The sequence below is a fragment of the Equus asinus genome, chromosome 6, assembly GCF_041296235.1.
Source record: "Equus asinus isolate D_3611 breed Donkey chromosome 6, EquAss-T2T_v2, whole genome shotgun sequence".
NCBI lineage: Eukaryota > Metazoa > Chordata > Mammalia > Perissodactyla > Equidae > Equus > Equus asinus.
The window spans coordinates 92,657,790-92,729,878 of NC_091795.1; the positions used below are offsets into that span (position 1 = coordinate 92,657,790).

The 72,089-nt window shown below is 42.2% G+C and overlaps 1 long non-coding RNA gene across 1 annotated transcript; it reads right to left on the reverse strand.

Moving 5' to 3' along the window:
- Nucleotides 1–19,961: 19,961 nt before the first annotated feature.
- LOC106835649 (uncharacterized) lies at nucleotides 19,962–29,296 on the reverse strand. Its single transcript, XR_001399168.3, has 5 exons — nucleotides 29,157–29,296; nucleotides 28,171–28,318; nucleotides 21,878–23,696; nucleotides 21,604–21,779; nucleotides 19,962–21,267 (listed from the first exon to the last, which is right to left on the reverse strand). It is a non-coding gene; the product is annotated as an uncharacterized lncRNA (long non-coding RNA).
- Between the last annotated feature and the right edge of the window lie 42,793 nt (nucleotides 29,297–72,089).

Sequence of the window (72,089 nt, forward strand, 5' to 3'; positions counted from 1 at the left end):
ATGCACATAGAATATTAAAATGCATTAAGTTCAGTTTTTCAAAAAGCATCTGTTTATTGATCAGATAATGACATTATAAGTTTGAAGTGCCAAACATGTATAAATAAGCAGGAAGGATCTGATGTGCAATTCATCACCAAATCTGGAGGACTTCATTATAATATTTACTACATTATATATAGTAAATAATGAACTAGTGAAAAATAATTTACAAGGAGATTTACACATATCAATATCTACCTGTTAGATTTCTTTCTTTTTCCTGAGAAGTCTTCAGTTGGCAATGAGAAGTCTTCCGCTGGCAGTGAACACAGAATCGTGGGTCATATAAAAATCTTCAGCTTTGGCCTTGAGGATAAGGCCTAGTCCACACAGCGCTTCCCTGTGCACTGACTTGATGACAGATGAAATAGAGACTAGGAGCCAGGAAATATTTAAAGCACAGTTGGTCTGTACACAAATGTCTGCTGGACCACACAATTGACAAAAGTGATAATCACTATTGAAACAATCTTTGTCTTTGTCCTTCATAATAAACAAACTGTTTATGTTGTGAATGTGTGTTAATATACATTAAGGCATGGTAGTCGGATGGTGTAAGAGTTGAGGATGAGCTGGCGAGCATCACTAGACATCACACTATCTAGACTCAAATCTCAGTGCTACCACTGACCAGCTGTGTGGTCGTGGGTAAACTACTCCACTCATCCATGATTCTTTTTTCTCATTTATAAAATGTGGCTAATAACATCATCTATTTCCTAAGGTTATTGTGAGGTTTAAGTCAAGTCAATATGTAAAATATATAAATATATTAAAAACACAGTGCTTGACACACAAAAAGTGCTATACATGTTAGTTATTAGTATTATACACATATCAATCATATAGAAATTGATTTTTTTAAAGTTACCGTTGATTCTGCATATAAGGAGCTTGGAAGTCGTCATTCCATGCTAAGATTAAAAAGGTGAACAGACTGAAAAATCAACTCTACTTGGATTCATAAAAGAGGGGAGGACAAAGAGCAAACCACTGCCCCCAAGATTGAAGAGGCAGCTGGGCGAACAGAGGGAGCTGCGGCTTCCTGGAGGAGAGACTCACCAGTGGAAACAACCACAGGAACCAGTGCCGGGAGGAAAACCTGAACTATAACTGACAAACGGTTGGAGGCTCAGTGTGGACAAGCCTGAGTTAAAAACTCCAGAGGGAACCAGTCATAGGGAGATCCCTAAAATATTGTGAGATTTGCCTCCAGAAGGTTGACCACATTCCCACCACAGTGTTATTACAATAGTGGCATAACTGTGTAGTGTTATTATGGTAAACATCAGTGAAAAATCCCCTGGTGCTTCTGGCAGGAAGAGGGGGAAAGGAAGCATTATGAAATACACCAGAGCACTCTGTTCTTCTTAACAAGGCCTGCCCTTAGGGGAAATTGGTACCCAGAGCCTGATCTGCTGGGGTATTATCAAAGCCTAATTGACCCAGGGGAAAGGATATACCCGATTCCAGCCCACTCACACCATCCTGTCCCACCTAAGGATAGAGAAAAAGCTGAGAAACTCTTGTGAAGTTCACAATCCAGAGACATACGCTCACTGAGAGCCTAAGACCCAACCACAGGACTATACAATGGCTCCTCTTCCCTACACCTCCCCACCACATTTCCAAAGGCCTATTTAAAAGCAGTTCCTTTCAACTAGTACATCTTATCCAGCTATCAAAAAAATGACAAGGTATACCAAAAGGCAAGAAAAAAAAGAAAAACAAACTCCACAATTTAAAGTGACAGAGCAAGCATCAGAACCAGACATGGCAATGATGCTAGAATTATTAGACTGGGGATTTAAAACAACTATTATTAACATGATAAGGGCTCCATTGGATAAAGTCGAAAGCGGGCAAGAACAGATGGGCAGTCTCTCAACAGAGAGATGGAAATCCTAAGAAAGAAGCAAAGAGAAACATTAGAGACAAAAAGCACTGTAACAGAAATGAAGAATGCCTTTGATGGGCTTATTAGTAGACTGGACACAGCTGAAGAAACAATCTCTGATCTAGAGGATATATTAATAGAATCCTAGAGAACCAAAAAGCAACCAGGAAAAAGACTGAAAAAAACAGAACAGAATATCCAGGAAATGTGGGATAACTACAAAAGGTGTAGCATATGCATAATGGGAATGCCAGAAGAAGAAGAAAGAAAGGAACAGAAGAAATATTTGATGTAATAATGACTGATATGTTCCCAATTTTCAGTAGTGAAAATCAATAAAACAAAACATGTTATTTGAGATGATTAATAAAATTAATTAGTCTCTGGCCCGACTAGTGAAGATAGAAAGAGAGAAAACACAAACTACCAATGGGGATGAGAAAGGTACCATTATTACATATTCTACATTTATTAAAAGGATAAAAGGAAATACCATGAATAAGTTTATGCCAATATATTTGACTTCAGTGAAACAGATGACTCCTTGAAAGATATAAACTACCAAAGCTCGCTTAAGAATGACAGATGACTTGAATAGCCTTCTATTTATTAAAGAACTTGAATTTTTAGTTAACCTGCACGCAAAGAACTCCAGGCCCAGAGAGTTTCACTAGATCTCCACCAAACATTTAACAAAGAAACACTATAAATTCTACAGAAATGTATTCAGAAAATTGAAGAGAAAGAAATACTTTCCAACTCCTTTTACAAGGTCAGAATTATTGAGATGCCAAAAGAATACGAAGAAAACAACCCACAAAACTACAAACCAGTGTTCCTCAGGAACAGGGATGAAAATGTTCCTAATAGAGTTTTAGCAAATTGACATCAGAAAATTTTTCAAAAAGTCAAGATTGAGAATTTAAGCAGCAAACTGAATATAATGAGAAAAAAACAAAACAAAATGCTAGAAATGAAAAATACAATAACATACATTTAGAACTTGATGAAGTGAACAGTAGATTGGACAATGTTGAAGAGAGAAATGATGAATTGAAAGTTAGGTCAAAAGAAATATCCAAATTAATCCCCATTTCCTCAAAAAAAGAAAGATCAATAATTTAAAAAGCTTAAGATACATAGGAGATATAGTAAAGAAATTTAACTTATGTGGACTTGAAACTCTAAAAGTAGAGAAGAAAGAGAGAATGAAGAGACAATATTTGAACAGATAACAGCTGGAAATTTTCTGAAATAGAAGAAAGATATTAAGTCATAAATTCAACAAAATTATAAATTACGAGTTAGATATTTACAAAGAAAACTACATCTAGGAGTATTATAACAAGTTTGAAACCAGTATTAAAGAAAAGAAAAAAATAAAATCAACCAGAAAAAAAATATCCTTAGAACAAACAAGGAGAATGAGAGCTGACTTTGGATCAGCAGCAGTACAAGACAGAAGTGGAATGCTATCTTGCCAGGTCTGAAAGATAGTAATTGCCAATCTTAGGAGAATTTTCTTCAATTGCGAAAGTGAGGAAAAGATATATTGAGATATACTAAAACTGAGAATATTTATTAGCAGCATACCAATATTAATGGAAATTCCAAAGGATGACATTAGGCTCTCACAAAGAAGTATAGAGGAGGGCACAGGTTGGGTGTGGATTCTTCAGGGAAGTTCAGAGATGCAGAAAAAAACAACTAACAGGAAAAAGAAAATACACAGGTAATTTTAAGACAACAGTGGAAGTTTAAAGCAATAACAGTCATTGCACATGGAGCTTCAAATATTAAAATATTTTTTGTATACAGAATTATATGCAACCACATACACAAGTCAGGAGAGGAGTTAATGGAAGTTAAGTATTCAAAGATCCTTATATTGTCTAAAAATGAGGTAAAAGCTCTATTTGAATTTAAACTCTGATAAATCAAAGATGGATACTAAAATTTCTAAGGTGAACACTAAAAAGATTCAAAAGAAGTACAAAATATAAAAATACCAAGCTAATAGAGGAGAACTAAAGCTAAAAATAAAAGTCTTAAATCATTCAAAAAGAAAGTAGTAAGATGATGGCGTTAAACCAAAATGTATACATAGTTAAATGTTAATGACCGAAATTCTAATTAACAAAGATTGTTAAGGCTGCATTATAAATAAAAAGCCAATTATATATTGCTTAAAACAGATGACTTAAACGTAATCATATAGAAAGATCAAAAATAAAAGAATTGTAAAGATTTCCCATGCAATTACTCGCGTAACTATATCTGTTATGTGTGAGCATGTGTGAATGTGTCTGTGTGTTTCTCAGATAAAACACATTATAAGGCAAAACACGTAACTGGAGATAAAGAGAAACATTTCATAATTTTAAAAAGTTCATTTTTTCAGAAATATATAACAATTCTAAATTTTTAATGCACCTAATAATATGGCCTTAGAAAATACAGCAAAAGATAGATACAAGGAAATACAGACAAATTCATTTTGATGGAGATTTTCATACATATTTTGGAGCAAATGATAGAAACTGAACATCAAAATGTAAGTACAGTGAAGACTTGAAGAACATACAAAACAAAATTGAGGGGCCAGCCCGGTGGCGCAGCGGTTAAGTTCTCACGTTCCGCGTTGGCAGCCTGGGGTTTGCCGGTTCAGATCCCGGGTGCGGACATGGCACAGCTCGTCAAGCCATGCTGTGGTAGGCATCCCACATAGAAAGTAGAGAAAGATGGGCACAGATGTGAGCTCAGGGCCAGTCTTCCTCAGCAAAAGGAGGAGGATTGGCAGCAGTTAGCTCAGGGCTAATCTTCCTCAAAAAAAACAAAAAACAAAAAACAACAGCAACAAAAAATTGACCTGATACCTATGTATATTAGTATCTTACAGTATATTGTTAGTATTTTTTAAAACACAATTTCAAAAAATGCAGAACACGCATTCTTTTGTAATCTTCATGGGATACTTTTAAAAATTAACCATACACTGGACTAGAAGGCAAAACTTGAAAAATTTAAACGAACAAAAAATTATTCAGAGAACGTTCTTTAGCCAGAGTGCAGTTAAGGTAGGAAAGACTAAGAGATAATTGGAAAATGCACGTATGTTGAGAAGTTAAGGAGTCTACTGTAAGAACTCATGAGTCAAAGAAGAAACTATAATGTATAATAAACTATTTTGAATAAAATGATAAACGTATGGCATAGTAAACTTGTGAGATGCAACTAAAGCTATGCTTAGGAATTTATAGGCTAAAATAAATATATTACAAAACAAGAAAGGCTGAAAAATAAGTATTTTCTAAACGTCCATCTGATGACATTAGGAAAAGAAAAGAAAATTAAGGCCAAAGAAAGCAGAAAAAAGGAAACTGTAAAATGTGAGAAGGTTAATGATAAAGAAAACAAACATGCAATAGAAAGGTCAAGAAAGCCAAAAGTTTCTTGTTTAAAAACACTAATCAGTGGAGAAACTGCTGGAAAAACTGACCAAGAAAACAGGAGGCAAAATACCAACATCAGGAAGCAAAAGGAGGCTACATTAGAGATGTTACAGAATTTGAGAAAGCGTATCTAGAGGGAGTTTGAAAAATGTTGACAATTTAGAAGAATGAATCGATGCTGAAACAAAGTGCTAATTTTGACATAGGAAGAAAAAATAAATCTGAATAGTCCCTAAGTTTTAAAGAAATTAAATATGCAGTTAACAACAATTAAAGAAAACAAAAAACCTTCTCACAAAGAAAACTCCAAACCCAGATCACTCATTGGTAAATTCCAAAATGACTTTTAGTAAAGAAACACTGATCTTAAGCAAACTCTTCTACAGAATAGAAAAAGAAGGAGAACTCCCCAGTGGTTTCTACCACCCAGGAACATTTGTTCCCAGACTGCGTATAATATTAATCAATCTAATTTATTACATTAACCGGGAAAAAATGAGAAAACTAATATGACCATCTCGGCAGATTAAAAAAAAAAACCCATTCAGTAAAATTTGAAATTCATTCCTGAATACCCAAATACGTATATTTGTTAGGAAGAAACTTTCATAATCTGATGTTTCAGCGTTTGAAAACAGAAAATAAAAAATGTTTTTAATTACACTAAAAAACATAAAGTGTTCTCTCTGTAATCGGGAATAGGACAACTTTTCCCCATCATCACAAGTTGTAGTCAATATTATGATAGAGACCCTGACCAGTACAGTAAGACAGGGAAAAGGAAAGCACAAGGTTGGAGGGGAGGTTGGGGGATAAAACTATCATCATTTGCACATGATAGCATATATGTAGAAAACCTATAAGAGTGCGTAGAAAAATTATTAGAAATGAGCAAGTTTAGTATTGTTGAGTTCAAGGGGAAGTTGATTATTTTCCTCCTTAGATCAATTTTATAACTCCATTTTTCTGCTTAACTCCATGGTTCTGCGTATTTTACATTCACTTGTGCAATGTGCATGTTATGGACTGAAGGTTGTGTCCCCTCAAATGTCTTTATTGAAGCCCTAGCTCTCAAGGTGATGGTATTCGGAGGTAGGACCTTTGGGAGGTTGTTAGGGTTAGATGAGGTCATGACGGTGGGGCCTTCACCATGGGATTAGTGTCCTTGTAAGAGAAGGAAGAGATGAGAGCTCTCTCTCTCCACCATGTGAGGACACAACTAGAAGGCTGCAAGCCCGGAAGTGGACCTTTACCAAGAACTGAATCTGCTGGCGCCTTGAACTTGGACTTCTCATCTTCAGGAACTGTCGGTTCAGGAAAAGACTGAGAGATAAATGTCTATTTTTTAAGCCACCCAGACCATGATGTTTTATTATAACAGCCGGAGCTGACTAATAGAGTGCAATTATAATCCCTGAACAATTTTCTGCTGAGGAGTGACATGGGGCCCGTTTCTCATTCAATAGCTGCTATTCATTTCACTTCCTCCTGGGTCTCTATCAGTTCCTGACCCTGTACTATGTATTTGCTCCATTTTGTACCATACGCTTTGTTTCTAATATTTTCAATCAATCCCTCCATGAGATAAATGGCCTTTATTAAAACAGCCTGCAGAATCACATTACTAGAGTGAGGGGTTGAATGAGCATCTGCTGGGCCTCCTCATTTAGTCCTCCTGCCACGACTACAACTGATGCAGGAAAAGTGCCTCCACTGAAGGCAAAGGGAACATCACCTAAGAGAAACAACGTGGGCGTGGGCGTCCTAAGTGGTCCCATTTCTGCCTCTACCACTTGCCGGCTGAGAAAACTTGGGCAAGTTGCTGAGCTCACTGACACTTAATTATCTTATCTACAAATTGGGATCTCAAATAAACACATCTCAGAGTTATCCTAAAAATAAAATGAGATATCATGTGTCAAGTAACTAGCATAGTGCTTGACATGTTTCTTCTTATTAAATATTAAAAATAAAGCAATTACAGAAAGCAGAGTACAAAACTCTCCAGTGCTGTAAGATTGAAGACCTCTGAAAGCACAGCCTCCAGCTCAGAAGTTGACCGTATGTATTTTCCCCAGAACTCTTCCACTTAGCTATTTGTGGGCCATATTTTTATGTTCCTAAATCTTAAAGCACATGGCTTTTCATTTAAAAAGACAAGATCCTTTCCTTCCACAATCAGTCATGACTTAGCAGGCACCCACTGTGTACCAGGTCCATGGAGGAGCTCTGGGTAAGAGATAACAGTAGACTTAATAACACCCACCTTAGATACAACATCTTGGATTTCACAAAGATTTCATTTATATCGTGTAATTTGATCTACACAATATTGCTAAGATGTAGGTAGACAGCAATATACCTTTGTCTCCTATTTTACAGATGAGAAAAATGAGGACCAGTGAAGATAAAAAGTCTTTTAGTTAATAACAAACCATAATATATGTCCCCTACCCTTGGAGATCTCTGGAAAAGTTTTTAGAAAGGGGTATGAACGCTGCCTCTCGTGAAATTGTGTGGTTGTGTGGTGTGCTGGGAATGTACTCACTCCGAAGTCAGAAAAGATTAAGACTGAGCCAGAATACCTGCCTCACCCCACAGTATCTGGCAGGGGGAAAGGGAGGGCTTGGAAAGTGGCCTCATTTCTCTGATTCTGTTTCCTTGTCTGCACAACACACACCATGTCTGTTTCCAGGGATTGTCCAAGGATTACATGAAAAGTAGTTGAAGTTTTTAGCACAAATAACTGGCAAATAATAAACGTTTAATAAATCTTATTTTGCCTCCTCCACTCTCTACACCTTCAGTGCTTCCAAGGGGCATTAAGGCCATTTAAAGTTTTCCGTGAAATCTCCACTTTTTTATGTGACCTCAGGGAACATCATTGTCTAAAACTTGGAAAGAAGAATATGCTGAGGAGTCAGATCTTAAGTAATTGAACACTGTTCTGGCAAATTCTGCAGAGGTTTTTAATTTTCACAGATGTCCAGTGTGGTGAAATATACCAAATGTTCATGCTTTATTTAAAGCCATCGTGTCAGATGTCTCAGAAGGAACTTGAGGAGCTCACTGGGTCAGGGTTCCAGAATCAATGTGCATGAGTTACCTCTGCGCCTGGGGTCAGAGCTCATCAGGGAGAATTTGTAAGATGAGAACCAGAATAAGACAGGGTTCATGCTGCAGCTTACAAAATCTAGACGGTCACAGGGGCTGGCCCCGTGGCCGAGTGGTTAAGTTCGCCCGCTCCGCTGCAGGCGGCCCAGTGTTTCGTTGGTTCGAATCCTGGGCGCGGACATGGCACTGCTCATCAGACCACGCTGAGGCAGCGTCCCACATGCCACAACTAGAAGGACCCACAACGAAGAATACACAACTATGTACCAGGGGGCTTTGGGGAGAAAAAGGAAAAAATAAAATCTTAAAAAAAAAAAAAAAATCTAGACGGTCACAGAGCGGAAGGGCATTAGAGATCATAGTCCAAACCCTTCAAATTATAAATAAGGAAAGTGAGGTCCAGGGAGTGGAGCAGACTTAGCTTAGGTCTCAGGGACCGTGTATTCAAGAGTGCAGAAATGGTACTGTCCTCATGAACTCCTGGTCAATCTGCCATCCCTCCTGCATCTCCTCCAAAACACATCAGCCTGCTGTCTCTCAGCTCTCTCTTTCTCCTGGGCCCCTCTGGGCAGCCACAGGCAGAACCAAGCTTCCACGTGTCCAAGCGGATCAGACACAGGGGCTTGAGTTGCTGCAACTCTCATCTCCCTAAGTTCAGTGGCCCTTTCCCCCAGGAAGGCTGAGACGCTTGATCTTGTTAGACAAGGAAGAGTGTGTACAGATGGATTTTAAAACCACGGGGGAGACCTTAGCATCTCTAGGGCTGACTTATCCACAAAAAAGGCACGCAGTCAAGGACAGGGGTAGCAGGCTTGGGTGGATATGGGTTGACACATAAACTATGTCTGGTAAACCCTGTGACTCTCCCTCTTGTCCATGGTCTATATCTGGTCAAGAACTGAGTTCTATTTAAGAGTCAGGACTTCAGAGGCAGACATACTTGAGCTCACTTCCCAGCTCTGATTCTTATTACCCGTGCATCATCTCAATTTCCTCGTCTGATAAAGGAGAACCGTATCTTCTGTAGAGAGTCCTTCTGAAGATCAAATTAAAGTCTGTATGCACAGCACTTAGTGCAACTCCCAGCACGTAGAAAATATTTTATAAAGATTAGCTGTTGCTGTTGCCATCCACCCAAATATTCTTCATCTCACTGCTGTTTTCCCTGTTTACGCCACCATCAACTCTCTCCTGCATTACTCAACCACCTTTTAATGAGCTTTCTCACTGTGTCGGTCTTTCTCCCCCGTGCCTTGTTCCCAGTGCTTCCTTGTCCTTACATTGTTGGACACAGTGTAGATGCACTACAATAATGTATAGTCAAGAAAAATGGGGATATAATCTATATATTCAGCTGAATTGCCCAAGAAACATGTAATCTTTTAACTAAATATGCGGGTGTGAAAAAATTAGAAAAAAATATTTCAATTCTTGTAGCACCAGGCAGAGTCAACTAACCTTTGATGTATTTTCAAATATTTCCCTTCCCAACTACCATGGGTTAGAGAAAGTGCCACTTAGCATCAGACCCATCCTTACAGCTCCCTGATATAGATACTATCACCCCATTTTACAGATGATAAAATTAAGTTTCATGGAATTTCAGAAATTTCCCCAAGGTCATGGCACTAAATGACAAGATCAAGATTAAAACCTAGGCCTGTCAAACCCCAAATCTGTCTTTTTCCCCACCATTCCAAGTAGTTTCCCAGCCCAATTAAATGTTGTATTTTATAGACATTGATCCCCGACAAACTCCCTTGTGAGACTCCACTGTCATTCCCCACCCAAGAAATCTTATCCCACAAAAGCAAACTAAACTGGGCCAGGTGTAAGCTCAGGGCAAGTTCAATCTAGGGAACCCCACAGATTCTAAACATATTCCAATTCTACTTAACATCCCCTCTACCCCAAAAGAAAACTGTGCTGAGATTCTAAAACTTCCGAATTTCCTATTTGATATTTTGGATATTCCAGCAACTCTCTTAACAACCATGTCTCGAGTACCCAACCATAACCTATGAAAGTGGGACCAGATGCCCTGCCAAGTGCTTACAGTTTAATAGTAAATAAATGAGTCCCTGGTAGTTTTCTTACAGCCAGCTGGGGAGCCCGTTCCCAGCTGCTGGGTCCACTAACAGTGAGTAAATATGTTGCTAGAAGCTGCAACCAGAGAATTGCCATTCAGTGCCCATGGCCCTGGAAATTCTAGGACTGCTGTTGTTTACCCGCTAGCAGGTGGGAAATTACCACCGCCCTCACTACTGAATCCCCTGCTAAGTAGTCTGTAAAAAGGATTGCTCTATTTATTGAACTTGAGAATTAGAACCAGGCCTGTTGCTTTAGATAAAAGTATATTAAAATCTTTAAGTTGTACCCAAGGCCTATCTAAGTGCTGTAGCCTCATTACAAATCCCAGGGTCTCGGGCACCTGTCCCTTCCAGCATACCTCATCTATTACTCGCCAGCAGGTGAGGGGGAAAGCAGCAAGCAATCAGTTCTGTCATGCATTCCCCTAATTAACAGCTTCTGACCAACTGTATGTTCGGCCCTGGGCTGTGGTGCTCAGTGGGAGTATTTGGGTGGAGAACACTGTCCTCATCTTCATGGTATAGTAGGGAAAGCAGATATCTGAAGAAATAGTTTCAATTCTATACAATACATGCAACAGTCAACATATGTTCAGGCCAAAAAAGCGATCCCATCAGCGGGATTAAGCAAGTGATTGCCAGAGAGGAGATGCGTGAGTACAGTTTTAAGGGTGAATTTGAGTGGGTGGTGTGTGTGCTGGGGAAGGGTAGGTGTCTGCTGAGAAATGTCAACGCAAGGAGAGAAAGCGACAGGTAGCAAGGAATGGAGTTGTAAAACAGCAACAGCATGTTCGGGAAAGTCAAAGAAGTCAAGAGCGGCACAGAAATGAGGCTGGGGGTTAGGCGTGAGTGAAAATGCGGCTTCTCCTTCCGGCAATGCAACTTGCTTAGGTCATGGCTGAGTTCAGCCCCTGGACAGGTGTCTGGAGGACACAGATATGAGCATAAGCCCAGTCTGTCCCATCCCCAAGTAGGAGACAATCCCTTTGTATGCCACACGATCCTTTCTTGGGCAGATATTAGACTCCTCTCCTGCCCCTGTGGTTTTTACCTAATACTATGAATACTGTCATTTGTTCTGCAGAATGGGGATGAATTTTGCCCTCTGTGGTTCCCTGATGCATGATTTGTCTCTATCAAAAACAGCACCTGTTTGACTCTGGTCCCCTAACTAAAGTGGGAGCCTTCGGAGTGTAGGGACCATTGATTTTACACTTACAGAGCTTCTATTCAAGCCAGACTCTCTAGTATGCACTGACGTTGCAGGTAACATACTAGAGATAAGAACCAGGAACTGAGCAAGTAATAGAGACAGTTGTCCTAGCCTGGCCCTGCCAGCGGTCAGAGGTGGCATCAGTCTTACCGATTTTCTCTTCATCCTGATACCAATCCCAGGGCCGTGGACAACACTGGTTAAATTTTGGCAATATTGTGTCTTGGAATGAGTATTGAACTGAAATCTAGAATACTGAGTTCATGTCCATTACTTTAATAATAATAGCTGGACAAGTCTTGATCATCTATGGTCCCTAACAAGCAAATAAAAATTAATTTAAATAACCATCTTATATTTACAAGGCACTGTGTAGCTCTCAAAGTGTTTTTGTATATGCAACTTGTCCATCTTTATAATGACCCATTTACAGGTACAGACACTGAGCTTTGGAGGGAAAGAGGCAGAGGTTGCACTTGAAGCTGGGATTTTCTTTTAATGTCAAGTCCCTTCTGTTTTATTTCCCCCTTCCTGTTTTGCTTTCTAAGACCTCTCATAGCTCTCAAACTCTATATTCTGTGACTGGGGATTTCTTATTCTCAGTGAAGTGTTGCAAACCCATCCTTATCACATGTTGTTCATTCAAACCACGTCTGAAAGAATAACGGCCTTGACAGATGTCATTTTTGTTTCCTTCTGAACAGGAATAATGATGGTGCTTCTTGCTGACAATGGCTCCCCTCCCTGACCTCAGTACATGCTTCCACCCCGAGAAGGCAGCGACCCCGAGGCATCTGTTCCCAGGAGGTGGCAGAGCCCCATTCACTGCCTGTGTACCTTCAGTGCCTTTTGAGATATAATGGTATTCTGGCATGTTTGGTGGTGACATTTGCCCTGTAACAAAACCTTTTCCTTATAGCTTTCTCAAAGGTTAAGATCTCCCTCACTCAGGTTTTCTTAATGGCCACGTGTCTCTTGATTTGATATGTGTGCTGTGCTGTGTCATACGCTGGCAAGGATGATGGACTTGGAATCAGAGGACGTTGGTTTGCATCCTGAACTGATGCCTTGTGACTTGGGGCAATTTACTTAACTTCCTTGAGTCTTGACCGTCTATAAAATGGAATAATAACATTTGTCCTACCAGCTACTTAATGTTACTAGGATTATCAAATGCTATAAAATTGGTGCTCACTGTTATTATTACTATAGTTTTATTAATAGCTAAATTACTGAAGGATCAGATTTATATACTAGAACAGAGTTAACTTGCAGTGCAATTAATTCATTAATTCAAGTCCATTCTGCAACGATTCAACATAGTTTTTCTATAATATGCAAGTCTCAGCTGGAGGTGACTCTGCTAAGGGAAATGCAGCCCCACTTCTGTAGGTTTCAGGAATGAAGGAAAAAAATAAACATTTACGAGTTTCACTGTTTTCCACGTGTGCAAAGAAAGTGATATTTAATTTATTCTGAGGAGCAAACACTACGAAGGTCAACACAATTATCTCCAGTTTATAAGTGACAAAACTTAATGGCAGAGAGGTTAAGGATTGTATCCATGGTCAATTTGCTAATATTTAATATATTTTCCATATGTATGTGTGTGTATGATATATATTTGGTCTTGAGCAATTATCAAAATTGAGATCAAATCCAGAGCTAGGGACTTGACGCCCAGGAAGGAGAGAGCGCCTGTGGGCTGCAGTCAACAGCAATGGTTTTGGATGCTGACATCTGTGTTTGGGTTCCATTTGTCCCACTTGGTTGGTCTGAGATAATAATGGGCAACTTAGACAAAATTTCTGGATTTCAATTTCTGCATCCGAGAAATGGTGATGACCTGCCTGGCAACACTGCCAGAACTGATTGCACAGTGTCAGGCACAGAGTCGTGCTCAATAAATTGGAATTTCCTTTCTTCCTTGAGCATATGCAGCCGTTCTGCTTCACACATAAACTTAGGTCTTCAGATTAAATGTTTAGCATCTGTCCTTGCATCCTGCTATAAAGTCCTTGAGAACATGGGCTGCGACATATTCATCCCACGTCTCTGTGAGACCCAGCACGGTGCTGGAGGTCCCATATGTAACTGGAGGAACTTGGCCAGAATGCTGGACTTGGAACCTAAAAACCTGGGTTTACGTCTGGGTTCCACTGGGGTGACTTTATCCAAAGTTTTTCTCTCTGCTGGAACTTGGTTTCGTCTTCTCCGTAAAAATTCCTCTATCACAGGCTTATTATGAAGATTAAGTGAGATAAAGCCCATTGTCAAAGGACTTTGAAAACTTAAATTTGAGATAATATTGTGAATGATTTAGTAAACTTTGTTTCCACCTAAAATAAGGCAACTATTTTCTTTTTTAAAAAAATTTTGTCTAATGCTACTTCCCTCATTTCAGTTCTGCTACCTATGTTTATTCTCTCTATGTGTTAGTGGCATGACAGTATTTAGCTCTAGAAAATACTCAGGGCTATGTGAAACCAGTGGCTACAACAGTTGACCACATTAATTACAGGAAACATATTGAATTTCAGGTCATGTTTTCTATTTCTGATTATTTGCTGAGTGGGTTCAACTGCTTTCTGCATCATGGTGTTATCACATATTTCTACTCAGCTTCTTGCTTTCTGATGCCATTGCTTTCTACAGAGGCCACTTTCCTCCGTAAGTCGATGGGGAAAATCAGGTGATAAAGAGAAATGTTGAAGATGTATTTGCATCTAACTGAAGCTGTCCAAATAGAATCAAAAGGAGTAGAAAATTTGGAATCATCTTGTCATTTTAAAGTGTTAAAACCAAATACTAATTGATCAGACGAATTCCAAGGGATCTTGAGGCCCTATCTGCTTTTAGCAGAAGGACAATGTATATTTGTACTGAATTCATATACATGTTTCCTTAACCTTAATAAAAGAGTAACTATGACCTGAATGTTTTACGAAGTTGCATTGAGCTTTTGGTATTTAATAAGTTTAGACTTGTCAGTTATTGTATTCATCAGTTTTAAATGATTTTTTGAAGAAGGAAAAAAAGAATGGTGATTGCTTTTTCTTACTAAAATATCCAAGAATTGTCGTAATGTGCATTGCTCTCAGTATGATAATCAAACTCTTTTACATAAGCGACAACCCAGTTTCAGCCTTGTGTGCAGATAAATGGATTAAAGTCAACTCTCTCCTTCCAAATTTATAAACATTTATAAAATAGAAACACTGCCTCAGAATAAAAAAATACATTTCCTAAAAAATACAAGAAATATGACCATTTCTTACAGAATCAGAGAGAATCACAGATGGTCTTTTTTTTAATTGATTGAAGATTGTTCCAGAACACTGGTGGAAATTTTATAATTAGATATAAGATACAAAATATGCTCCAATTTTATAGGTGAGGAAACAATTGGAGTGACTTGGAAAGAAAACCTGGTATTTGCTCAACAGCTGCCAAGTGTTAGACACTTGAGTGTACATGGCCCTGTCTTAGGTATTTGTAAATATAGCACCTCGTTTTTCCTAAAGAAAGAAAAGAATCCAATGCCAATATTTGGCTTCTCTTTACAAATGAAGAAATTTGGGCCTGGAAAGGGAACCTGGTTTTCTAGGGCTGTGTACTTAGTGTTGGAGCTACAATTAGAATTCAGGTCTCCAACATGGGATCCACCATTCTTTTCTATATAACATGCACAACACGCATTTAAACAAAGGAATGGCATAAACAAGAGATTTCCTTAAGAAAAGCATAAAACACATGACTATAAGACAGTGACTGCTTTCAATGTAGCAGGTACAATATTCTCTTTTATTTTGACTACAATGTTTGTAAATCAAATAGTAGCTGAATGCTACAAATGCAATCACACATTTTCCCTGGTTCTACCAAATATCCTGTGCATAATTATTCTTAATAATAGCGCTATACACTCTGCAAATGCATATCCTCATTTGTCGTGTGGTTTGCTTGTACACAGGTTCATGAGCATTTTGAAATATGCATTTGCCTGAGTCCTATCATGTGCACACTCTTTTCTTTTCCACGCTTACTTCTCTGTAATAACCCCATGCTTCAGAGTCCAACGGTTCACCTGCTACAGCTTGAGCATGAGATAAATAAAGTCGGGATGGGATTTATGAATCATCTCTTCCACCACCTTTTACGGGAAAATTCAAGCTGAAAACCAAACCCATTTGGCATTGACTCAGAGTGGGACTTCCTGAGGCAATGAAAGAAAAAGAAAAACCAAAGTCACATCTTCTAAAATAAAGTCTAACCCCAGTGACCCTATCTACATGATAAGCGAGAAACCAAACTTCCAGGGCCACAGAACCTTTTGGAGGAAAAATCACGATGCATCCCGGGCTGACCAGCTCTGTTACTGCCTTTGGTTTCTTTTTGTCCACACTCATAGTAGGTGGTCAAAGAAATCCCACGCACTGAACTAGATGGTGCCTCTTAGAAGCTGACTTTGGAGAAGGAAATCCAATCATTCGTTCAGTTGGCTCATCAGTCAGTCAACAAGTATGTCCCGGGAGGGAAGCCACAGCTATTAAATGCTTCTTTTGTACTTGATATTAACTAGGTGATTCTACATATTTAACTTTGCTTAATCATAAAATGTTTTTTAAAAAATGAAGCCATACAAAAGTATATGGAAGAGCTCTCAGGCAAAGGTAAATAGATGGAGAAAAACAAAAAGCAGTATTATTGTAATTTAGATTCACCACCCCACTTCTGACGCTTTTACAGGGTTTAAAAGGCAAAAATTATAACAAAAAATTATAAATCCGTGTTAATGGCTACACAATACATATAAATTTAATCTGTGACATCAATAACATCAAAGGGAATGGGGCTATAAAGGAGTAGTTTTGGTATGTATTTGAAGTTAAGGTGGCATCAGTTTAAAATTGACAGTTTCAACTTTAGGAGGTTTTGTCCAATCCCCATAGTAACCACAAAGAAAATAGCTATAGAATACAGTTACGTGCTCATAACGACATTTAGGTCAACAACAGAGTGCATATATGATGGTGGTCCCTAGGTGTATAGTTGGCTATACCATCTAGGTTTGTGTAAATACACTCTATGATGTTGGCACAAGGATGAAATCACATAACAACGCATTTCCCAGAACATAAACCCCGACTGTAAACAGAAAAGGAAATAAGAAGGGAATCAAAATTTGTCACTACAAAAAATCAACTACACAAAAAAGAATGCAGTAAGGGAGGGAAGGAGGAGCAAAAGGCTATAAGATATACAGAAAACAACAAAAAGGCAGTAATAAGTCCTTCCTTCTCAGTAATTCCTTTAAACATAAATGGATACATCCAATGCAGTATTATTCAGCCTTAAAAAAGAAGGAAATTCTGACACATGCTACAACTTAGATACACTTTGAGGACATTATGCTAAGTGAAATAATTCAGTCATAAAAACACAAACACTATATAATTTCACTTATTTGAGGTACCTGGAATAGTCAAATTCATAGAGACGGAAAATAGTTGCCGGGGACTACGGGAAGAAGGAATGGGGATTTATTTTTTAATGGGGACAGAGTTTCAGTCTTGCAAGATCAAAAAGTTCTGGAGATGGATGGTGGTGATGGCTGCACAGCAATGGGAAAGGACTTGATGTCACTGAACTTTACACTAAAAAAATGGATAACGTGATAAATGTTACGTTATGTGTATTTTACGACAATTTAAAAAAATAAACAAAAATAAAGAATGAAAAGTGAGGTTGGCACTATGGTTCCTATTTTACAGACATGGAAACTAAGATTTATGTTATTAGATGACATGAGGGGATTTCATGTCAAAAGCCAGGGCCAGAGCTTGGACACACGGCTGAGACCGCCATAGAGAAGTACCTCAACAAACTCAAAAAAAAGAAACCACATAGGAATTCCATCTGCATAAGAAAGATTACAATTCTTTCTCATGGTATTTTGTAGGTGAGAAACTCTTTAGGGAACTATGAGTTTTAGGACTTGGGAAGCATAGAAACATCTCACCAAGTTAATCTGAGAGATCAAAGGAAAATTCTTGAGCTCTTTTATGGCCTTCTGCTAGTTTCCTTTTGAGTGATGAATGATGAAATTAATAAGCCCCATGCTTTTTCTATTTTGTCAGTGAGGTTCTGTCCTGAGGTATATCCAAAAAAGGGACTGCATCTCGATAAGCTCTCTTTCTGGCAGGATCCTAGCCAGGAGAGCAGTTAAGAACAAAAGTATGAAGCTGTAGAATCAAGGATCAGAACGACAGAAACGGAGCCTCCTGGAGTCTGAATTATGTGCCAAGGATTATGCTAAACTCTGGGATAAACAGACTTTGTAGAACCCCCTTTAGAGAAATTTTTTGATCCTAAATTGCTAAATAAAGGAAACAAAGGCCTCTGTTCTCTAGTGGGACTACAAAAGAAATATTAATTTCCATTTATAGAACACTAGATAATTAACCAAGTACCTTCACAAATGTTACCTAGTCCAGGCAAGATGGACCTGCGAATATAGAAACATCTGAACTTGCTCTTGCATAGGTCTGGGGAAATTAGCAACTACCAGCAAGTGTTGGAGCTGACCTGCTGCTTAGAATGGACTTACTGAAAGTACCTTACCCCACAGGAGTAAGGGCTGGAAGCAGATGTACTAATTCCCGAGGTCGTTTCATCTCATATCAAAACTTTACACAGGGTTCATTGGCCGAAGAAAGCTCTTGGCATCAACAAGCTATGGCTCTGAACGTGAAAAAGGTTCTAAGGATGCTTCAGACCATGAAAAAGAGCCATGCGAGTTGTCTGAAAACTTCTATGTAGTGGATATTTGTTTCTCTTGATGCCTCAATGTCAACTGCACATGTTTGGTGGTGAAACCTGACTTTTACTATGGCAATATTTCTTTTCCACTGGATAAAATCAGGGAAGCAGAGGTCTGGCCTAACCAGGAGGTGAGCACATGACCAATCGAGATCTCACTTCCTAGAACTTGAAAAGAAAGAGAGTGACCAAAAGACAGAAGACACCTGTGGTTCATGCCTTCCAGCCATGGCCCGGGAGCAAGCCTGGCAGGCAGGTCCCACTCTGGGGCCTCCAGAGTGGCCTGTCGCTGCCTTCCAGCCTGGTTTTCATCTTTCCTCCCTTCCTATGAGCTTCCCCTAACCTTCCCAATAAACTCTCTTTTTGCTTGAGTCAGCAGGAGTGGGTTTCTGATGCTTACAACCAAAGGATTCTAACTGATATAAGAGGCTTGTTCAATTGCTCATATACTCTTTCATTGAGTCATTGATTCATTCATGCATTTGTTCATTCAACAGTTATTTCTTTAGCAAATATTTTGGCAGCCCCTAAAATTAAATCAGACATGACATACATAATCATACAGTCCATAAATCATACAGTCCATTGGAAGGAACTATAATTGCACCCCATTGTTTCTCTACACTTTGTTCGTGTTGCCTCTCCTGCGTGGAATGCTTTCTGTGCCTCCCCATTTCCTCCCACTCACATCTGTCATCGAAGCCTCAGCTCCACTCCTCCAAGAAGTCTTTGCTGACCTCCAGGCTGGGTTAGGTGACCCTTCTCTGGACTTGACACCACCATGGTTAACAGTAGTGCAGGCTCCTTCACCTCCTTCAGGGCAAGCGCTGGCCACCTTTATCTCTACATCCCCAATGCCCAGCATAGTGTGAGGCCCTCACCGAGCACTCGTTACTGGCCTCATGGAGAAATGGAATGTGATGTGTGAGATGATGAACAGATAGTCAGTGGGAGAACAGAGAAGGAAGGGACTAAAGAGACTTCCGGATAGAGGGTCTCGTCAAGTTTACCCAAGTCAAATTTTAAAGGATGATTGAAAGTTTTCAGGTGATAAAGGACTAAAATTATTTAACAAGCAGAGGCAGGCCCTAAGAAAAGGCATAAAATAATGAGAAAGCATAGAAGGGTAAGACTGAAGACTCAGTATGTCTGGAATACAGGTTTTCAGTGGTGTGAGGGTGATGAATCAGGAGAATGAGGCAGATGAGGCGTCTTCGAGTACTTTGTCATGCTGAAGGAGTGTGGACTTTGTTCACGTGAGATGAGACTCAGCGTAGATGTCTCCGTTTGCTCAGGCTACCATGACAAAATACCACAGAATGCGTGCCTTAAACAACAGAACTTTATTTTCTCAAAGTTCTGGAGGCTAGGGGTCCGAGATCATCATGTCAGCAAAATTTGGTTTCTTCTGAGACCTGTCCCCTTAGGTTGCAGTTGGCCACCTTCTGGTTGTGTTCTCACGTGGTCTTTCCTCTGTATGTGCACATATCTGTATCCAAATTGCCTCTTTTTATGAGGATACCAGTCATATTAGATTAGGGTCCACCCTACTGGCATCATATTAATTACCTCTTTAAAGACCTTATCTCTAAATAGGGTGACATTCTGAGCTACGGGGGATTAAGACTTCAACATACGAATGGGGCTGGGGACACCATTCAGTCCATAACAAGAACATAGTGGCCAAAAGCAGGAACTCTGGAGACTGACTTTCTGGGTTCAGATCCTTGCTTTCTCACTTAGTAGCTGCATGACTTCGGACAAGTTATTTAAACTCTCAGTTGCTCGGTTTCCCCATTTGCAAAATAGTTTTCGTAAATTCCTCTTGGGTTGTTATGAATAAGAACTACGTTTGGCCTACTAATAAATAAAAGGAAAAACATTTGACAGAGAGGAACATAATCAAGGGTCACCCATGGGGCAGGATAAGGGATGGGAGGAAAATAGAAAGCTGGAGGCAGGGAGGCCAATAAAACAGACAGAATTTTATAAACCAGTTCATTATTTCAGAGAAAGGAGAGGAAAGAGTTTAATATGGGTAAAGATACTGGAGTGAACTGGGAGGGGAATGCACGTGTAAGTGGAGGGAGAGAAGCCCAGAGACATTCTGCATCTAAGGTGCTTGGGATTCACTCAAATGGAGAGTATAGCAAATAGTGACACATACAGATAAGAAGCGTGGGACAGAATTTGGGCCTTGAAATAATAGAACTGAGAGTCATAAGTGAAAAAGTGGTGGCTGTGCTCCTCAACTCTGGATGATAATAGCTAAGCTTCTATGTGACTTTGAGACTAGAACCATAATTTGCCAACAAGATCACCACAGAATTTAAGACCAACCCCCATATGCTTGCCAAGGCTGTCCTACGGGTCAGGGCCCTGCTTAAAAACAACACCAGGATTAAGGTCTTGGTGGCAGAGAGATTTGCCAGCCTTCGGTTTCCATGGAAGAGCGTCAGGAAAGAGAGGATGATACAGAGGACCCTGAAGTCCATCTTCCTCTCAGTATATCCTATTGTTCTCTGACTGGGTAAAATTCAGAGATCAAAGTATTCTTGAGCTAGTTCACTGTCTCCATCACTTGTGCGAACGTACCTTTGGGCAGGTAGTCAAGTACTTCTGAGCCGGTGTTCTCTTCTGAAAAATTACAATAAAATTACACTAGTCTTCTTCTGGTATCAGAGCAATGATATCTAATGTGACAGTGGTTTATAGTTCCCAAAAGTTTATACCTATGGAGTATTTTTGTCACATCACTGTTATTATTAAGCATTGACATAGCCTGGTCAGTGGCATTTCAATGTAAAGGGATCCCATGGACCCCAACTTTGTCTACAGTGTAGCCTCCGAAGAACACTACTACCAGGCGGATGCTCACATCAGCCAGCTGGTGACTAGAAAGTGACCGTGTGCAGAGAAAGCCACTTCATCACGAACCATGTGAGGAGTCATTTGAGAAAGATATTCTCTCACCCCCAGCATCCTGTGGTGAAGGATAACGTTCATTTCAGTATGATCCCATCATGGGACCCAGCAGCTGGGCAGGAAGTGGAGGCCAATCTTACAGATGGTTGACTCAGTCTCCAAACCATCCGCCGATGAGCACTAAGGCCCTGCCTCGTTAGTCAAGCAGGAAACATCCGAGGCAGCTGCAGAGAGGAAAGGGGCCTGGTTTAGCGAAAAGACCATCAAACTGAGACTCAGGAGACCCCGTGCCCCCATCCCAGCTCCACCACGAACGAATTACCTGGCTAAATGTGGAAAGCCATTCTTCTTCTCTGGGCTTCAGGTTACTTCTCTGCAAGATGAGGGATTTGAACTAGATTCTCTCTTAGGGAAAGGGGCGTGTCTTCTTAATCAACACCTGACATTTCCCAGTAGTCTCTGCATATTACCCATGATTCACGCACAATTGGCAGTCAGTGTCATCACCCTATTGCATAGATGGCATTGCTAATGCTCAGATAAACTTATTCCAGCTCTAACTGCCCTGTCTTCTCCATCTCTGCTACATTTCTACAGTCCCACTCAGGGCCAGCTCCGTGAGTGTCCAGCTTTAGATGGGCTCTGAGCTTGGTGTAACGCTGTACTATCAGACCTTGAAATTTTCAGTAATTTTTGATGAAGGGCCTCACATTTTCATTTTGCATTAGGTGCCACAAATAACACAGCTGGTCCTGCCCTGATTCTATGATCCTGGCAAATGAGCTTCTTGGTAGTAGGTGCTTGGAAGAACAGACAGAGGCGTCTTCCACAGTGCACAGTTCTCACTCCATGGAGCCACAGTGATATGGGTAAAATGAAAGTGACAGATGTGAGCTAATACTACTAATCTTGCCCTCCAGGGCAAGATACAGGATCAATAGTTATGGAAAAAGGAAAGCAATTCTCATGAAGGAAGACAAAAACTTCATTCAAATGATCACAATAAACATTAGGGTCTTAACTGCCTCCAGAGTCCTTCCAGTGTGAACGTCTGATGTGAAGTCCAGGGTTTGCATGTGGTACCCCACACCTCATACCAGCTCTCTGTCAGAGGCCCTTGCCTGCTTCTAGGCCAGTAGGGGACCTGGGAGCTGCGTCTGCTGAGAGCATCAGACTCAGCTGTCTGGGATTTCCAGCCAGCTTCATGCCTCCCAGGTTGAATGAGGCAGACCTGGAGCAGTGGCTCAGGAAATATACCAAGGAGAAGATGAGAGTGCCCCGAGGGAGAAGGAAATGAGAGTCCAGAGCCTCGAGTGAGAGAGCTAGGCTCTGCCACACGTCTCAGCAAATCATTTTCTCTCTCTTGTCCTTGTGTCTTCATCTGTGATTGACGAGGTTGGGCAGCAAAGGCAGTGTAGTTGAATAGATAGAATGTGGGGCACAGACTCAAGCAGTTCTGAGTTGCAGTCCTGGCTCCACTGCATCTGTAGCTGGGAGATTCTGGGCAAGTTACTTGGTTTCCTAATTAACACTTTAAAATAGGGTTGTAATGTCTCTTTCACAGAGTTGTTGTGTGACGTTCACAGAATAATGGGAAGATAATATGAGTGCCTAGGTCTTGCACAGACAGGAATTTAATCTTTAAAAATAGTTACTATCCTTAGAGGTTTTGAGGTTGCCCAGGGATCTCTGCCCTTGTGATCAAATGATGTTTGTTCTGATGCCCAAGAAATGGTCAGCAGAGGCATGAGACGGAGGGCTCCTCTAAGCAGCCTTGGGTCCAGTGTATATTTGGAGACATGGCAGTACAGTGGCCAGAGACATCCATGGGTCGTGGGAGCATCCAACTGCTAATAGGAAAAAGATGTCCCCAATCTTTCCAGCCCAGATTTTGTCCCCAGTGCTCACCCTCCAGTTGGCCAAGAGTGAGTAGGCCTGGATCACAGTGTTCTATACCTCACATGTCCAATCTGGGCTTCGTCTAGACAGACAGCTGGAGACTGGCAGCACAAGATGCCAAACACTCTGGGGAGGAGGAGGTGCCACAGCAAAAAATGTTCTCTTCTTGCCTCCGCTGACTGCTGGCTTCCAGAAGACAATCAGGAGTAACTGAGGGCTACTGTAGGAACCTGGGTCAAAATCTATAAACCAAGGGAGACTTCCGGTTATTGATGATTTCTCTGTCTTGTCCACCAACCTCCTACGTAGCAAACAGCTCTGCCTCAGCTGTGTCAGGTCAAATGGCCATGGCAACACTCATCCTAAGGGCTCCCAGAGCAGGGTCCTGCCCTTCTTAACTGAGCTTCTTCTATATACCAGTCCATTCATGTCTCAGGCATCAGGAACGTCTGCCATGCAGCTCCTGTTGCACTGTTGCCTGTCTACAGGCTCAATAGGCACAAAGAAGACTCTGTGACGTGGACTCTACATACCTAGCCCATCTAGTTCCTCTGCTTCCCACCTCGTGCTTCATACTTTGGCAACACCGTATTTCACTTAGGCTCCTTCCTCTTCCTAGGAAATGATGTTCCCATCTTCAGGGCATCCTCAGCTATCACCAGTTGGACAGAATCCTGGATTTTCCCCCAGGTTGGTCTAGGTGCTACTTCTCCACACCAACATGACTACCTGAGTGAATTTCCATTATGGTACTTGTTAAAATATGTCATAACTCTCAGTCTCCCTCCAGACTTGAGGACAGGGTATGGGTCTTATTCCTTGTAATCCCATTACTTAATGCAGAGTTGGATCTCAGTTTACCTACTTAAAGAAAAAAGTGAAACGAAACAAAACTTAAGTTGAATTCAGTCTACCTTGATTCATCCTCTTCTCCTGTAGTTCATTCTCCACAAAGTAGCCAAGTTAATCTTTCTATGACGCAAACCTAATTGTGTCACTTCCATGCTCAAAACCTTTCGAAAGCTTCACATAACTGTTAGGATAAACTGCCAAACCCTCTTCATGCCCTACAAAGTCCTACTAGATCTGACCTCTGCCTATTCTTCTCTCAAAAATCCTTGTCCATATTCTTGATTCCTGTATTGGTTTTATTTGCTGCGTAACAAACCACCCACTCTGAGTGGCTGAACATACAACCAGTTGTTAGTGTTCAAATGATTATGGTTTTACTCCACTGGTCTCCCCTGGACTTACTAGTGCATCTGCTGCCAGGTGTGGGTCAGGTGAGCAGCTCTGTTGATTTTGGCTGAGCTCACTTACATGTTAAGGAGCTGGCTTGCTGTAGGCTGGTCTAGGATGGCCTCAGAGGGGCAACTGGACTCTCCTCCATATGGTCCCTTGTTCTCTAGCTGGCTCACCTGCTTTTGTTTATATGTTAGAGCCAGAGTTCCAAGAGAAAGAGCAGAGAACACACTACTTCTTGAATCTTGGGCTCCTAATTGGCATGAGAACACTCCACCTCATTCTGTTGGCCAACGTGGGTCATAAGGCCAGTCCAGATTCAAAGAGTGGAGAAAGAGATTTCCATCTCTTCATGGAAAAAGCTGCAAAGTCACACTACAAAGGTTATTGACCCACGAAATCCATTTTTGCAATCAATCTACCAGAGTTCCATCCCTGATTTAACAATTGGAGGTGAGAATCAGGTATTTACATTTTTAGGAAGCGTTCCCGATGATGCTGCAAAGTCACTCAGGGATTGTCCTTTTAGAGCACTACTTGTCTTCAAGCCAAACCACCTTCTTTCTGTCACTGAAACATGTCCTGCTCTTTCCAGTGCTAGGGTGGTGACGTACACAGTGGTTCCTGCTGCCTGGCACTATTGCCCCCATGCTAGCCTACTGAATCCTGCTCATGCTCCAGGGCTCAACTTTCCTGAGTATTCAGACTAGATTTCACAACCACTGCCCTTTTTTCATTTCTATAACATCCTTCACTTTTTCTTCAAAATACTTTTCACAGTGGTAACTGTTTGATGTCTTCCATGATAAATGGTAAACACCATGAGGGCATTGGACATGTCTAAGTTGCTCATCACTGTGTCCACAGAATCTGTTAGGGTATGGCACCTAACAGAGACTCAATAAATATTTATATTTAAAAGAAAAATACAGCTTTGAGTCTTGTATTAGAATCACTGTCAACTAAGGTACCTCAGAAGACACTTCCAGAATTACTGCTTTGGATCAATGGAGTCAGTGATGTCTTCTAGGCAGAGGGAGGACAAGATTAGAGCAACCAGGGCTTTTGTAAGATGAGCTGCGGGGTGAATGTGTGGGTTCCTAAAGGAATTTGACAACCCCAAGCTGGGGGAGGAGTGCTCCACATGGAGGCTGCCAGAGGAAGAGTCCCAGGGCAGTAGAGCTTGAGGGATGTTACCTAGAGGGCTTAACCAATAAAAAAATCCAAATGATGAGCAAGCTGTGTCTCCATGGGCTGGGAATCAGAAAAGGAGGCAAACGAGTCAGAGGGAGGTAAGGGATGCAGCCCAGACGAGAGAACAGAGTCCCAGTGAGGCCTTCATAAATATGTATTGACTAAATGAACAATTGATGATATTAGCAGTCAGGAGGGTTGGGAGCAGATCAGGATCAGAAATTCAGGGAAAAACAAAAACAACGAGATAAAAACCAAGGTGTTAGAGGTGCCTTTTCTACGTGGGGTGTAAGGCTGGACCCGGGTGCCTGGAAGAGACCAGTCAGGAGGCAGCGGTGAGAATTAGGAGAGAACAGAGCAGGCAGGATTCAGATCCTCTCTTCTCAAACACGCCTCATCCTCCTGTGCCTCGGGACTCCACTAAGGGTGAAAGGACACGTCAGCCCCCCATCTGACACATGTGCATCAAAGGCCTCAGAGCCCTGTGTGGCCTGTTCTCTCCTGCACCCCATCTTCTGCCTGGTTGATCATGGTTCCACATGGAATCTGCTGCAAGTGATCAGAAAGAGGATTTCTGCCCTCACTGTGCTGTGAGGTAACTGCAGATGTCTGCTAGCACAGGCTCTTGTCACAGGGGAAGCTTTGGCATGTCCAGGGGGCTGGTGTGAAGAATCTTCCTTCCCAACCCCACTTGAGGCCTGATTTCTCTTAGCAACAATAAAGGAATAAAGGAGCAAATCCCTTCCAAAGTCCCTCAGTCCCCAAACCACAATGTGTACATCCAGAGAGCAAACAACTGCCAACATCTGTCCCCCACACCCCATTCTTCCTTCCAACCCTGTGACTTGAAAGATCAGGACACATTTGCTTTTTACCGTTCAATTATGAAGGGAAATCTTGGTTTTCTATCACACTCACTCAACTTGAATACTTTTCACATGTTTCTCCTTTTCAAGCTCTCTTTCATCTCCCAAAATAGCCACATCAATGATGCATATTTTCTTAAACAAGCTTGTGTCTGTTGGGTTTTCATTACCTGCCCAGAGGGCTGAGTCATGCAGGATTCACACATCATTATTCCCGCCACATCTCCAGGCGGGGTGCCCTCACCTTCTCCCCACGTTCAAGCCACCCTCCCTCGTCCGCCCTGACCCCACAGGCTTTCTCATCCTGCCCTGAAAAGCTGAGTCGTCAGAGGAACCGCAGAGCCGCATCCAGAGGCAGCGCTAAGTGATCGCTGATCTCCCCTGAGCAAAGAAATTGCCGCAGATGAGGAGGATTCTCTCTTAGCTTGCAGTCAGCTACCTTCATCTCCTGGCTTTGAGAGCAGGAAACATTCACAGGTCATGCCCCACCATCCTCATTTGAAAGACATTATTTTAACGGCTGGTATGTGAATTATCCACAGGATGTGTGGAACTGGGATGAGACATAACTGGACGTCTGATGCTGGCAGACAACATGTCACAACAAAATCTATTGCCAGAAAAAATGAAACAAAATGATAATTTCACCATCCAGCAGGACTTCTCCCATCAAATCTAAGGGACAAAGTAGCCTGAGATACCAGAAATACACAGTGAACCAGGAGGCAGTCAACCTGGCTCATCCACTCCAAGGTATAATTGGGCAGGGTGTTCTGACCTTCCTGGGCCTCAGGTCCCTCACTGGGAAAATGGGGACAATATTTACCCAGCTGAAATATGGTCTGGATCAGATGACATCATGCATATAAAGCATCGAGCACGGAGACTGCTCAATAAACATTAGCTGAATGTGAGTCTGGGTTGACATGGGGAATGGATGATGACAGGGTGAATGAGGCCATCCCGTGGGTGCCATGAAGCCTGCCTATAGTAGATGCTGCCAGAAGTTTAGGAAATGGGCCTGGCCTGAGAATTTCTGAAATTAAACTTTTAGTATCAGGAATGATGAAGCAGTTCAGTGCTTGAGTTCATTTGTGCCCCAGGAAGAAGAGCATAATAAGACTTGAGATGATGAGTGAATTAACAGTAAGTCTGGAAGGAATGAGAAGAACAGGCTTACTGTACAGGAAGCGCATTTGGGGAAGAGACATGCAGTTTGCTACAATTGTAGGAACTTAATAATTATAAGTGAGCACATGGTGGAGTAAATTAAATAAAAAACACTCGGCAAGGAGTTTTAGACACAGAGTGCCCTTGACATCAAACTCAGCTATAACAAGCGTGCCTGACATGTAAAAAGACACTGGACTGGGAAACAGGAGACCTGCGTTCCAGTTCTAAATTGCTACATTACCTGAAAATAGTCTATTTCTCCAGGATTTCATTTGCCTTCTTTGTAAATTGAGGGGTTGAAATGGGGGTCCTTACAGACCTTTTCCAGCGTGACTTTCTCTGATCCTTTGTGGGTCGTCCCAGGGAGGAGAAAGCTGACATCTCATGAGCTGGAAATCATTGCAGAATAACAGCTGTCAGGACCTTAATGTGAGGAAGCACATTCCGAATGCAGTCGGAGACCCGTTTAGGGAGCAGGATTGGACCCCTCAGGCAAGAAGGCTGCCATTCCCTCTGCTTGGAGCACACCTGCCCTCCCCAGCTGCCCCTGTGCACTTTTAATCCACCTCTTTTTCTGATCTCTTCTTAGATGTCCTTTCTCTGGGAAGGGCCCCTCTAAGTCTGGGTCAGCTGGCTTGCTCCCTGACTTGTTCCCATGATGCCCTCTACTGCTGTTCTCATCATACTTGTCATGTTGGATGATGGCTTCTTATCTCTGTGTATCCTCCCCTTACCTGTAAGTACAATGACACCAGAGACTGGGTCTATCTCAGGTCCCCCACCACCCAACACACAGTGCCTGGCACATATTCTGTCCTCAGTGTGTGTGTCTGTGTGTACATCTTAGTGTATGCCCATGTGTTAAATGAAGCCAAGACCTTGCTTCAAATCCTGGCTCTGCCACTTACCTGCACTCACTGACTGCCTCCTTCCCCATCTTTTCTGCCCTCCCCATTCCCACTGCCAATTCCCAAGTTAAGGTCCTCATAATAGTTTACCTAAATTGTTTCTAGAAAATTCCTTTAAATCTGCCCTGCCTGCTCCCAATGCTGCCCTTTGCTTGCCTTCAGGTAATTTTTGTTAAAATGTTGGTAAATGTTCTCTCTCATTAAGAAAAACCTTAGGATTTATATTAAAACTTTCAGCTCCCTAGTCTAGCTTTCAGGGCTGTTTACCATCTAATCTCAAACTACCTTTCCAGCGCTCCTCGCGTGAACTCTGACTCACCAGCATCAGACCGTCTGCCATTTCCTGAGTGCATCATCAGCTGTCACATCTCTGGGCGGTTAAGGCAGCTCCTCTTTCTGCCTCGGAAGGCCTTCCGACTCCCTCTTCCACCTGAAGAAATTCTCTGGGGTCACAGAGATCTTGTTCCTCCTCCTTCTCCGGTAATTACCACACTTTTATCATGGTGACATTAATGTCTGCTTTCTCCATTCAACTGCAACTTCCTCATGCAGTGACAAAATGTCTTTTCTCCTTTGTCTCTCCCGTGGTTCTGTGTGGAAGGCCTATGTGGCACTGCAGGGAAATCGGTCAATAAAAGTTCACGGGAGGAATGAGTCTCTGAACATAAGGGTCTAAGTGGTTAACTTCATTGTGAGGTGCTTTAGAATATATATTTTTTTTCCAATTAAGAAAATCCAGACATATTTACAATCCCAGATTGTAAATTCCGTATTGTGGAGGATTTACAAACCAACCGCAGCTTAGAAAGAGAGTTTCTTATGAACCCAACCTAAACTGAAAGCTTGAATACATACGTGAAATTACTTGAATGATTTTTCTCAACGTTGGCTGCCTGTTAGAATCTCCTGCAGAATTTTTCAACCCTTGATACCCAGGCTGCATTTTGCATTTGCAATTCTGATTACCCACTACCAAGTAAATCAAAGTCTCTAGTGGTGGAACCTGGGCATCAGTGTTTTTAATCTTCCCAGGAAATTAGAATGCACAGGCAATGTTGAAAACCAGTGCCTGAACAGAAGAGAAGAAAGTGAGGAACCAGCAGAGAAACGGGTTTGTGTGACTAAGGCAGGATGGAAGGAAAGAGCCCAGGCTGTCAGGTCAACTCACAGGCTCACAGGTCTTGGCTCTGAAAGTCCTGGTTCTAGATCAATGGCTCTCAACCCTGAATGCATATTGGAATCACCAGGGGATCTATTACAAAGTACCCGTTGTGGAGCCGGCCCTGATGTCCTAGTGGTTAAAGTTCGGTGCTCACCGTTTCTGTCTCCCGGGTTTGCTCCCTGATGGTGGAACCACACTATCCGTCTGTCAGTTGCTGTGCTGCTCACATAGAAGAACCAGAATGACTCACAACTAGAATATACAACTCTGTCCTGGGGCTTTGGGGAGGAAGAAAAAAAGAGGAAGATTGGCAACAGATGTTAGTCCAGGGCAAATCTTTCCCTCAAAAAAAAAACCCTTCTTGAAGTCAGAGCAAACCTAAAATATTAAAAAAGGAAAACAAAATCCTCGTGACCTGAGTCACCCCTCAAGCTAAACAGGAAAACAGCAAATTGCTTATTTTCCAAAAATATATGAATTATGGTAGTTAATTTTATGTGTCAACTTGGCTCAGCCACGGTACCCAGATATTTGGTCAGGCATCAATCTGGATGTTTCCGTGAAGATCTTTTTAGACGGTAATAACATTTAAATCAGCAGACTTTGAAGAAGGCAGATTAAACTCCATGCCGTGGGTGAGCTTCACCCAATCAGTTGAAGACCTTAAGAAAGAACAGACCGAGGTCAGTGGGAGAAGAGGGAATTCAGCCTCCAGGTTGTGTCTGGCCTCAAGCTGCAGCGTGAGCTCTTCCCCGGATCTCCAACCTGCCAGCCTACCCTGCCGATCTTGAACTTGCCCGTCTGCACATTCATGTGGCCATTTCCTTAAAATCAATCTCTCTCTCTCTCTCTCTCTCTTCTCTTTCTCTTTCTCGCTCTCCGTGTAGAACTTACTACATATAGATAATATATATAACATCACCATATGTGTGTATATATATACATGCAGGTACACACACACACACACACATATATACACACCCACACATCTCATTGGTTCTGTTTCTCTGGAGAACCCTGACTAATACACCAGTGCCTGAGGTCCTGATCCGTCTGGGTTGGAACCAAGGCATTGCTGTTTTTGGAAAGCTCCCCAAGTGATTCCACGTGCAGTCAGAGACAAGAACTACTGTTCTGTTTCTAAGTGACATCCCATTGCTAACTGGACTCGTGATTTTTCCATTTAAATACGTTTGTAATGAAAATTTCAGTATAAGACCTTCCTTCCTGTTACGGACTGATCTGTGTCCCACAAAAATTCATATGTTGAGGCTCTAACCACCAACGTGACTATATTTGGAGGTAGGGCCTTTAAAGAGGAAATTAACGTTATATGAGGTTTTGGGGTGAGGCCCCAACCCAATAGGACGGATGTCTTTATAAAAGGAAGAGACAGCAAGGATGCACATTCAGAGAGAAAAGGTCACGGGAGGACACAGTGAGATGATGGCTGCCAATTAACCAAGCAGGGAGGGCTCAGGAGAAACCAAACCTGCCCACACCTTGATCTTGGACTTCCAGCCACCAGAACTGTTAGAAATAAATTTCTATTATTTAAACGACCCAGACCATGGTATTTGTTATGGCAGCCTGAGCAGACTAATACATTTCCCATGTAAGTGGCATCTACAGATTTGCTCAGAGAAGACAGCTTTCTAGTGTTTTCATGAGGTTGTTCAGACTGAAACTGAACTTAGCCACTTGGCTTCTCTCCACATGCCTATTCCTCAAAAAGAAGTTAAGCTGGACAAGTTTTCTGGGGCTGGGGGTTTTATTGGGTGTGTCGGAATAAAGCTAGCCCCATCTGACACTGACGAAGAGGAGTGAGAGTGGTGAGAGGCCACCATTTCATGGGAGTCGGCTCCAGCTTACCTGGTCACCATTATATTTGTCGCCCGTTTGCCCCAGACGGCTGGACCCCACGGGCCACTCTTTGAGGAACAGGCTCTGTATGTCACACTTCTGTGCCGAGAAGCCCAATTAGGAAACACTTAGCCTCGGCATTTTCCATCTTATCCCCTGTTCCATTAACAGCATCCTCTTGACTTTGGAGGGCAGACCACTCTGTTACTCAATCCACTCCAGAGCACTTCATAAACCTTATTTCAGGGCGTTGGACAGTGTGATGCAATAAAAAGAACAAGGCTTTGCAATCACATTGACCTGCTGCCAAACTCTATCCCTCTCCTTTAGGAGGTGTAAGAAGTTAGGGCAACTTTTCTGAGTCTTGGTTTACTCATCTGCAAAATGAATATGAAAGTAACTTTTGCATAGCTGATGTGAGGGTTCACTGAGAACTTAATAAAGAGCATAGAACGGTGTCCACACTTTGCAGCTCTCTAATATTTCCCTTTTTTTTCTGTGATCTCTTGAATCAATGCATTGATTATGATTTGTTTTAACTTTTAATTTAATGTTGAGCTGGCTAACATTGAGAGACGGCTAGTGTATTGGAGCTGAAATATTCTTTGGGTCTCACAGTCCAACTTCTTCACTGTACGGGGAAACCATTTGGCCAAGGCTGCGTAGCAAGTTGTGCTCAAACTGGAACAAGAGCTCAGTCTTCCTGACTTCAGCTCATCATTCTTTCTCGAGACCCTCGTGTCTGACACAGCAAGCAGGCACTGAATTTTCCTGGAGGCAGGATCACCACGTTGGCTTCATTCCTTCCTGGACAATGTCTGGTTCACCCCTTGGATTCTCAGCTCCACCCTGCCTCAACCGTCAACATTTCTAATGCAGACTCCTGAGTTGCCCGCGCTCGTCCCTACTTACATGCATCTATTAAGTTTGCTTCCACAGTCCCAGGGATCAAAAGGTACCCTGTGAGGTTAATGCCCCTAAATACCAGGGGCCATGCCTTCCTGTCTTCAGAGGCCTTCATTTACACAAGATTGGATTTCGTGACCTTGAGTGAATCCAGTAGAAAGCAGCTCACCATACGATACATGAAGAAGGACATTGTGTTAAACAACAGGTTGAACTTGGAGAAAACTCTTTCCATATTTTAATATTTACCCACAGCTCAAAACATTGGGGTAACATATAAGAACTCCAAGATCTGGTTCTAGCCCTTTCCAGCATCATCTCTGCTGTTCCTTCCACTGCTTTCCCCGAACTTCCAACATGTCTACTGACATACTTGGCCAGAGACAGCTTTGCTCCTGCAAACTCCACTTCCTTGTACACGCTTTCTCTTTGTCTGGAATGCCTTTCACATGTTTTCTACCTGGAAAACATTCACTCATTGTCTTTGTCCATTTGGGCCGGATAACAAAATATCACAGACTAGATAAGTTATAATCAACAGAAATTTATTTTTCACAGTATTGGAGGCTGAAAAGTGCAAGATCAAGGCACCAGCAGATTTGGTGCAGTGGTTGCTAAGGGTCCCCCTTTTGGTTGGTAGATGGCACCTTTTGATTGTGTCCTCACATAGAGGGAGGGGCTACGGAGCCCTCTGGAGCCTCATTTATAGGGCACTAATCTCATTCCTGAGGGTTCCACCCCCATGACTTAAGCACCTCGCAAAGGTCCCACCTACTAATACCATCACCTCTGAGGGTTAGTATTCAACATATGAATTTGGGGGTGACACCCTCAGACCATAACATTCATCTAGCAGAACCTACTTAGCATATCACCTCTTCGAGAGAGGCCTTCTGACTCTCTACATTTCTCTTCTGTGCTAACTCTGTACTTTGTGATTATCATTAAATATCATACTTGTCTCACAAAAGTATAATTTTGGCTCTTTGCACTGGTTGATATTCTCCAAAGTCTGTGGGAAATCATCGTAGGAGATAAAGTGTGGTGTGGTTAACGATCATTAAAAATTTGAGAAAGTCGCGTTAAAGTTAGCTAATTACTATACAAGGGGACTTCTCAAAGTCTTTAATACGGTAACCATATATCGTGTATCTTCTTGAAGAATGATAGAGAATTTGACATTTCCTAACACTTTTAGACCTGCCACACTGTTTGTTTTTTGTTTTTTGTGTTTTTTTTTTTGAGGAAGATTAACCCTGAGCTAACTTCTGCCAATCCTCCTCTTTTTGCTGAGGAAGACTGGCCATGAGCTAACATCCGTGCCCATCATCCTCTGCTTTATACGTGGGATGCCTACCACAGCATGGCTTCTGCCAAACAGTGCCATGTCCGCACCGGGGATCCGAACCAGCGAACCCCGGGCCGCCTAGAAGCGGAACGTGAGAACTTAACCGCTGGGCCACTGGGCCGGCCCCTGTCACACTGTTTTAATGGCTCGTCTCCAGGGACTAATGTTCTGTGAACATGCTCAGGGGAATTTCACACTGACCTATTAGTCCTCTGAGGGGAGAGACTGAGTCAAAGGTATTGACCTCTTCCCAGGGCCCAGCATTGAGTGGGGAGCTGAGTAGAAATTCAGTGAACATATATATATCGAGGTGAATGAAGAAATGGATTACATTAGATCGCTAATTCTCCACTCCAAGGCCAAGGGGAGAATCTGGAAGTGGGTAGCAGAGCAAGGAGAGCGCTTCCCTCTTTCCAAGAATTGACTAATTCTCCTCAGTAACAGGCAAGATGCTCAAGCAGCAGTTTCTCTCTGCTGCCGCCCCCTCACGCTGACTCACAGCAGGTTCCCAGTGCCTCCCCCAGGAGAAAAAGAATGTGACATGTTTTGGCTGGAACTCGATGGCCAAGAATCTTGCCACCTGCCATAATTTTGGGGGGAGAGTCATTAATTTGACAATAGCCCTTGTTTTTTGTCCTCGCCCAGACTGCCTGGAGTGGGAAGAACCTGGCCCCAGCAGAAGGAAGTGGGGCTTTCGCAAATAGTTTACAGCACGGATCCTGTTCTCAACCTGGCAACTTGCACATCGCTGTCTCTCAAAGTAACCAAAGCAGATACGCTAAGAGACTCCAGCGTTTTCGAATTGTGCTCTTGGCTCAGAGGACCGGTTGGAAACCCTTGAACATATCTCCAGGGTTAGGACTGGCAAACATCCCTCTCAGAAGATGCTGAGTTCTCTGTTTCATTTGGCCAGGCTGCTGGGCAGACCCGCTAAAGGGGGAGCTGCTAGGGATAGAAGAGTCTAGTGGCTCTGGGTTTTGGCAAAATCTCTGGAAGGATTTCTTAAATATTCTGGTTTCGGCAGAGGCCAAATTATCCTCTTGAAGTATGCGCTCCCTTAGTATCAAAACTTGTGTGCATTGCATGGGCAATGCAGTCCATATGTTTCCAGGCTATTTATCCTTATGTATTCAAATACCATCTTATAAGAGAAGTTTGATTTCAGGAAAAAATTTTGAGCCTTCTATAAGCCCCCTTTCCTTGAGTCAAAAATCAGTATTTTTTTGTTAATTCCCCCAAATCTCCTCTGCAGAGGACTCAGGTTTGATTCCCTTAGCCCTGGCATTTCCAGAACAAATGTTCTAAATGTTCTAAACTCAGCTGCATTCTAAACTCTTCATCCTTCTTACTATCCGTATTCATCATCATAAACTGTAGCCACATAGTCACCAGGAGCAAAAGAAACCAAGTGGGTGTTGAAATGATGCTGGTGCTGGAGTAACATTATCGAGGTCAATGTTCTGTTTAGTTTACCCCTGGTTCAGAAAAATATCATTTCACTGTTTATTTTTAGACTTCTTCATAAAAATGGCATTGCTCCTCGAATGCAAACTAACTAAATCTGTATTTAGAATTGTTATTACATTAAATGTTTCAGATTTATGATTTCATGCATTTCAATAATCAGCATTTACCACCATGACCTCCCATGTGCCAGTCACTGGGAAAGTCACAGGGCCATGAGATACGGCCACCGGTGTGACAAGGCACAATCAAGTTGTGAACTTTCTACTAAGTAGTCAGAAATGCATGACCAGTGATGGAGAGAAAGATCAGATCTGATCCAGATCGATTTACAGAGAGCAAGAATGTTGACCGGCTGCTAACAATCGACTGGCTTCTTAAAAGTGAAACCCAGCAGAGATAAGCAGACCTATCGCAGGCTCAGAAAGCACGTGTGCAGGACAGTCAGATTCTTTTAAATCAGATCGGTTAGGAGTTAGCCAAGGGCCTGAGCTCTAGAATCCAGTGAACCTGAGTTCGAATCCTAAAGTAACCGTTTGCCAACTGTGTGACCGTCTATAGGGTGTAACACTCCTCTAAGCTTCAGGTTCTGATCTGTCTAATGAGAATAAAGAAACTTAGAGGATAATAGTGAGGTTTAAGTGAAATAATGTACGTGTTGTGATTTTTTTTTAAAAAAAAGGTAATTCTCAGAATAATGCCTGGACAAAAATAGCTGTATATTGAAAAAAAAATAGAATGTCTAATTTTGGAGTCAAATCACTACTACAAAAAATGACTTACACTTTATGTTCCCCATGAGGAAAGGGATTAACTTTCTTTAATCATGGAAGTCCTAAGCAGTTTGTAGGCAGTTGAAATTTTGGAGTGTGAGGAAAGGTGAAAGGTTAAAGGTTATCCAGGAAGATCCCCATCCCTTCTTTGCACACATGGAGAAACCATCCAAAGAAGAGAAGGGGCTTGTGCAGAACCACAGAGCAAGTGAGAGAGAACCAGGCCTAGAACCCAGGTCCCCTGGCTCTGAGGCGAGAGTTCCTTCAGGGCGATAAGCTACATTCACCACAATCTCCTTCACCTGCTTCATCTCCAGATACCAACCATGGCCATTGTTTTTCAGAGTGCTGACCAGAGGTCCTCCAGAGCCTGTTGATCAAGTAAGTTCTACTAGTGAAGTTCCTTAAAAACAACGGAGCTGTGAGCAGGCGTAGACATCAGCCTTTTCCTACACCTTCCCCATTAAGTCAAAAGAATTAGATAATTCATTCCGTGGTAGCTTTATCCACAAGGATTAGTTCTTACTCGGTTATTCAGAAAACAAATAACAATAAATCCTCTGGGAGGCCTATTGAAGAAGTGCCACTGCGTTCTCTTCAGCAAGACTGAGTTTCCCAAATCAGGGTGGTGTCCCTCTTGGACTTGGTGGTGGTATACGAGGGTTTATGCAAAGCCAAGCACCAACAGGGTACCTCTGCAGGGAGGGCCGATTCTATTGGAAATCTGAGGGAAAACATTGTTTTCTAAAAAACAAAAAAAAAAGGGGGACTGATATAGAGTAAAACCTGATATTGCTTAAATTAAAATGAAACGTGGAAATTACAATTGTGTTTTTAAGTGATAGCTAACATTTATCGAGCCCGTACAGACAGGAACCCTGCTAAGCACTTAACATATATTAACTCATTTAGCGCTCACAGCAACCGTAAGTGGAAGATAAAATCATCGAAACAGATAAGAATATCAACCGAGAGAGGCAAAGGACACTGCCCAGGCCACATAGCTCCTAAATGTGTCAGGAGCCAAACACAAGGCCGCCCACCTCCGGAGCCCATGGATTTACCGACTGTGTTACGCTGCCTCTCACACTGATATTTACTGCGCAGGGCAGTTCTAGCCATGTCGCCATGAAGCAAGGGAGTCTTCCTTCCCTCTCGCCTGTTGCCCTTGAGTACACAGTGGAAAATTTTGAGCAGCCTTGGATTCTAGCTTCCCCCGTGGCTGGTGGTGGTTATATAACATGCACATCAGTAAAAAAGCTGAATTGCAAATAGTCTACTAACCTGGAAGGAATGTCTGAATGACTCCCACACCACACTGGTGTAAATTCAGTTGGGAGAGCTCTGTGGGTTTGCTGTGATTTTATTGAAATAAAGGGTTTGGCTATCATAGTTAGTAACTTGAGCACGTCTTTTGATCCATGTAGAAATGGCTCAGCTAAATGACATTTACATGTTATTCTTAACTGCCTGTGGAATCAGATAATGCTTTCCCCAGAAGGATGTCGGCAGGCTCTATAATCTGTGAAGGAAGAGCATCCGGGAAGGAACACGGTGTCGTGTGTGCCTGGGGGAAAGATTCCTGGGTTGATGACTCATCTTCTTTTATAGCTTTGGTTTTCATGGTCTTTGTTTTTGAAAAGCAATTTGAATGTATGTGAGCTTTAGGATTTGCATATATTCTCAGAGATGCGCTGGAGTCTATTTCCCCCGCATGTGTAGGATCTCAAAATGTGATCTGGGAGACACAGGATCTGATTTACTTCAGTGTCAGAAGGTGCCAATGTGATTGAGTAGGGTGGATCCGCCTGTTCCAATATGCTAGGCCCAAACTGTGCCAAGGATGAACAGACCAGGAAAAAATATTGTGTCATAAGCCCAGACCTTGAATTTTCACCAAAGGTCTCACCAAATGGTGTAGGGCTGAGTCTGAGGGCCAGAGTGTTCTGTGCCGAGTGTGAAAGTTCACCGTGGAAGAACTCCAAAATTTATGACTAGTCTGAAGTCAGAGGAAAAGTACCGTGAGACTGTGATTCACTTGGTACTGGGGGATCTGTTTGCAAAGGCAGAGGCAGGGATTCAGAAGTGAAAAGAAGTGACTCTGATGCAGGTGTCCAAGGACGGTAATAAAGGTCACCGCAAGGAGCGACAAGCTCGTCAGAGAACCCCAGGGATCTCAGAGCTTCAGTCTTGCCTCTGTGTCGACTTGACATCCACTTGCTTTCCAGCGTCCTCAGTCACCCAGCATCCAACGTCCAGTTAGTAACTGCCAATCATGCCTTTTTCCCATCCCTCAGACCCAACCTCTCCTCACTACCCTCCTGCACTCTTCTATCGGGGTTCATCATTTCTTTACTGAATAACTGGAATAGTCTCCCAAAGGAGTCCCTGGCTGCCAGCTGTAAGTCTTGCCTTCAGACCATCCTCCACCCAGCTGTCATAGCCGTCATTCTCATATGCATTTTGGTTGTGTCTTTTCCCTGTTGATAACACATCTTGAAGCCTTGCTTTACAGTACGATATCATCCAAGTTGGTTCAGTACCCGGATAGTTCACTAATCCTGGCCTTTGCTGCTCTTCCCACCACCACTCTCTCCACACACCTACCCTCTGCTCCATCGACATGCGTGGCTTGCTCACAGTTCTGTAGCTTTGCTGATCATGTTCCCAATGCCTGGAATGGGGTCCGACGTCCCACCCTTGCTGCTCCTTGCCTGCCAGGTTGACACATCCATGTCCAAGTCCCAGTTACTATTGCTGCCCCCCTGAAGTATCTCTTGGTTTCTCCATAGCCTTGACACAGCCTTCCTGTCAACACAGACTATCTAGCCCTACCACGAGGATGTGACTGATCTCTGCACATTATAATTTTTAGCTGACTGTCCCTCCCTCCAGATTGTGAGTCCTTAGGAGCCAAAACAGTGTCTTATTTGTCATTATGTCCATAACACCTAGCATAGGGCCCAGCCCCAAGTAAATTCTCAATAAATCTTTGCTAAATTGAATGAAATTGAGTTTGCTTCATGCAAAATTGAGGAGCAGGAGAGATTTAAATGAATTATTTCTCTTCCAAACCACATGCCTAGGTTATGCAAAAGGTAAAGGGATCTATTTTTTGTGGCCGGTGACATTTCAGCTCCCAAAGGGCAATGCTGGGGCATTGCTGCTCAGCCTTTCCATGGCTGTCCCGTCCAGAGGAGAGCTCTGCAAGCAGGCACTTGGCACAGCTCACTACCAACTCATTGCATATCTAAAAAAGCATCTGGACTGTTTTGGAATGGTACGCCATTTGGGGCTATTTGCATGGCTACGCAAACACAATGCTGCTTTCTTTCAAAAAGCCAGTTTTTTGTTAGCCTTCCTTGCCCTTCTGCTCTCCAAAATTAGTTTTACAAAAATGTATATCTAAGGTTTTGAGTTTGAAAGGAGGGAGAAGCAGATTCCCTTCTGCTCGTCCCTCTGCTGGGTGGATAAGCAGCTGTTTGGAGGAGAAGCTGGCTTAGCCAAATTTTCTGAGCAGCAGACTTCAATCTCAGGTTACCATAGCTGGCCAAGAGAAAGGTCATATCTATAAATTCACTTCTATTGGTCTGGCTTATCCAAGATAGACGAGGATTCCTATTTGCATGAAGATCTCCTCAGCAATCCAGGAGAAAGGAGGGAGGTAGCTTTGAGACCAAAGGCTGGGAACCAAAGAACAAAGTACTTCTGAGGACACATTCTGTGCAGGCAAGAAAAGGACCCTGAAGTTAGTGACAACCTTCAGCTTTGTACCCTATCAGGATAGAGAAATAGATACCACATTGAGTGGTCCACAGAAACATCTCCTAATGCAGCCTGGAAAAACATGTGCCAAGTTCCTTATTTCAGAGGATGGTGAAACGTAGAAATGGTTGATGTTATGGAATGAACGTTTTTTCACCCCAAAATTCATATGTCGAAGCCCTACCTCCCGATGTGATGGTTTCTGGGGTGGGGCCTTGGGAGGCGATTAGGTTTAGATGAGGTCGTCAGAGTGGAACCCTCAGGATGGGATTAGTGCCCTCATAAGAAGAGCAAGAGAGAGAGATTTCCTCCTCCCTCTTCGTGAGCGTACACAGAGAAAAGGCCGCATGAGCACACAGCAGACAGGCGGCCAGGAAGGGGGCCCCCACCCAGAATGGAGTGTGCCAGCACTTTTATCTTGGATTTCTAGCCTCCAGAACCCTGAGAAATAAGCATCTGTTGTTTAAACCACCCAGGCTGTGGTATTTTGTTATAGCAGCCTGAGCTGCCCGAGACGCTTGGGCTAAGCATTGGTACAGAATAAAGAACTCTAAACTAAAAGCACAGCAGGATTTGGTGGACGGAGTATGGAGAGTATCTGTCAGTCGACAAAAGATGGCTCCTTGTTTCACCAGCTATGCAACCCTGAGCCACTTACTCGTTGTCTCTGCATTTCAGATTTCTTTCTGTAAAGTGGGAGTGACATCCACTCCATGGGGATGCTGTGCTTATTGAATATGGTGGCATAAATGATGCGATGAATGAGCACCTGGTGATGCGGACTGCAGAGACGCAGCGGCAGGAAGAGAGCAGAAAAAGTAGAGGCAGCTGGGCTGCATAAGGCTGCGGGGAATGAAAAGAAGGACCTGGGAGGTATTACCTGCACCCAGCGCAGGGAACATTCAAAAGCTACTGAGGTACAAAATAAACCACCTAAGACCAAATGGGGAACAGAGGGTACCTGGAGAGTTTAGAATCCCTATTACTGCCCTGTGTGGAGGCGAGAGTCCAAACCACAAAGACAACTGCATAGGTGTTTCCTGGATCCCCTCCCCCAGCCGGATGAAGTAAGAGTTGTGTGGGTTTCCTTGCTGGAAGGAATTTAAGCCCTGTCCCCACTGACACCGAGGCGGATGGCAAAGTCAGTCCCACTGCAAGGACTCAATGGCTCCTTGTTTTGCCTTTTACAGAGCTGAATGTAAGATTTAGGCTGGAGGTTTTATGTAAGGGAAAAGAGCTTGAAGACTATATAATGCAAATGGGTATTCCATACATATCCACTTCCTCCCTCCGGGAAGCTGGAGAAAACTCGGCTCCTGAAGCACAGCGGAGCTAAACAAAGAACTCCAGCATCCTGTCGTTCTGACTTGTGCAATTCCAATTTGAATCATGCCGCAAATGTAAAATGACTTCATTTTCCTGTGCCAGATCCCCTGAGGATTTCAGGCTTGTTTACGCCTCTCTGAAATGAAGCTCAGCCCAGCCCCATAGAAGGAAAACACTTCTATAGGCAGGAGGCTGCTGGAGCCAAAGCCAGCACAGACTCTATTCATCCTCCTTTGACAACACTTATCCTCTCAGAACAAGGGAACTTCAGTCCCTAATGTCCCAGGTTTGGCAGCACAGTGAGAGCCGGTTTCATGTCGGGGCTCAGAAACCAGTGTTAAAATATAAACTTTAGTGCTGGGGACCCAGAATGTTTGCTTTCCTCTACCCAGCACTCTGCTCCCAATATAGCCCTAACCCTAGCCCCGGCTCTTGACATCATTTATAAACAATGAGATCAGAAAGGAGATTCCCACACACAGATCTCTTAAATCTCAGGAAGAGTACGGGGTCTCATTTTTTGGTTTATTGGATATTTATCCCACTCTTGAAAAGCAAATAGCACCAAACAGAGCAAATCTTTACCAATACGGTATTCACAGTCAGACATTTATTGATCATCTATCATATGATAACATGTACCAAGGATACCAGGGAAAAAACAAACATAGTTCCTGGCCTCTCCTTCCAAGTTGGAGAGACCTCACGGTACAGGTTCGGAAACAAGACCTTCATGGCCAGGAGGATTTATTTAATCAGACTCAAAATAAAAAGCTAAGGCCCAGGGCCGGCCTGGTGGTGCAGCGGTTAAGTTTGCACATTCTGCTTCGGTGGCCCAGGGTTCCCCGGTTCAGATCCCAGGTATGGACCTAGCATTGCTTGGCAAGCCATGCTGTGGCAGGCATCCCACATATAAAGTAGAAGAAAATGGGCACAGATGTTAGCTCAGGGCCAGTCTTCCTCAGTAAAAAAAAAAAAAAAAAGAGGATTGTCAGCAGACATTAGCTCAGGGCTAATCTTCAAAAAAGAGAAAAGAAGAGAAAAAAAAATTGAAAAACAAAAAACCCAGGCCCTTCCATCTCCAAATTTTTGCATATCTTGTACTCACCATAATGAGATTTTGGGGTTGGTGAACTGCATTTGCCTCTTATTATGCAGTTAGTTGAGATGTATTTCTTTAACTAATCTCTGTGCAAGAAATTTAAATGAAAAAGAAACGTGTTTGCAAATGGCAGCGCCACCTCATCCAGGTGTTCCCAGGCGCAATCTGAGTGAATGTCCCTCTGAGGGAGACAAAGCTGGGACGTTGTTCCACACAGTGCTGAGTATTTTCAGGTATGTGGGAGGAAGGGGGGCTCAAGGAGGAGGAGCAGGTCTGGGACCCAGGAGTCCTGGATCCCAACCTCGACTCTGCCATTTGCTCCCAGGGTCACCTGGCTCCAGGGCTCGGAGGTATATTGGTTCTCATCGTATTGCAGTCTTATAAATAGTTTTGTGGTTAAGGATTAGTACCTTCATTGTGTAGGTAAGAGTACACAAAATCAGAAAGATTTACTAACTCTCTAAGGTCACCCAGAGCTGTCTGACTCCATAAGCCAAGCTCCTCCTGCTACAAACTCCTAGGATCATGTCTTCTCTCAAGTCCTTGGCTTTCCCAAACGAACGATGAGAGGAGAGGACCACGATGCCCTTACTGTTCCTTCCAGCTTTCAAGGAAGCTACGTATGAAGATTTTCAATAATTAACACTAATATTTCTCTAGAAAGATGCAGAAGAGACATAGAATGCTTATCAAGCATTATCAAAATACAAAGAATTTGAGGACCAAACATATACAAAGGAAAAAAGTCAGTGATTGAGAACTTTCGCTAGCGACATTACAAATATGGGCAATATAGTTCATGTTCTTTATTTGTCTACAAGTGGACTAGCACTGGGGACCCAGGGGAAGCAGAAACTAATTAACAAAACGTGAGGTCACAGAAGCCCGCTCTCAGGTCTGTCTTCTGAAAGTATTTTGTTGCTCTGAAATATTGAAAGAATTATGCACATATTAGATATTTAAGCAGCTGTTGAATCTAAACAGTGTTAATTGAGAGAAGGAGAGCATCTAGAAGGACAATCATTGCCTTTATCTAATCGGACATTTTTACAGTTTATCAACAAAGTTCACGTCCAAAATCTCAGGGGCTACCCATAATAGCCTTTTGAGTTCCACAAGGCAATTATCGTTATCTTCAACAGATAACGAAAGGGATGCTTTCTAAATTTAAGTGAATTTTCCAGGGTCAAAGTGCTGATAAATCTCAAACTGGCACATTTTGATTCTACTCCGTTATCTGTCTCCCCAGTGCCTTGTCCTATATGTGACAAATAGTTGGCACTTAGTCAACTTTTTAATGAATGAACAAATTTCAAATTAGAAAATCTGCTCTCATAAGGATGCTAACATCCTTCCTGTCTTTATACACAGGTGAAATAAGCATCCATCCGCCTGTTTCACTGAAATCCAAGGTTGAGGTTTCCTTCAGAGGCTGCCTTGACCTGAAATTATATGGTTAGAGACACTAAAGAAGTACACTGTTTTTTCACTGCCCACAGAAAAGAGAATATGGTTGCCAGCCGATGTGTTCAATAACATTGTGGTAAATAAGTTGGATAAATCACCATAAATCAAAAGACATTTAGAGAGCATCTATGTGCTAAGCCTTTGATGAGCCCCAAGGAGTATCAAGGTAAATGGAACACAGCTGTTGGGACCAGGAATTCACCATCTGGAAGTGTAAAACAGGCAATTCTAGAACAGCTGGGGGTGAAACACTGCGGGAATGGTGATCCGACCTCACAGAATAAGTAAGAAACCAGAGAGGAGGCCCTCAAGACTGCACGCGGGAGACAAGGAGGTGCCAGTGGGTAGTCTTGGGACTGATTTTAGAATGATCCATAGGACTTTGCCTTTTCTAAAGCTGAAGGTGACATTGAGATCAATTTTGATTGACTCTCATCTAACTAAGAGGTAAGTCAAACTCAGAGGGGGGAACTGATGTACACAAGATTACGCAGGGGTTACTCTCCATGGCAGACACAGTGTTCCTGAGGCTAATACCAATGTTCTTTCTCAGGCCACATGTGTGGGACACTAAGAAAGGCTAAGAATAAGTGATGTTCCCATTTTGCCTTAGGTGGGCAGTCCCCCAGGCCTCATAAAAGCCAGGTGGGGGATGTATGAGCCACATTATAAAGGACAGAGGAAATAGTCAACCACACGTTGATGGACCCAGGATTTGAACCCAGACCTGTTTGTCTCCCAGTTGACTCCTGCAAAGGTTGGTGAGCAAGTCCATCAGCATATGGGATGGAAGCTGGAGGCCACTGAAGAACCCCAGCTCCTCGATCCCTTTTACAAAAGGATGAAAAGGTGTCCTACTTTTACAAAAGGATGAAAGGGTGAACACATTATGTTGAGCTCAGAGTCACAGTGTTCTAGAAGTTGTGAGGTCATCCACCATCACACTCAGAACTGACCAGACCCTTGGACATGATTTGATCTAGTTTCTAGGCAATAGGACTTGAAGGAGGTGGCAATTCACAAGTCATTCTACGGAGAATAATGGAAATGATTGTTGTGCTCTGGTCACCCAGAGCCATTAACAGCTCTTGGTCAACGATGATTTCATTACAGTCCTGTCTAAAGGAAGGGGATGTATGAGCTGACCTCTAGTGGCTTCTCCGTTCTTGGGCTCATGGGATTGTCTTTATTGGGTTGAGGTGATGGGAACTGAGATATACATCTCATCTGGGGTGATTTGTTTTGTATATCTTTCAAGATTCATGAAGCAGATTGTTAGAACAGATTTTTTTATTTTCCTTTTTGTTATGTTTTAATACTATAGTGCATGTAATGGCATAGAAAGAACTGTTTGAAATCTGCTATACTCTTCCTTATTTTAAACTGCCTCTCATCTACACAAATCTACATATGGTGCTTGAGGCACTGACATCAGTAAGTAGGCACCATGAAACCTCAAGAAACGGGGAGAGTTCTCTTTCCAACGTTGCCAAATATCTTCACCAGGGCTCACCTGCTGCATAGGAGAATGGATGAATGAGTTCTGACCCTAATCTTTGTGCTCCTAATTTACAGCAAAAAGTAAAGTTCCCTTTCACAGCAGACTGGGATGTTCACTAAATCGTGTTGTCCTGGTACAGTCCACGTTTACACACTGTAATTTTAGGTCGTGCAACTCAGCAGGGATGTTGTGTGTGGTTATTGATTTATGTTTAGGCTCTTGACCTTGAGTCTCTCAGTCAATTCAGCTGGAATACCTTAATAAAAAATGTTTTCTCTGAACACCTACTAGGTGAAAACATGCTGTCCAAGTAGTATGGATAAATCCACAGAAACTCACAGACTGGTGGAAACCAAAAGTTCAGATGGGTGCGAGGTTAAACGTGTGTAGATTCCGCAAACCCTTGGAATCACAATCCCTTTACGTTAATGTGGCTGGATTAGCCACTCAAATGGGAAGAGAGACTAAAGGCAGAATATGCCCTAAATGTCAGACTGATGATCAGTCCCTGCTATGAAGAGATTTTAATAAAATTATAGATTAAGGAAAAGGAGCCAGTGCCATCTGCTGAAGTCTGATGTCCTCGCTCTCTTCCTCCCTGTAAGGCAGCTGAAGGACTGAACAGACTTCAGCCATCCCATCCAGCCCTCCAGCCCCTGTTTGGTTGAGCCACACCACCATTGGCTGCTACCTGTCATAACTGCAGCACCCTCTGGTCAGAGAGAATTAAGAGGGAAAGCAAAACAATATGAAACCAATGCAAAACTTAGGTTCAAAGAGAAAATGAAACAAAAAGAGGGACACAGATTATGAAGTACTCTTTGGAAAAGAAGATTTTTTTCCAGGGAACAGGAGCCAATTTTAGATTTAGTGCTTTTTATTTTCAAGAAAATTAAAAAGAAGGTGAATGTTAAGAAAATCAGAGATAAGATGACAAAATGAATGATATATGGTGTTAGCAGCGATAAAGAAAATACCAGGGAGAAAAACATACAATACCATTGCAGAATTTTTAAAAGGTCATTAGAAACATCAAAAAGTAGAACTAATGTGACATTACAGAAAACTAAGACAGTGACATAGAGGATAGAACGAGAGAAACTCCCTAGAATGAGGAGAAAAAAGGTACAGAATTAAAAATGAGTAGATATGGGTACAGGCATAGGTAGGTGTAGGCACTATTGCCAACAGCGTGGGTGACTGATATCGCTAATAGAGTAAAGGGAATGTATTAAACAGGAAAAATATTCAAATATGTAAACGAAAGATTTCTGGAAATGAAGACTTGGATCTGAAATCCCAAAGGGTGTGGTATGTTCCAGGAAGAATTCATGAGAATGACTAACGTTATGCCATATTTTGACGAAATTATTAAACCTTAGAGATAAAGAATGTTACCAACAAGTGTCCTAGCAAAAACAGTCCACCTACAGAACTGCAAACACTAGATGGACTCAGAAGTGACCGTCGCAACAGTAGGTGACAGGAAACAATGGAAAAAATTGTCCGTGAACTTTTGAATAAACTGACTTGCAACCCAAGAATTCTACCAACAGCCATAGTCTCAGAGATGTAAAGATAAAGAAAAATATTAACAACCTACTCTTCTTGAAAAATCTGTTTTAAGATGAATCCCACCCAAAGAAGAAATCTTATTTTTCAAGATGATGAAGATGGCTATTCACATGTAGATTACACAAAGAGTGAAAGAATCAGTCGTGGACACAATCATTGAAAAGGAATTATGCCTAAAATGTCTAAGGCTCTTGATACATACTTGCTAAATTATTTCTATTTAGGTTCTACCAATGTATACTCACACCAGAAGTATATAAACTCTGCTCTGCCTTGAAAGATTTAATTTTTTGCTAATATGCTAGCATGAAAAATCCTCCTTAATTTTGCTGTATTTTTGTGCTCACTAATACAGGGGGAAAGCTCCTTTGTGTGTTTATTAGCCACCTCTCAGCTTTCTAAGAGGTCATCTTATTCATCCCCTGCCTAGTTCACAACTAGTCCACACCATCAAGCCTGGACAGAGAGGATGAAAGTAAAAAGGAGGGGCTTGCTTAATCGCGAGTTTCTCACCGCAGAAGCAACAGAGTACCTCTGGGCCTATGCACGTGTTCACTGCGATGCCCCTTCCCAGGCCGGGGAGCTGAGCTGGGCCAGCACACCACTGGCTGCATGTGGCAATATTTCTCACACCACCACCAGACTGTGGGCCATGAGTGGGTGATTCTCAAATCAAGTACAGCATACAAGAGAAGGGTATAAATCCTGAACAGCACGTCTACAACACACAGTCAACTCCAAGTGCTCCCAGGAAGGCTGGGAAAGGCGAGAAAGGCACAGCTGGTGGGAACTGACAACCAAGAGGTGATTTTTATTGGGGGTGAGCTGTTTGCCTGCAGCAGAGTCTGTATCTGTCACTAGAATATTCAACATATAGCCATACTCTCAGGTTAGCAAAGATAAAGGAAAAACATCACCAACACCTGGTATGGACGCTACAGAAATATTTTCAGGGGCAGGTGGGTGGTCGCGTATTTCCAGGAGGGCCGAATCAGGTAACCCAGGAGAAGGAATCCAGCAGAACATCTGGCGCTCAGTGAAAGTTACTTTTAGCCCCAAACAGCTGTTTTGATTTTATGACACAGTCCATGAAGGAGACGCTGCATCTGGCACTAACCAAGAGTTATTGTCTCACTGTCAGAGTCAAGGCCATGCCAATACTGAAAATAGGAAAAGCATCCTTAAGTTGTTTTAATTTCCTTGTGAAATGACGTAATTACAGGAAGGCAAAAGGGACTCAGCACTCTATGGCAGGTAGATGAATTCTTTTCATCCTACAGTTTCTAGTTACTTTGAAAGGCTAATTAGCTAAGCTAGAAGGATCCAGAGAGTGCATCTCGTAAGAAAGAAGGAGTTCCTATTTACAAGTGAGGACGTCGAGCCGCTGACAGGGAAGAAATGTGCCCAGGATCACATGGACAGTTCATGACAGGGCTGGGGCTCAAACTGTCACGTTTGATCACTGGTGGAGTGGGCTTTCATTAGCAATTTTGTGATGTGCCAACAGAGCAATAAGCCAATTTTATTCTGCATATATATATATTTTTAATGTAAGTAACTTCTCAAGGTTAAGTGCAAGGACAGCGTCTATTTGCATTTGTATCCTCAGTACCTGGCCCAGGGCTGAGCACAAAGTACGTCCTGGGTAATTTGCTGCACTGATTGGACTGGGGACTCCTCTGGCAGCCCCCTTCGTGACCGAGTTGATGCTCTGCTCTCCATAGCACACACTCCTTCTCCACACACTTTTCCCATCTCCCCACCACCCGCAGCACACAAAACCACAGAGCGACAAGGCAGTGGGGGGTGACGCTGTGAAGGGCAGACACATTAAGGATCTGGGGTCTATTTGCTTTTGTCTGGCGCAACTTGACAACAGCCTAAATCTATTTATCTTGAAAACCCTCAAAGATAATACCAACAGTTGGCAGGAGGGGAATTAGTCATAGGCAAACATGTTTTCCTAATATTGCCCCAAGAAAAATACCCTCCTTCAAAGTTCTCCGGTTTCAGCATCGCCTATTTTATGGAACATTAGGTCAGCACCCTGAGGCTCTGATTTCATCAGAGATTCTGCCATGAGAAATCACTGGGCTTCCTGGGCCCCACTAGACCTTGGAGGACCCTTGAAAATTTCCCTGCATTTCCATCTTATACATAAGAAAATTGCAAACATGCCTGGCATCCCTCCCCCCACTTCAGGATTGAAATGTCTCAGGAAAGAAATATTCGAATGCCTAAATGTACGTCCCATTGTTTGTTACACCTCTGTTCAGCCTGCGGTATAAACGGAAATTCGTGAATGCGCGTACATTAACATCATAATTATAACCTAAGCAGCAGGCCTCTCTTCTCATTTGATAAGTGTTTATGGAGCATCTGTTGTGTGTGGGACTGGAGATACAGTGATAAATAAGACACAACCCCCTGCCTCACAGAGAGGCAGGAATGACGTGGTACGAGCTATGGCAAAAGTGACCCAGCACGTCACACGTTTTGAGAAGGGACGTGTAACTCAGACTGGGAGTCAGAAGGCTTCTCAGAAGACATGGAGTCTGAACTGTGTCCGAAAGGATGGAAGGAGTTGGTTAAGAGAACGGAGACGGAGGGGCACCTCGGGTTTATTATTCCAACGGGATCATTGAAAATCTTATAGTCAGAGCATTTTAGATGCAGAAATCAGCACTTTATCTCTCAGGAGGGTAAGGGTAGAGAGGTTCAGCAACCTGCCGCATGTAGGTGGTGTGTCTGGGACAGGCCAGGGACAGAATGCAGGTATCCTGTGCTGAGCTCACATACATGGAGAAAAAGACAGCAGCCATGCCTGCCCTAATAACCCCACGCTGTCCCCCATGATAACCCCACACTGAAGATGGACTGAGGAGCCTGATAAGGTGCAGACACTGTGACATCCACTCCAGCCTACTGCACTCACTGCCATCTCAGGCCACCGTGATGCGCTGTGCACATCAGCCCCGGCGTTGTCCAGGGAACATCCTGCCAGACCGCACATGACAGTCTGCTATTACTAGTGAATTTAGCCATTGCATCACCTGGATTCATAGCTTGTGTCTTGGTTATGGAGTGAGCATCCTAGTGGCATCACTCATTTCACAAATTTTTATTAGGTATCACTAACATGGTAGGCTAACCATAGGGGGATGTTAAGATGGTTGTGGCCATATCTATGCCCGTAAAAGGCTCACCCCCTGGTGCTTGGCCTACTCTGGTCCTCAGCATCTCGACGGAAGTGGATGCCCAGTCAGCCTGTTAGTGCAGACATTGATACTCACATGTCATCTTCCCTCGTCCTCAGGTGGCAAGTCCTTCCCTCTTCAGTGCATGGCGGCCCCAGAAGTTGTGCAGGCATGGGCACATGGCAGTCCTGCTGTCACATCTTAATTTATCTATTTTTAGCTTTTTTTTAAATATCCAAGTTATAGCTCTTGTTAATTATCTGAGTTTTCACTCTTACGTCCTTCATTCACAGCCTTCTGTTAGGCTCTCTTTCTAAGCCTTTGGGGACCTACACGACCTGGATTGTCCCCTTGTCTCCTCTCTGCTTACCTCCTCCCGCCCCACCCCCTCACCCCCATCCTGAACTCGGCTCTGCTCAGACCCTCCAGCCCCTGGCTATTTGCTCCCTGATGAGGTCGGGCTCCTCACAGCCTAGAACCTAGTACATAGTAGAGATCCAAAAGTACTCACTCAGGGGTTGGGTTCGCACGCTCCGCTGCAGGCGGCCCAGTGTTTCGTGAGTTCGAATCCTGGGCGCGGACATGGCACTGCTCATCGGACCATGCTGAGGCAGCGTCCCACATGCCACAACTAGAAGAACCCACAACGAAGAATACACAACTATGTACCGGGGGGGCTTTGGGGAGAAAAAGGAAAAAATAAAATCTTAAAAAAAAAAAAAAAAAGTACTCACTCAGGGATGAAATGATGAGCAGATTACAGCTGTGGTGAGATGGACTGTGAAGCTGAGCATCACCCAGGCCCCCACACTCCCAGTGAGCTGGCCCATCTTCACTTCCGCTAGTCAAATGTCTCCCGCTAGTCAGACACTCCCAGCCATGGTCATGTCTACTCTCTTTAGCCACAGAAGGGCCGCTGTCTTTCACTGCTGGCTGCCTCCCCCAAAACCCTGCCACTGGAAAACTTCCACATGGTCCCCATACCAGATATGGGCAATGATTCTGCAATTCCATGAGGCTACTTGGACCTATGAGACTCTGACAGACCAGCATCTTACCTGTATTCATCATAACACCAGAAAACAGGTGCCATCGCCCCATATTATAGTTGAGGAGCTGAAGTTCACAGAGGGGCCTTGCAGAGATCACATAGCTGGATTTGAACCCAAGTCTCAGTGACTCCAAAGCCAGTCCTTGTCCCACTAAACCACCTTCCTCCATGAGTGATCAGAGTCGCCAAGTTTTACTAGCCCTGATCCAGAGGAAACTTTAAAACTCCCTCCCTCACTCCACTCCACAACCCCACGGACATCTCCATAAGGTGAAGCCTTTTGTGTGCGTGACTATAACCAAGTCGTGCTTAAGCGTGGAGGACATACTGAACTCTCACACTTTTAAAGATCTTAAGTCCTTTTGTTCACAAGTTTAGACCTATTTTTCTTTTTCCTGATCTCTGGGCAATATAGATTCCCAGAAGCAAGAGCAGACCACCTGGTTATAGTGAGTATTAGAATGTCTCTCTGTGAGGCATGATTTTATCCAATAGGGAATAGGGAGCCATTGAAGGCTTTTGAGGGGGGCAGGCACATGACCAGCGCTGTTCTTAAGAAATAGCAAAGTAGAGGATGGAGATACAGGCTGGCACTGGCGCCAAGGAGACCACTGAGGAGAGAATGTAGCAGACAAGAAATGAAGGAGAACAAACAAGTGCAGAAGGGGTGAGGAGGGAACACTGAGGAGAGAGACTCTCCCTCACGACAACGTAAGCTCCGCGAGGGCAGAATCGCGCTGTCCTTATTCACTGCTCTGTTTTTAACACCCAGAACAAATAGCCAGTGCTCAATAAATACCAAATTTTGTAAATACTGCTATGGAGGACTTGAAAGAACTTTGAGCATTTTAATAAAGAGCAAGGTAACAGTCAAAGAAGTCATTTTGAAAGAAAAGAAACCATTTTGAAAAAAAAAATCATTTGACGATCATTTCGTCTACATTGGTTGAATGGAAACGAGAGACGAGGAACAAAGCGTGGTTCGTAACAGCAGGGGACCAGAGGGAGCACCAGGCCTGGGGGCTGTTGCAGACATTGGAAGGAAAACAAAAATGAACGCACGCACACTGCACGGCAGTAAGTGCCAGGTGCTCTCTGCAACAGCTTGAAACACCAATTGTGGCAACACGGTCATCAGAGCTCCAGGAAGAGGCAGGCCCCAGGCCAACCTGGGAATCGTGTAACAACGCTCCTATCATCCAGGTAGGTAACATCGCAGTGGCCTCTGGACTCCCCCTCTTCCTGATTGGCAATACTCCACAGTTGTCAATGATTATTGATTGATTGCTCCCCACTCCCCATCTCCCCATCTCCACCATCGCTGCCTGTCACCTGGACCACTGATGCAACCCCCCTGGCATCAGGCACCCCAGACACAGCCCATCCTAAAAGTCACCAGCAGATTCCTTTTTTCTCAAGTACAGTCATAATTATGGTAATCTCCTACTCAAAATGACCCCAGCTTTCCCTTTGCCTAGCAAACAAAGCACTGTTTCTGGACATGCCCCTCAAGGCCCTCCACTTGCTGTCCCCAGTCTTGTCAGCCAGCCTCATTTCCACTGCCAGTCTCACATGCCCTGCTCCTGCCAAACCCTCTCTGTCCACTCTCCACACATCCTCTCCCTAATTCCTTAAGCAGGAGCGCTGTTCACCATCTACCCGCATCTCCATCTTCTCTGCAAAGCCTTCTCTCACTCCATCCTTTCACTACTCGAGAAAACTTATCTAAAAACTTTTTAGGATAAGGATCATTTTCTACTTTGTATTATGATCATCTAGGCACATATCTTATTTTCCTTGTGAGACCCCGAGTCCTCCAAGAGTAGAATTTGTATTATTTTTAACCCTCTGGAGGCTTACCCTTTATTTGACCTATTTTTTAATTCAGAAAAAGGAAATGAATAAATGAATGAATATCTGGCTTTATTGTTATATAAAAATAAGCCCAACACAAACATCACCCTAGAGTTTCTAGAAGTGGGTGGCCAGAGCCTGGCAGAAGGCGATACCCGATTCTAGCTGGGAAAGTATCCTGCAATAGTGAAACAACTGTGTAAATAGAGTCTAATTGTTTCCTCCCTGGAAGACTGGAAGTTGATGCTAACTGCACATGATAAAGAGAATCTGGGCAGACACGTGGTAATGAATAGCTAGAATGAGGAATACAGAGACCATTCTCCAATAAAACCATGAGATGAGGAGCTTACAGTGTGTAAATAAGTTCACGTGAGATTCTAGATCCTTGTGAAGACCTGTCAAATAGCCGTTGTAAACTGTAAGTGCCACCATTACACTGACTGTTAGATTCAGAAACAAGTAATAGCAATCGCGGTGAGAGCTAACATTTACCGATCACTCTCCACGTGCTCAGCATCTTCCGTGTGATTTGCTAATGTACTAATTCGATGTACTAATTAGTATCTAATTTCAGCCTCAAAACAACCTTATGAGTTCGAAAGTCTGAAACACGAACAACTCACTAACTTTCCCAAGATTGCTGTTCTTTCCAGTGAATGCAATCAAACTCTGAGTTGAACTCTTGCTCAATTAGATTGAAAGAAATTTAATTTTGCCTTTGAAATTGAAGCACGATGGAGTCATCACCACCTAGTCTAATGGTCATCAAGCTGTCCTTCGCGGCCCCATAGAGAAGAGAAGGGGATTCCAGAACTCAGGGACACTGGCTCTTCGGCCCTACTTCAACCCAAGCACCTCTATTTGTGTTTGTTTTATAATTTGAACTTCTGGCTAAGGCTAAGACTTCATTGGGAGAAAATGTTCCACTGCTTTAAAAGATAGTTTTAACAGACTAGTTATTAAGCAAGTAAAGCTGCACTGAAAAAGATACTGTATGCTGATAAAGTGCTTAGCTCAGAGCCCAGAACACACAAACCACTCAAGACAGGTTATTGCTCAGGGGGGGAGAAGGATGCCTGCGTGGCCATCTTCGAGGCTCCTCCTACTGCCCCTCCCACCACAGCAACTGGGCGCATGCTCGTCCCTCCCCTCCTGTAATTCTTCCCCAACGCTCCCCATCTCCTTGAACTGACTCAAGTTGAAGGACATGATGCTTGACCCCAGGTCCCTTCTTACATGTTCTCATAAACCATACTCCTCTCCTTCAAAGCACTTATCCCACTGTGTCCTCTGTCCTCTTTGAACATAGTTATTTGATTAACACTGAATCTCCCAATAGTCTGTTATCTCCACGAGGACAGGGCCCATTGTACATCTGAGTTCCTGCTGCATAACAGATATTTAGAAGTAATTCTTTTTTTTTTTTTAAAGATTTTATTTTTTCCTTTTTCTCCCCAAAGCCCCCCGGTACATAGTTGTGCATTCTTCGTTGTGGGTTCCTCTAGTTGTGGCATGTGGGACGCTGCCTCAGCATGGTCTGACGAGCAGTGCCATGTCCGCGCCCAGGATTCGAACCGACGAAACACTGGGCCGCCTGCAGCGGAGCGCGCGAACTTAACCACTCGGCCACGGGGCCAGCCCCTAGAAGTAATTCTTAAGCAAATAAAGTGCACTGTCTTTTTCAGGTTGTTCTTTCTTCTTCACCACATTTCTGTAATCTGGACTGCACTCTGTTCACAAGGTTTCAACTTCTACCTACAGAGAAAGGCAGAAGTTGGCCACTTGGCTTATTAATATTTTCCCAAAGCTCCCTCTAGGCAAGAGTCTACCTTGTAAAGTTCTTTGGGGCAGGAGGAGGAACTATGTAGTATGTTATCAGAAAACATCAGACTTGAGACTAAAATTGAGGTGACAACACCCGAAGAAAGCCTGCGGTGGATGCTCTGTCCGCAAGCTGATGTTCCGCACGAGACCCACAGAGGATCCAATGTGAGGCCCCTGATGCCCCTGCCCCTCCGCTACCTTGAGGGGCTCTCCCTGAGGATGAAGCCAGCTGCATGTGAGGGACACAAGCTGTCATAGCAGGTGACACACCGATCCTCATGGACTAGAAGCCATGGGCCTCAAAGATGGTTTCCAGTGCAGGGTAAGTGAGCAGGCCCCCTGGGACCCCTCTCATCCAGGCCTACTCTACCTCACTGCATTCTTTCCCGTGCTCTGCAGGGCAGCTGGAGGCAGGTGGGCATTTCAGGAACACACTTCCTGTGCTCAGGGCTTCCGGGGCTTTCTCTCTCTTTGTCATCTCCAACCCACACCTCCCTCAACTGCCCCCTGCCTTCCCTTATCTGCTACCTCTCAGATTCAGTCCTCGTTTTCTCTGGAGGAGGGTGAGCTGAAGCAAGCCTCACTCCAAACTCAGAATTAGTAGCTGAGTGACTTAGTCCACTCGGGTGTTTCAACATGTCCTTTCTGGAAACAGATTCCGTTTTCCATTTGGTTTGTTTGTTTTAAAACCACACTTGCTTACTTTGCTCCCGTCTCCTTAAACACCAGGAAATGAAGACACACGGACTGACATGGATACTTATTTCTGAAGGTTAGTTCCAGGATTATTATTTCATCCTGAGTTTTCAACAATCTTGCAAGCCAAGTATTTTAATCTCCATTTTCAGGTGAAGGAGCTGAGGAATTCCAGACTATTCCAGGCAAACTTTACAGTGGATGACAGACACGTAAAGGTTGAAAGGCAGCACCCTGTGCCCTTTCCACGGCCTTGAATCAACAGAGGCAACAACGACAATGATAACAGGAACGTGGTAATTTTAAAAACCTAATTTTGAAATTCAGCAAAATAAGCTGATTTCTTAATAACAATATTACGTATTTACCTTCCATATGAGAGTTTATTACTCACATACATATTGTCTCGTTTTAACCTCACTCCAGCTCCCTGAGGTGGACTTGGAATATCTAATTATTTAGTATACACGGCTCCAGAAACTGAGGCTTCGAGGAGTTCCACACCAAATGCAAGGTCACAGAGGTGGCAGTAGAGCTTGACCTTAACCCGGATCTGCCTGGCTTTATCATGAGGGATCAGCAGAGGAGAAGAGAGGATGCGAGGGAGGAGATAGAGCACCCCATGTGCTGGTCTTGGAGAGGGGACTGTGCAGTGGCCCTGCCGACCAGCCTGCGACGACATCCTTAGAGCCTTGTAGATCGTTTGATTGTAGCTCGATCCAGATGCTAAACCAGATCCTGGGATAATTCTAAGAAACCCTTACAAGTCAGCCTGCTCTTTTGGTCTTGAGAAATTGGCAGAGCAGAGGAGGATGGAAAGAGGTAGAAGGTATGGTTACTTTCCATTTCTGTCCCAGCCTTTTGATGCCTGGGTGAGCCTAGATGTTGGAATAAAGAGACCTGGGCCCAGCTCCAGCACCCCAACAAATTACCTGCGTCAACATTGGCATGTTGCTTCCCCAAGTCTCAGTTTTCTCATCTGTAAAAGGGAAGGAAAGTTCTCACCCACAGCTCAAAATCTGCCTTCAATATTTTGAATCAAGTGAAAGCAAGTCAGCCCTCTTCTTAGGGCCTTAATTTCCTCACAAATGCAATAAGGTAGTCTAGAGGATTGCAGACAAGCACCATATTCTCATGGAATTCTCTCAACAAATCCATCAGGTACATATTATTATTATCCCAAATTTACAAATGAAGACATTAAGGTTCAGAGAAATTAAGAGTTTTGAGCAAAATGGAATGGATAGTATAGGGTACAAGAATTAAAACTCGAGACTAGACATCCACTGTGTTATCAGGCCATTTGGACCCATACTTTTAATAGACATATCCAATTCTCTTCATTCTCTCTAGGAGTGGTAATGGTTCAAAATGGGGATGGGGTGGGGTGGGGTCATATTAATGATTAATGGATTAGGAAAGAAAAAGAAGAGAGTTCTAGGTCTGCCTGCTATACTTTTCATTGATGGGACAGCCAGGGCTGGCTGTGCAGGCTGACAATGCTTCTTGAGATTCATGCCAACCCTTATAACCTCCCCATAGTCCCCTCCAGTCATTGCCACCAAGTACCACCTGGTTGCATCTCTACCACTCCACTGGAACGACTTTCACAAATGGTCACCATTGGTATTCTTGTTATGCAAGTCACAGGACACTGTCTGGACTTTGATCTTTCTTGCCCATCTAACTGTTCATTTCCTTCTTGAAAGACCTTCTTCCCTCTGTTTCAACACCTATCTTCTCTCATTTTCCTCCCAGTTCTCTAAGTACTCCTTAGGCATCTCCCCTTCTTTATATCACCCATTAAATGCCCATTTCTTTCCTGGTTTCTTTCTTATTCCCCTTAGGTCCTCACTCTGTCAAATTCAACTTTGAAATTTCACCCATTCCCAGAGCTATAATTAATTTTTATTTTGTAATGACTCTCAAGTCTATAATTCTAGCACAAATCCAAATTTCTTTCCAATTAGCTAGAGGACATCTCTTTTTGAGTATCCCAAATTTACTTTAAATTCAATATAACTAAACTCCTCTTAGTCCCTGAAACTCTTCTTCCTCCTTTGTCCCGTGATGAGGGGTGACACATCAATCTCGAACTCTTGCTGGAAACCTTGCTGTCATCCTGAGCCTCCCCTCCTCCTGTGGCTCCCGCTTCCAATCACATAGGAAGTTCTATGGCTTCTATTCTTAATTTCTTTGAACTCTTTCCACCTACCTCCACCCTCACTTCCTCCAACTTCCTTCACACCACCATCATCTCTTACCACCTCTACTACAACAGCCTTTAAATGGGCTCCGTACCTTCATTCCCGCTCCACTTCAGTCCCATCTTTGCTCTGCAGTCTGTGGCCTCTGGTCATGTCACTTCCTTTCACATGTATCAGTGTCTCCCAACTGCATAAGGAGGAATCCAGACCTCTCTCATGAAATCAAAACCCTTCGTGATCTGCCCTCCCCATTTCCCAACTTTGTATCACCTATGATTTTGTTTTCAGACATTCCAGACTCTGGCAGTTCATGTATTTGTTAGGCTCCCACACTTCTAGGCTCCAGCACATACCATCCATTTTACCTGAATCCTCCTACCCTGCCTTTTCTTAGTTGACTCAGAGATATCCTCCCGGTCTCAGTTTAGATATCACTTCCTCTGGGAAGCCTTCCTAGACCTTTCCTTCATCCCCCAAGATGACTTCTAAGTACTCTTCTGATGGGTTCCCAGAACACCTTGTGCTTATATTTGTCATAGCACTGAGCACACTCTCTTCTAATGATCCATTCATTCCTCTTGTCTTCCCTCCCAAGTTCTGTTTGCAGAGATGGGATGTCATTCATAGTTATAAATCCTGTGCATAAAACAGTGCTCACAAAAATTGTTCTCTGGAATAAATGGATGAATAAGTGAATTTAGCTCATGCTTGCTGCACACACTGCCATGATCTTTCAACTCATTCTGTGCCTGCATAATCCACCCAGTCAGGGTTCAGCAGATCAAGATCGCTCATAATTTCAGGATCCCGAACGCTATGGGAACCACATAAGTTCCTATCACCTGATGACTCATGTCTACCCCAAGCTTCACTTTTAATTTTCAGAGTCAAAGCAGAAAACGTGCTTCCTGGGTAAGTCAAATCTCAACTCAAGCCTCAACTAACTGCATCTATTTGCATCATTTCCCCCCACTATAAGCTCTTTCTGTGATTCAAGACTCTCTCAACCCTGCTGTTTACAGTGGCACTTCTTAAAGCCTCTGATGTGGAACTTGCAGGAGCTCCTAATTTCCTTCTCTTCTCTTCAAGACTATCTAGAATCTATTGGTAAATATTACTGGGCTCGATGCCCAAGGACCATTCAAGGACCATTCTGGACCATTCAAGGACAATATCTTTTAAGGGATTTACTCTGGAAAGTAAATAAGAATAAGACCCTGTAAATAAGAAGTCAAAATTCACTTTCTAATGACTCTTTTCTGGGTTTTTTTTAAGCCATTTGCAGGTATAGATTTTGTGTTAAACAATTCTATTATAATAATGACTCTCATTCAGTCAACAAACATCTACTGAGTGTCAAGCATGGACTCAGGAATTGAAGGTATGAAGATGAATGAGATTCAGGCCCTGGTCTTAAGATGTCTACTAGAGGAGAAAGACTTAAAAGAAAAAAAATAACATTAAAAAGATATGAACAGAGTTCTCCCAGAAGATCAAATACATACCTCTACTATGATAGTCTAATAATTTATTTACTTGTATGTAATTTTGTTGCACTAAACTGCAGACCCTGGAGCATTCTCACTAAAGGGAAACTTTGCTTATGAAGATTTCAATGCAATTCTTTCCATTATTTTGTCTTAACTTATTAAGGTTTCGTTATTGTTGTTGTTTGTTTATTTCATAAAAAGGAAAATAAGGCAACAAAAATTTGACCTCTGATCCCACTCTTCAATTACATTCTTTATTTGCCAGTTCTTCTCTTTGATCCTGTGGTCTGGAGCAGCAGGAGAGTTGCTATGGGGGTGGAGAGCACTTCTGTTTTTACTGATGCAGAAGAGTCAAAGAAAGCCTGGGAAGTTCTAGACAAAGTTCTGCTCCTAATTTCAATCCTAATTTTCCCTCCACACCAAAGTGAGAATCAGAAGAATTTAGATGCAAATGAGACCTGAGAGATCATTTCTTCCAGTCCCTCCTTGTACAGATAAAGGAGACTGATGCTCAGAGGGGGATAAGGTCATGTCCCAGTCGATACAGGCAGAGGAATTATGGAGAGGCAAACTCATGTCTTCTTATCTCATATCCTCTGTCCAAAAAATAACAAAAAAAATTATAGGGAGAATTTAGGAGTGGTGGGTGTATACTCCAGATGGGGTCATAGTAAAATATTTTGGGTGCTTCATTTGAAAGCTGAAAACTGATGGATGAATCAACTAAATCATGAAGAAAAGGGATTAGGCAAATTTGAACTTATGCCCTTCTGTTTTTATAACTCCTCACCAGAGCAGACTACAGAGATCCAGATCTCTATACTCAACTGCCTACTAGTCATTTCCACCTGTAGGTTTCACAAGCATGTCCCACTCTTAGTCATTATCTCCATACTACACCACCACTAGACCAGATCTCTCTCAGGGGATGAAATCACTACTTGGCCAATGGCCAAACCAGAAATATGCAAATCATTCTGGCCCGTTTCTCCACTATCTCTCCGATCAATCCAGTTCCCATAGGTGACCCCTCTACCTTCAACATGAGAGTCCTAAGATCACACAGTGAGTTGGAACCAGAGGAAGAACTCACAACTATACTGCTGTGTCTCAGGACAGAATGCCAGCCGCTGTTTCATGCTGCCCCTTTTTGACTTGTTCCACCTGTAACAACCGTTCCTATTGAGCAGTCCTACTCCATGTCTAGCCCAGGTCCATCCTGTTGTGTTTAAAGTTGTTTGATCTTGTTATTTCCTGATTTAGTAAAGCAGAGCCGTGGGAGAGTAAAAGTGAAAGTTTAGGGCCATGAGGTTATGGAGGAGAGTAATGTGAGTACCGTGCTGTGAAGAAAGTCACAAACCATGGGAACCCACTTGTAAAGAACCACAATTTGAGAAAGAGTTCCCATGAGTGAGTTAGGAGTCAAATGATGGGAAACACTGAGGAGAAAATGGGCAAATATTAATTTTTACTGAGAGTTCTGGGTGGGGAGAGGGGACTTCAGAGAGGAAGAAATACTAAGCTTTAACTTTAAAGTGATATAAGAATTTCAAAATTTTTATAAAGCATAAAAATCATATTGGAAGAAAATAATGTGCAAAAACACAGTGCTGGAAAACTATCGGCCAGGTTTAGACGATCAGTAATTTTTGCCTAATCCTACGCTACTCCTGAAAATCCTTTTGTGTTTCTCATGCTTGCTTCATAAGACGTCTCAGGTGTCGTGTCTTCTAGAAGCTGGAAAGGTTTTCCCACTCCAGTCTGGGTTGTGTTCCTTGCCTCTGTGCTTCTAGATCAGCCAGCACTTGCCTCAGTTCTCACACTCTAGGTTACCACCCGATTACTGGTCTCTCTCCCACAGTGGACTGTGTATTCTTTGCCCACAAACACCAAGTCTTATTCATCCTCGGGTCCCAAATGTCAAGCACAAGGCTTGATTCATTGGAGGAGAAAGTCAGCATTTGCTAAATACATGGAAGTGTGAATGAATAAAGAAGTGAATACTGCAGCTAGTTACAAACGTCTTTGGACTGGGGACAGGGAAGGAGTGGAGCTTTGTAAAAGGGGTAAGGAAGCAGGTGGAGAGAATTGGGTAAGAGGGATAAAATGTAAATACTTACATATAAATATTTATTGTATCTATCTATTATACTTTTATTATTATAACATATATTTGCATATATTATACCAAATAAATATCACATATTATATATAATGTACACGATTGGTTAATCTGAAAAGATGCTAAAGAAAAAACTCAAGGCCAAGTGCCAAATGGGACCTGAATCCAGAGATAAGAACTAAAGCCTCCGCTTCCTGGGGGATGTCTGTGATCCTCCCTGAAAGAGCGCACACACCTTAACAGGCCCAAGGGGACAGAGGCAAAGCCTAGAACCTGCACAAGGAGAGGGGCTGTATGGGAAACTCCGGCACAAAGCCAGGATAACCAAGAGCTATGTCCTTAATCTAAAAAAGGGGTAGAGTAGAAAAATTACCCCCCGGAAAGAGAGTGCAAAGAAACCCTTTGGCTTTGAATCCTGGGGGAAGGTGGTAGTCATATCTCCAGAGATTTACTAACCATCGGTTGGACCTCAGGTACCTCTGGGGTCTGAAATACCTGTGTATTCCAAAAAGGCCCAAGCCAAGAATTTTATATAAGCATCGGAGATAGTCTTCTTAGGTGCCCAGCAGAAACAAAAGCAGATATTCCCTGGAGTAATTTGGGAACTCAAACTAGACTTCAAATAATTTGAACAGACAACTTTTCAGGGAACATTAAAACAACAGGACAAAACACATACACACAAGGGAACTGGGAACCATGATGAGAGTCAGCCAAAGCAGCTAAGAATATATTAGATTCTGCAAAAAGTTCAGATGCTAAAATCCATAGGAGTATAACTGTAGACACATATGCTAACCTAAAAAAAAGGAATCAAAAATGGGATTAAGAAATTATAAAAATGACCAGGTAGATTTAAAAAATAACCGAATAAATTATCTAGAAATTAACACTGTAATAATTCAGAGTGAATCAACCATTGGATTAAACAAGCTGAAGTCTGATCAGCGGTAATTCTCCGTACAGCGAGACAGGTATACTTTGTGAAATAAATGGTAAAAGGCACAGAATGACGAGGTGCAGCATAAAGAAAATCAGAGGTCCAGAAGGCATTTTATTGAGAAAGGGTGGGGAGTCAAACTTTAAAGTCATAGTAACTTACCTTTTCCAGGACTGACGAAAAACTGAGTCTTCAAATTCAGGCAGCCCAACATAACTCAAGTAGGATAAATTTAAAGAAGCAACATTATCTAGAAATGCTTCTAGTGAAACTGAAAGCCATTGAAGACAAACAGAAGACGTTAAAAGTATCAGAAAGAAAGGACAGATTTCCTACGGAAGAAGGATAATTGTACCGACAGTGGCTCCCTATATCAACACTGGAAACTGGAAGACACGGAAGCAGCATCTGAAAAGTGTTCAAACATATCTTTCAAGCATAAGTGCAAAATTTGAACCCTAACATACACAAGCCTAAGCATGTTTATTACTCACAGACACACACTGACCTAATTCAAAAGTATGCTCTTCAGAAAGAAAGAAAATGCCCCCGGAAATAAGGTCACAGAAGGAAGAAGAAATGGTGATCAAGAAGATGGGATGGTTACGTCTAAGCTCGTATTGATGGCAAAAAGCAGCGATAATAATAAAAATACCTAATTCATGGGGTTAAAAAAAGGAGAAAAGAAATTAAAATATTGTAACAACTATATTCAGAAGAAGAATGATGGTAATAAAAAGAATTAAGAGCTTTATATTGTTGGAGAGGAAGGTAAAGCTATTAATTAGCTTTGTACTGTGCCAGTTTAATTAGCCTTATTATAATTTCTAGGCTAATTGATAAGAAAATGTAGACTAATTAATTTCCAAATCAGCAGAAAAGGTGGAATAAGAAATAATATTTCTCTAGAAATAATGCTTACGTCAATCCAAAGGAAGGCAAGAAAATTTTTTACAAAGGAAAAAAATGTGGCAACTGGAACGCAAAAAATAAACAGAATTTACAAAATAACTTGAATCTTATTAGTAATAACATAAAAATATGAAAAATATTAGAGAATAATTGAATAATAAAACATAAATATATTCCCAAGTCCTACCTAAGACACAAAGATATAGAAATAGTTCCATCTACAAAATCTGTCTTTTAAGATATGAAAAAGAGAAGAATAGATTGAGTCCATACTGTGGAAGCTCCGGAAGTTGCTAATGCTGAGCCCGAATTCTGCAATTTTTCTGCTAAGCCGTTTTTTCCAAAGAGAAAATGGTCTTGTCGCTTAGGGCTCTGTGTTTATGGTGATCTGTTTTTCTTTACCGATATCGTAGTGTGAGGCCTCAAGTTCCTTTACGACCATTATAGCTGACTTCACACTACCTGGAAATGCATTAGATGTTTCATTGCCTCACTGCAGAAATGTCACAGACTCCATCCATCTTTCCTTCCCCACACGGGTGTCGGCAGCCATGGCTTCTTTCATTATCTATCCCCCGGGAGGCAAAATCTGCTGTGCTGATCATCTGTTTTACCAAGTCCCCAAGTTTGCCACCACTGTGCCCAGAGACCTGACTGGGACTGAGGGGCAGTCCCACGTTGCTGCCCAAGTTCCAGCTGTATCTGGGGGCAGGGCAGCAGTTCTGGGAGACCGGGCTGGGGAAGAACCTCAGACCCCAAGATCAACTTTCTGATTTTACTCTGCTTTTTATTATGCTTGAACTTCCCAAACTGCAGATTTCTGGGGAAAGAAAAGATATCATCAGTGGCCTTATCTCATCAACGCCCTCAACTCCATGAAGTGTAGCATTTTTTTAACTCTCGATTTCCTAGGTTAGTAGCTGTGACTTAGCGAGATAAGCCATTTTTCTAAGCTTACACAGAGAGGGAATGCTAGAGCTGAAATAGAAACCTGGAGTTCTGAAGCCAAGGCTTGTGTCCCTGCTCCTGCACTGAGATCCTTTGTTTGACCACACTGATGCTGGGAAAACCAAATGAAATGCACTCAGAATTTATCCTGAATTTATCCAGAACTAGACAAATACCCATGACTATTTTTACCCCCAAATCTTGTTTGCTGCTGATATGAATTCTTCCTGGGCAACATTAACCTATGAGCAGATACACACACTCTGACCCAAGGAGGGTATTCCAGGAAGCCCTCTTTTCCTCCAACATTAACACCCACAAAAGGCTGATGTCAACAGGACAACAAGTTCATTGTCTTGACACTCTAGGGCTCTATTACAAAGACAAAGAATCAGAGAGGGGAGCCACCCGATACACATTTTCAGCCATTTAAGTTTAGGACCTTTGTCTATTAACACGTTTCCAACTATAGTTTGATGAGAGAAAGGAGAACCTATGTTCTTGAGGCATTTGTTGGGAATGCTGCCAACAGGGATGGGAAAGGATCAGAATATGGGTCTTGGAAGCTTGAGATGGGGTCACTCCTTCAGATAAGCAGGTGACCCCACTCTCTGGCCATGTGGGAAAGGAGTCCTTGTCAGTCTTCTTCTCCAGCAACCTGTTCTATGGTTTAATTTATTAATTATCTTAACCAGACTTAATGAGCTTTATCCTTTGAGTGATAAAAATAAAAGTACAGTAAAATCAATTGATTGGAAAGAGAATAGAAGATTGATTTGATTGTTATAGAAGTGTTTCACAAATAGCAATTAGTAATAGTTATCAAATGTGTACTTTACTTAAACCAGACATTAGCTCATTTAATCATTTCTTCATTTAATCTTCATAATAACTTTCCATTAGGTAAATGCTATCATTAGCTCTATTTTGTATATGAGGAAACAAAAGCCCAGAGAAGTTATACAACTTTCCCAAGGTCAAGACTCAAACCCAGGTTGCCTAGTCCAGGACCACCTATGTTCTTGGCCGTTGTGCTATAATATCAAGTGTGTGTTGGTGGTTAAGCAGAGACAAATCTTCATCTAGATAGGTAGTGTTTCCCAGGGTTCCCAAAAGACTCCTCTGTCGGTGCTGTGAAGGCACAGAGCAGTCAATGCTTGCCTTGTCAGCCTGGAAGGACATGTAGAGATTGGTTTCTGTGAGCTGGACGCCTTCCAGAACCTCTCCCTCAGCAGGGTGACTCCAAGCTTTATTTCCATAGCTGTTTGTTTATTTTTCTTTGAGGAATGACAGAAATTGGCTAGAGACCTGAATCATATGAAAAGTTAAAGGAAGTCTAATATTGGTGGCAGGTACAAACTTTTAGATGATTTACAAATGGAGAATAAATAGCAAAAGTGAAGAAAGGGGAGTACATAAAAAAATACCTTCCTTAATTGGCAGAGACACATTAACAGATGAGTAACAGGAAACGCTGGAAGGCAAGGTTAAACCTCAGGAAAGATCTTTATCATAGAAAGCTTGCTTCCTTTCATTCTGGATTCTGAAAGCTAAAATAAGTAGCCTTGGTTTCAAGAGAGCTGTTTTCTTTTTTTTTGTTTTTGGGTTTGTGTGTGTGTGTGTGTGTGTGTGTGTGTGTGTGTGTGAGAAAAATTGGCCCTGAGCCAACATCTGTTGCCAATCTTCCTCTTTTTGCTTGAGGAAGATTGTTGCTGAGCTAACATCTGTGCCAATGTTCCTCTATTTTGTATGCAGGATGCCACCACAGCGTGGCGTGATGAGCAGTGCATATGTCCGTGCCTGGGATCTGAACCTGCGAACCTCAGGCAGCTGAAGCAGAGCATGCAAACCTAACCACTACACCACTGGGCCAGCCCCCCATAAGAGACTTGTTTTCTTAAAGGGCAAAGAGCAAATATATCAAAGCATTCTTAGCGCCTTTGGCAAGTGATCTAAATGGAAAATTCTACTTCTTCTGGACTGATGTGCGCATGCATACCCATGAGAATCAGAAAAAACATTTGATTGAGTCAAGAGTCCAATTTGATTTCTCAAAGCATCTATTTCTTAACTTGATATTAGGGTAATGCCTTCATATGGTTGTTGTGAGGAAGAAATGAGACAATGTATAGGAAAAAGAAAACTGTAAAGAATGTTATATAAAGGATTAGTTGCAACAAAATGTGATCACCAGGGTCTCTATTTCAAAAAGCAGTATGAAAAGAGAGCAGGTAAAGATACAAAAAATATAAAACTTTTCCTTTAAAAGATATTTTACTAATTATAAGACATAATAAGGATAAAAGTGACACATGACTAATGACATAAACTTACAAATTGCAAAAAAATAATATTTCAGTGTCACCATTTTCTGTAATACAATAAATCTATTAATGTGATTTCTTCATTGATCATAAGGTTTTTATGCCATGCTTTTCTGCAAATTCATTTATTAGGTCATCAAAACTTGTACTTTTAGTAACTTAATTTTCAATCTCTATAATTTAAAGTGATATCTGTTACTCGTGGCAATTGCAAAATCACAAATGATCTTGGTAATTTTTATTTTCAGGATCTTTCCGCCAATATAACTGTTACTAGAGCTAAGAGTATTTTACACGTTGCAATAATTCTGATAAATTATTTCAAAATATAAATTTTTATACAAGTTTTCTAAACTATTTGACTCTTCATACAATCAGTTTTCACTGATCATCAAGAAAATGCAAATCAAAACAGCAGTGAAATATCACCTCGCATGTGTTAGGATGGCTCTTACCAAAAAGAGAAAAGATAGATGTTAGTGAGAATGTGGAGAAAAATAAACCATTGTGCACTATAGGTGGGAATGTAAATCGGTGCGGCACTTACGGAAAACAGTACTGAGGTTCTGCAAAAAATGAAAAATAGAAGTGCCATACAATCTAGCAATCCTATATCTGAGGATACATCCAAAGGAAATGGAATCTGTATCTCATATTTGCGCTTCTGTGTCCATTGCAGCATTATTCACAATAGCCAAGATACGGAAACAAACTAAATATCCATTGATGGATTAATGGATTAAAAAAAGTGGCATATATATATACAATGGAATATTATTCAGCCTTCAAAAAAAAGAAAATCTTGCCATTTGCAACCACCTAGGATGAAGCTAGAGGACATTGTGCAACGTGAGATAATCCAGGCCCAGAAAGACAAACACTGCCTGATGTGGCTAGTACGTGGAGTCTAAAATAGTCAACTTCTAGAAGCAGAGAGTAGAATGGTGGTTGCCAGGGGTGGGGTGTGGGAGGGAGAAATGAGAAGACGTTTGTGAAGGGGTACAAAGTTTCAGTTACGCAAGATGAATGAGTTCTGGAGATTCAATGTACACCGTGGAGATGATAGTTAACAACATTGTACTGCATACTTGAAATTTGCTGAGGATAGATCTGCAATTAAATCTAAACACACACACACACACAGTGGTAACTACGTAGAGGTGATGGATTGATGATAACTATTAATTATGGTGATCTTTTCACAATGTATACACATATCAAAACACCAAGTTGTATACCTTACATATATATAATTTTTATATATCAAAGAAATCTAATAAACATGTCAAATAAGAGAAACCAAAATGAAATACTTAATTTTAAACAGTACAGGAATATTATTTCTATATAAAGAGATAATTCATAAAAAGATATTGTTGCTCATTTCAACAACTTTATAAAATGGGAGAGTAAACAAGAGAGTGACCACCACCTCATCCTAGTTTGCCCAGAGCCATCCAGCACCCTGGAAAACCTCTCAGTTCTGGGCAAACTGTGATATTTAGTAACCTTAGTAAACAGTGTAACGGCTCTACTCAGACAGTCTTTTCAATGTATCTCAAAGAGATTTTTCGAGTGGAATCCTATTGTAACAAAGCATAACTCTCTTAGTTTTTTTAAAAAAGGAATTTAAGCTAAAATATGAGATTATATAATGGCATTTGGATGTTCCTCTGACATTTCCTATAACAATGAAGGTCATATAAGAAATTAAAAGTGACTCTATGGTTTGTATATGATTCAAAACATCTCTCCATGCATTCTACCACTATATCTCTAGTTAATGAAAATTAATTTTAAAATTCTTTCCTATCAATAATTGGATTATCTGAAGCTTCCTATAAAAAACAGTGCTCTTGGGGTCTGCCCAGTGGCGTAGTGATTAAGTTTGCATGCTCTGCTTTGGCAGCCCAGGGTTTGCAAGGTTGGATCCCAGGCGCAGACCCACACACTGCTCATCAAGCCATGCTGTGGCAGTGTTTTACATACACAACAGAGGCAGACTGGCACAGATGTTAGCTCAGCAACAATCTTCCTCAAGCAAAAACAGGAAGATTGGCAACAGAGTTTAGCTTAGGGCCAAACTTCCCTATCAAAAAAAAAAGTGTTCTTTTCCATAAAATAAAATAATCATTAAATTTAATTTCTATTTCTAGGCCTGTGGATATTTGCTTTGCTATGTTGTCACAGTTTTCAAAACCAGAGATAATAAACTCCTTAAAGAATTCTAATAACTTCCTTATATCTTTTATTGCAACGTCCATTGTTAACATTTTTTTATTCAAGTGAAATTCACATAACACATGATTAACTATTTGAAATTGTACAGTTCAGTGGCATTTGGCGTATTCACAATGTTGTGAGACCACCACCTCTCTATAGTTTCAAAACTTTTTGATCATTCCAGAAGAACAACCCTTACCCGTTAAGCATCCCTTCTCTATTACTCACCCCTACACCCTGGAAACCATTCATCTGCTTTCTGTTTCTATGAATTTACCTATTCTGGATATTCCATGTGAAAGAATCTTACAATATGTGACCTTTTGTTTCTGGCTTCTTTCACTTAGCATAATGTTTTTCAGGTTCATCCAAATTGTAGCATATATCAGCACTTCATTGTTTTTTAGGGCTGCGTAATTGTATTTTATGCCACAGTTTATCCATTCATCCATTGATGGACATTTGAGTTGTTTCTACCTTTTCACATTTTGAGTCGTGCTGCTATCAACATTCTTGAAAAAGTAATTGTTTGAGCTCCTGTTTTCATTTCTTTTGGGTGTGTAGCTGGGGGTAGAATTTCTGGGTCATACAGTCATTCTTCGTTCAACTTTTTGAGGAAGCACTAAGCTGCTTTCCATGGTGGCTGCACCATTTTACATTCCCCCAGCAAGCTACAAGTGTTCCTATTTCTCCATCCCTGCCAACACTTATTTTCTGTTTATTCTTAAAATAACCAGCCTAGTAGGTATGAAGTGGTCCTCATTGTGGTTTCTATTTGCATTTCCCTAACGCCGATGCTGTTGAACATCTTTTCATGTTCTTGTTGGATATTTGCACATCTTCTCTAGAGAAGTGTCTGTTCAAGTCTGAATTCCTGGTGAAGGAGACTCTCCTACCAATGACAACTTGAAAAGTAGAAGACATCCTTGAAAATATAAAAACATTCCAAAATGTTGAGACAATAATGTACATAAATGAAAAGACTCAGTATAGTAAAGAGGTAAACATGTCATCACACTTACCAAAATCATCTACAAATTTGATTCAATTCTGCAAAAAATTCACATTATTTTTTTTTAATTGAGAAACTTATTCTCAAATCAGTTTTCAGATGATTTGTCCTAATACATCAAGCTGTCTAAGGCACTTCCCTGATTCACACCATTCAGTGTCTCCCCACTTATCTCAAAGTAAAGTACAAACTCCTCAAAATGGCTTTCCTGGCCAGGCTGCACTTCCTTCTTCCACCTCAGCTCCCCTTGCTCTCACCAGGAAGTGGTGAAACTGGCAAACAGCCATTGATGATCAGGTGCTAGTAACTAACTTTTTTTTCTTCTTTGCAATTACTGATTATAGCTTTTCTTTGTTCCCCACCATTATTAACTCTGTTGCTTAGGCAATACGCTATCTGAGACTCACTAGGTTCATACAGATAACATCTCCTTGGCCCTAGGTCACCATGGTAATGGGTGTGTGAGCTGTTTTTCAGGAATTAGAACCCCTTGTCCACTTCAGGACGGTTGAGACCACCAATCCATCAACTAGGCCTGCACAGATTCCCAATAAGTGATCTTTTGATGTCAAGAGGCTAAAAACTCCAGCCTTAGATCATGCTAACATCACCATTTTGTGAACATGCATCCTATGAAGAGGCATGGAGTCTGACTACGCTTGTGCAGGTCACCAATTACCTGACCTCTCCTCACCTCCAATCATCTATCCCCATACTTCAGACCACCTTGCTCCCTACCCAGTAAATGTCCCTGAGTCCCCATTTTCAGGGAGGCAGATTTGAGACTCATTCCCCCGTTTCTTCACTTGGCTGCCTTGTGATTAAACCCTCTCTCTGCTGCAATCTCATCATCTTGGTGTTTGGCTTTCTGGGCAACAGGCAAAAATGAACCTGGTTCGGTAGAAGTGACATCTCCAGGCTTTTGTAGATACTGTTTCTTCTTTCTGGGGTGTCTTCATTACGTGAGGCCTCCTAACTGGTCTATCAGAGCTCAGTTCAGGTGTCCCCTCTACACCAGGCAGTTTTAGGAGCTCAGCCTCTGAGTGTTCATGGCGTCTGTGTCGTGGTACCACTTACTCTGTGCTGTCACCATTGGCTAACTGCTCTGAATCCTGCATTTGGCCATGGGCTCTCTTCTTCTGCCCATCTGGCACAGTGCTGTCACAAGGCACATGCTAACCAATTACTGAAAGGGTCAAGAAATGAACCAGGGAATGCAAGAGAAGTATATTGATTTGTCTTTACTCCCTCTGGACACAGACATGAAGAGAAGGAGTGATTTTCTGCTACCAGGTCAACAGTCCCACCCCCTTTTAAATTTTAGTTGGCTAAATTCACACCTAGATGTCTGTCTTCCATGTATTCATCCATCCAATAAATATTTATTTGTTACCTGCTATGTTTTACGTGTGTTTTTAGATTGAACCATATGAAATTGGTGGTATTAGACAGTTTTTTAACCATTTTCATGGAGTCCAACCTTTTACAACCACTGTAGGGGAAAGCACCTCTCTGGTCAGAGCCTGGCAGGAAATTGGGGTGTGTACACAAAACAGTTCTAATACGTAGAAAGTACTCCTAAAGTGATTCTCTTTTTAAAGTTATATCAAATAAAATACCAACAGCTCTTGAATCAGTAAAGCATTTGCCTCAAATTCATCTGTAATCCATTAGTTTGTAAATGGTGGTTATTGAAAAGCCAGCTTTATTCAAGGCAGATAATGGGAAATAACAATATCTATAAAGCCATGGAGAAAAGGTCTGCCCAGACTTGCCTGCTGAAAAATAGAATGGTGGTATATTTTAAAACTAAAACACTCCAAGTATGATATTTTATTGAAGACAAAATGAGTACTGACAATATGACAGATGTTTTACGTTGACTCGGAGCAGACCCGTCCTGCTTAATGAATCTGCCGTCCAAGTTCAATGGCCATTGCAGGGAGATGATAAAAACGCACCAGAGGGAAGGGGGATGCCTGTGATGAAGCATTCCCCCAGGGCTTCTCTCGCAAATGGGTCTCCAGGAAACTCAGGGCTGGTTTCTGTATAAAGCCAGCAGAAATTAACTTAAAAAGGTGTTTTTCTTGTTAAAATCATGCTATAATAGCTCTCTGAATTTCCTTCCAGCCTACTACCTCATGGACACAGCTGGAAGCCTTGGAAACAGGTCTGTGTGCCCTCTTTTTATTCCTTT